We start from the raw sequence: 72,089 nt of genomic DNA on the forward strand, positions 1-72,089 counted from the left end.
CAGTGAATATATATATATGCCTGCTCAATACGTCACTTAACGGCAATAATCATAAACATCTAGGATCATGCATTGCCAGATGGGAACCACCATGAAACGTGCATCCTAAAAGCAAGCTAAAACACTACCAGGATGGATAAAAGAACAATGTTTGAAAAAAGAGCATAAAACCTCAAGGCTCTGCCACAATCATCCTTATGTTATCCTGTTTGGAATTTCACGAAGAACCTGAACATATGTTCCTTGCTGTGCGAATTCTGACAGATTCTATTGGACATTGTCACCTGCTCAACAACATGTCATCAAGCACTAGGATACCCGTTATGTGCCGGGGTTAGGTCCAAATGACAAAACTGTACATTTTCTTACATTGTCCTAATTTTGCACAATAACATTTCTGCTGCGATCCTTTGCACATGTTCACAAGCGTGAGGATGTTGGATTAGTTTCTTTGTAACTATTTCTGTTTACACATTTAGTTTCGATAAGATTATCACGATGCCTTGAACACCATGTACAAGGCCTTTTTACGCACAAAGTACAAATGTCTTCATCCACGTGGCGACAGGTCTACCTACATATCCATACCATTGCTAATCTTTGAGTACATCACAAGGATGCTTTCTATTATAAATAATGAGCACACAAAAAGATGAGCAGAGGAAGCACTTCCGCTGACACCGACGGTCCATGCATGATGAGAATTCACCACCCACACTAAAATCCCCAACCCACCCCCTAATGTCAACCCCACGCCCAATAACCCCTTCGGCCTGAAAGTAGCAGTTCTAAATACTCGATCTTTACAGAAACACCACCTAGAAATATTCTTACTTCTCCAAGATGATGAGGTAGACATTTTAGCCCTCACTGAAACCTGGCTTGAAGACTCTTCAGTCCAGATATTATCGCCTCACTTCCAGAGAACTATGATGGCCTTTGGCATAATAGACAAGGAACCACCCGGGGACGGGGAGTAGCCATTTTCTTTAACAAACGGCTACAGGCCACCAAAATAGTAACATAAAGTATTGACCAGGCATACATTCTAGGGGTCAAAGTTTCACTTATATCATCTTGCTTCTTAATGGCAGTTGTTTACCGCCGCCCAAGGTTAACCCCTAGCTTTAACAAACTATTTCTGGGAATTGTCACCGATCTCTGCTCCCGCTACAAATGGCTCCTTATCACAGGGGACTTTAATTATCACTGGGACGCTGTCCCGAAGGAGTCACACGCTAGTCAGTTTGAAATAGGAATGAACGCAATGGGGGTTCATCAAATTGTAGATGCTCCCACTCACCAGAAAGGGCGTACCCTCGACCTCATCTGGACTTCACAGCCCGGGCCAGTCTAACGGAGGTTAGCCCCTGTGCCTGGTCAGACCACGCACTCCTAAGATGCTGGGCCCCAATGGACTGCTTAATATTACAATCACCCCCAGAAAGGATCAAGGTGCGGAACTGGAAGAAAATTGATGCCGCCAACCTGGTGGAAGCTCTACTCAGCTCTGCCCAGGTAACCGCGCTCAAATCAGGAAATTTAGATCTAGAGATCGGAACCCCGACTAACACTTTGCGCCAAGCCATAAATAAGGTAGCTGTAGAGAGAACAATTAGAGCTAGAAACATAGGGAAAGGAGCGCCCTGGTTTAATGAATCTTTAAGAGTTCAAATACAAAGCCTCCGCCATGCTGAGCGGCAAAGGTGGAAACCCTATTAACCAGAGCAGCAGGCAATATTTAAAATCCAACTCACCCTATATAAAAATCTATCACTGATAGGAAGGTCGAATATTATGAGGCAAGGATTACCGTGGCTTCTAACAAGCAGAAAGAGACGTTCAAAATATTGAGAGAACTAAGCCAAAAAGCCGAGGTGAAAACTGCAGATGTCTCTTTAGCACTGTAATACCTTCCAGTCCTACATCCTGAAAAAAGTCATAGACATCATCATTGAGATGGACAGTATCCAAATCAACCAAAATGTGACAGTCCACTTTCAGGCAGATCGCCCATCTGGCCATCAACTTACGGCTTTCCCTCCATTGGACAATACCTTACTAATACAATTAATGAATTGCACTAAATCAGGCTCCCCTGCCGACCCCTGATCCCCAAGGATCTTCCGTATGGCTGCCCCTGGCTTGGAAAACCAGTTTCTGGCACTAATAAACAGCTCTGTGAAGACTGGTTACCTGCCTTCCAATCTAAAGGAAGGAAGAGTAACTCCCCTCCTAAACAAAACGGGAGCGGACGCCGCCAGCCTCAAGAATTATAGACCGATTTTCCAAATTCCCTTCCTGGCTAAAGTGATAGAACAACACGTTCTAAAAACTCTTTCACTTTTCCTGGAAGAACACCAACTACTCCAACTGCAACAAGCGGGTTTTAAAGCACACCACAGTACTGAACTAGTGATGCTCTCGGTCCTTGATGACCTAAGAACTATGGCTGATAAAAAACAACCGAGCACCCTGATTTTATTAGACCTATCAGCGGCGTTCGATACGGTCAATCATACCCGGCTTCTGGACCGTCTAACAGCCTTAGGTCTTCAAGGATCGGCTTACCAGTGGTTGGAATACTTTCTCACAGGGCGATCCCAGAGGATTCAGCTAGGGGAACGGTATCAAACAGGGGTGCCCTCACTTGTGGCTTCCCACAGGGCTCTGCTCTATCCCCGCTCCTCTTTAACATCTACCTACAACCCCTGGTAACAGCCCTAGCCAACATGGACTGTCGTGTCTTTAACTATGCAGATGACACCCAGCTCATTTTTCGAATTGACAACACCACCCGCGCCCAGGAAACGGCACAAAATATCCTCAGATTCACCACAAATTGGATGACTGAAAACTCATTGAAAATTAACCCTGAAAAAACTGAAATTCTTGTGATCCCCACAAAAAACAACCCATGGAATGATTGTTTTTGGCCCCAGGAGTTGGGCACTACCCCCACTCCCACCGCCGCCGTAAAAAGCCTAGGCATTAAACTGGACCAAGAGCTCTCCATGACTAACCAAATCACCACAGTGGTAGGCACCTGTATAGGGCTCCTAAGACAACTACGGAAACGTGCCCCCTTCTCTCCACTACTTCTCTACAAATGATGGTGCAAGCCACAATTGTCTCTAGATTGGATTATGGAAATGCGCTATATCTTGGCCTTCCTCAAAAACTAATTAACAAACTCCAAGTAGTGCTTAATGATGCAGGTTGATCTTTAGGCTGCCGAGACGCACCCATGCCTCCCCTCTGCTTCACAAACTTCACTGGCTTCCCATCAGACAAAGAGTGAAGTTTAAAGGTCTTTGCATTGCCCATAAAGCAATCTATGGCAAAGCTCCGGCCTACATTAAGGAATGCATGAAGATCTATGTTCCAGGGCGCACATTGCGGTCATCTGAGGCCTGTAACCTGGCCACCCGTAGATGCAATACTGCATCTAGACAGGGCAGAACCTTCTCCGTAGTACTTCCACAACTCTGGAATCAGCTACCAGACCATCTACGCAAAGAACCGGCACTTCTCTTATTCAGGAAACAACTCAAAACACTTCTGTTCAGGGAAGCACTGATCACCGTCTAAACCACCTCAACACTGTGGAACTTTTTCGATCTGCCCACGACCCCTGGCCTCGCCTCCAAAGCGCTTAGAGACCTGCCGGTGATTAGCGCTATACAAATACAAATACACGCAGCGGTCTGATATCTCCGTGAGGGGGTGTCCAGGTTGTGGCCAAGACTGGCTTCTGCCTCAAAATCCTACACAGAGCATACTATACAAGTTCAGCATTGGTCAAAGTGGGTGCCCTGAATTCCACTGCATGTCCCAGGGGCTGTGGACAGATAGGAACATACATGCACCAATGGTGGGAATGCCCCATTCACCAGACATATTGGGGGAAGGTAACATCGGCACTGTTATTAACCTGTCAGAAAACAATGGAGGTCTCAACCCGATGGTGCCTTCTGAACATATGGGACGCAACAGACCTATCAAGAGCGGAGAGAACGTGGGTCTCCCTTGGGTATATGGAAACGTAACATAGTAAGATCCTGGAAAGGAGCTGCTAGGCTCAAATTCAGGGATTGGGAAACTGATATGGTTTGGTGCATGCAGGCAGAAAGGGTGGTATAGGAGGGAAGAGGGTGTCCACAAAAGTGGTCTAGAATCTGGGGAGCATGGAACGAAAGTAGAGGGATGATATGCACATCATTCAATGATACTTCCCCACTGGTAAGAGACCACTTGGGAGAGTGAAGTTCAAAGTCAAAGGAAGCAACAAGAAACAATGCAAGGGATCTGGTCCAATGCAATCTGCTGATTGATACCGTACTAATGCACTGTGCTTGTTTGAAGTTAATGATACTGAACTGTAATTGAGTTTTGTTTTTGTTTACTCAATAAAAAAGATTCTTTAAAAAAAAAAGACTGGCTTCTGCATTCTCTCCCACCAGTTAATGGGGTTGGATTGTCCTTTGGTGGGATTCTTGGCTTCAAACTGACACACACTCTAGGTACACTCAGAGTACAGTTTGCATAGTAGGAGTACGCCTGATTACTTCCTTGTTTATATGCCTGCATATATACACTGTTTTAGCACCATGGTAGAACTATATCTACTATTCACTCTTTTGGTGCTTGTTGTGTCTGCTTCTGTCTTCTGATTATCGCAGCACATGTATTCTATACAAGAATAACGTTAGTTCAATAAATGTATTGAAAACGGCCCACTGTGTATTCTGTATATTTCTCTGAGCACAAGGAAGCACGAGTGACTGGGACAAACGTTCTGATCTGTTTCTACGATCCCTGAGGGGTCAGCGTGTTCATGTTCAGTGGTTGCCAGAAACCATTCACTCCCTGGTAGGATTAGGGGGGCTTATGGTGGCACTGTGAGCTAGCTGGTGTCTGGGCCAACATTTCCTGCGGGGCTGCCAGGTATCAGTCTAGGCACCTCGCCCAAAGTTTATGTTGTCCAACAAACAAGCAGATACTACGGATTAGTAGGAACTACACAACACCTGAGTTGCTTACAGGTAGAGACAGATAACACAGATAAAGAGGTGCACACAGTGATGGAGAAATTTGCAGTGTAATAAGTGCCCAGTGCCCAATAAAAATTTCATGGGAATGTTATCTCAGTATTTTACTAGTCAACACTCCAAAGGTACCTTAAGACGTCCAATGCTAAATTCTTTCCTTGTTACAATGTACAATGTGTATACTAAAGCAAAAGTAGAACCTGTTGGTGGGTGTTATGAGGTCTTATGGTGCTAGAGGCAGAAAAGCTGAATGGTAAGTAAAAATACTGTGGGAGCTGAATTTTCTTTGATCTTGCAACGCAGCATTAGAATGAAGCCACCCTAAATTTTAATCTTTGTAAATAAATGTCATAAACTAGCTTCCTGCAAATAACATTGAATTGACAGTTCCTTACGTCAGCCTTGGTTTATCAGGATGTTAATGATGTTTGATAATGCATGAGAGATCATGGCTTTTGGGAACTAGAAGATATATCTAACACAAACAAGAAAGCAATATTTGGGCTCAGCAACACCTTGGTAATAGAAAGTAGATGATGAAAAGTGTCCCCATTCCTCTGACTCCTCTAGACACCAAAGTGCACTGGTTTTTTTTTAGACTCTGAAGAATAACAACACACAGCCTTGTACTCTCTTACACATATTTAATCAGTGCCAAACAAAACCAGCCGAACATGCTTTTCCAATGTCATGCAGGCTGGCATCGTGCTTACCCCGACATGTGCAACCCTCGAAGAAAACAGTGCAACCGAGTCAGATGTACAGACATTCCTCTATTTACAAGTGCAAACAAGCAGTCCGATGCCCACCAGGTGTAAGATTAAAACATCACGCAATGACTGGCATCCCACCCTTGTCTTCATCCCCGCAACAAAGAACATGGTCTTTTTTATTAAATCAAACATTACAAACATAGTATGGTGCAGTTTGCAACAACAGAGGATGCTTGTCAGAGATGGAAAATAACACGATCCATGCATTGGTTGTGGTGGCAAATTCACTAGTAGCAAAGCCAAACTGATGAGCCATTGACTTATTTACTACACAAACAATGTGCTGGAAACCAAGCTACAATATTCTTAACTTGCACCCTTACAAGACTTGCCAGCACAAACATCTGTTAATGTGCTAAACACGTGATCACTGACTTGGAAGGCAGAATTACCTGGATAGGGCCACAGATTAGCAAGCTTTGGCGGAATTCGTAGACTTGACAGCTAATAGATTAATTATAATCCACGGTGATACACCTGACTGAGTACAAGAGTTTCAGAAATTATTCCGGTACTTGATGATTGGTTAAATTTTTAAATCATAAAATGTAAAAAAGTAGCAAAAATGAGAACAAAATATGTGTGAAAAACATGACAGAGATGAAAAGTACTTAGATATTGAAAACACAATGGACAGTGAAAGAATTTGATAAAGGAGAAGAACCTGTAAATAGTGGTAAGAAATGTACATGTTGAAACATAAATTGGCAAGATCACTCAGTCAGATGCACATATGCAGCCGAATCATTGTACGTCTCCAGGCTTAAAATCTTGCAGGGAGAGGCCTGCTCAGCCTTCAAACTATTCTCAGTTTGATAAAAATGAATGCTATTAAGTCAGAAATAGTTTATGCGACAAAAGGCAACGCAGTGTGTGCTATACGGATCACTGACAGAATATCGGAAACAGAAATATCATCTGGACATAATATTGTGTCACAAATTTCAAGGGCTAAAATATTGAGGTTAGTGCAAATAGGCAAGTCTAGATTTACTATTCTTAACTCCATATCTGCATACCTTGAAGATGTATATATTGTAAAGGTACATGTATGTGGTGGTATCTATAGTAAAAATGTGCATACCGATAGAAACTAACAGTCACCATATTTGTGTCCTCGATATTCTTGACGCGATATTTTGGTCCATGATATTTCAATTTCCGATATTCTGTTTAACTACAAGCTATACAAATCAGTCCCATTAACAGCATTAATAGTATTAGCACCAGGCACCATTACAGACTGAAGTGAGACACCATGGGACTGAGTGTGTCTTAAAATGGCTTAGTAACAAGGGTGGTTTACATTTAGAAAATACATACCATAGGTTCCTAGCAAACATGACTATGCCTATTTTCAAATGGCATTTCTATGCATGAAGGGATCCTAAAATATTTGGAAGTTGCTCTTGGTGCTCCAAGTACTGCAGACTGAGTAGCATCATAGTGCTGCTGTGCTGGTCCCCATTGGAGGTCTCTGCTTGTGTGCCGGTCTCACCGAAGGGTGAACGATGCTTGACCCCCAATAGAAGTAACCTCTGGAAGATTCAAAGGTACAAAGGGCGTGGCCAAGAAATAAAGATGTTTTCTTTTTCAACAAAATACATGAGGGGGACAATCGAGCGGGAACCGGGGCTGAGCTTGAAACAGGAACCCAAACCTGGACTGAAAGAGGAAGAATAGCCCAGGTTATGCATGAAACAAGAATTAAAGCTAGGCCTGAAAAAGGAACTCAGACTGACCCAAAACATCAAAGCAACAATTTGATTTACTCAAGATTTTTCAAAGTACTGCTGTTATCAAATGCACTTAAAAAATGCCTTAACAGGCACAAACACTAAAGGGCAAAACAAATATTTGGAGCGAAGATAAAAAATAAACATAAAAATATCTCATTGCACATAATCCTAAAGTAGTTTTCAAAGCAGCCGAAGTGATCCACAAATCTGTTTTTGGCACACGCATATTGCAAGGAACAGTTTTGGCTCTTCCCTGCACATGGTTATGGTGGTTCACACTACAGCAGTGCAGTCTTGCTAAAACGCAACACTGTTAAAAATGATCAGTAGCTAATATGTCAAATACATAAAATAATATATAAACGTAAGTAGTAATGTCGTGAAAGGTCCAAATATTGTTCAGAGGAATACTGTTGTCAATTTGCGCCTGTGGTAAAGTGCCTAGAACCAGGAAAATGACCAGTGACCTTAATCTGAACTCAAATCTGAGTTAGAGTGAATCAAATCCTCAGACTGCTGAGGTATCCACTCCCTGAGCCGAGCCTTTCCCAGATAGGCTGCCTGAGACGTTATCCGAGTCTAGTAACTCTACAATGCTGTAAGGGGAGCAGTCTTCCAGGCCCAGCTTACTGCAGAGCCAGCCGCAGAACCCCTTCTCCATATCCCTCACCGCACGCCACCACTCGCTGAATGACCAGGAGATTTGCGTGATGGCGGTGTAGAGGCCCAGGGAGAAGGACACAGACACAATAATGAAGGGATAAAAGATCATCAGGAAGGGGCAGATGGTAATCTTGTGCCAAAATGTCCTCTCTTCATTGTAAACTAAGAAGATGTTGTACCACGTGATGGTGCCATAGTAGAATGATAAGACGAAGGAGAGCACGAAGATGACTGGGAGGCAGGCGATACTCCACAGGAGGATCTGAGGGCCCTTGTCCAAGCCAACAGCGCACCTCTTCTTCCCCTCTTGTGCGTCATCCTTCAGAGGCTCCTTGGACCTGGTCAACTCCTGGAGTTCCTTTTCAGTAAGTGTCACATGGATGTCCACCATCTGGCCTTTCTTTTTGCCCCGGGTAATGGTGCCAGTCAGGGTCACGTACCTGCTGTCCAACGGCATGTTCCATCCACCTGTAAAGTGAGACACTGGATTATTTGTGAGCATTCTACGTAGCTGTCAATTTCTAAACTAAAGGAGACAACAAGGTACGATTATGTAAGTTATGCTGAACGTATACCACACACTACTTTATTTGCAGTACTAACATATAGTAACCATGCGCAGAAGATACCTTCTGACTACATTGCACCGCCACTGTAAATCAATACATAAGGGAAGGTTTATCTTACAAGATGGCTGCCTGCATTTCCATATTAGACTGTAAAGTTCCACCCTTCTTACTATAATCTTCCAGCCAGTGTAAAGCTCTGCTGAAACTACATTTGTGCTTATGGCTCTTCCTACTCGTTCTCTGCCATACGGTACCAGTTCTTGTAATCCTGAGCCAACCTCCATTATACTTTCTATTGAGCTTCTTGCTCAACACTGTAGGCTCTTTTATCTATCCTCATGTATCACCCAAGTAGTCTGTTTTGATATTCTAGTGCCTATAATGATTGGATTTCTCCCTCTGGACATTTGTAAAAATAAAGGCACCACATTATGAGGCTGAACTTTGCAATCCCCTGCTCATGGCTCCCAATGAGTACTAGATCTCCAATGGCGATTGAAGTGCTGTTCTCAGCTGCACCCAGTATCACAATCTGGCCAGGGAGGGCTCACCCTGCCCCCAACTGGCCAAACACTATGAAAGCCTGCTTGGTTCAGTGCCCACATGCCCTAATTCGTGAAACCTAAGAATGACTTAAAAAGTCACCGCATCTTATGATTTTAAACATCTCTTGCTCAAGTTTAAAGGTCCTGTGCAAACTGCATGATGCACATATGCAGCAAGCAAACCCTCTCAAAAGTGGCACATCTTTCAGTGGCCCAGAGTCGAGTCAACAAGCTAGTTGCCTCTTTGACATGCCAATACTAATCAGCACAAGACATTTAAATCAGTGAAGACCTCCTTTCGCAATGTAGACGAGGGGTCTCCAAACTATGGCCGACGCGCCACATCCGACCCTCTACAAGATTTTATCCTGCAGCAACTTTAGCATTAATAGGCTAAAATGTAATTTATATGTTGTTTTCCAAAGCCTCGGATTCCAATGATCAAAGGAAATATATATCCAATTCCTTTGGCAGTCTGTAGAAGGCAACAGAGCCTCTTGAATCTTCTCTATTATTTAAAATGAATTTAAGAATTCATAGCCCACTTGTTATATCTACAGTTCAGTATTTGATTATTTTGTCCGAGCATGTGCTAATGTTTGACATTTGTATATATTATTTCTCAGTTTATGCATGATATTGTTTCTTTGTAATTTTCACATTTCTCTTTTGTTCTGAATCCTATCATGCTGATTGGAAATAAGATCCAGAAAACCTTATTCATTCATTTAAATTTAATTCAGTCATTTATAAAACTGATTTTTTGGGAATTTTGCCACAAAAAACACAGCACACACTACATGTTCGGTCTATTCGGCTCTAACTTAATTGGCGCTAAGACTGAGCCTTAGTGACAGCTTCCACCCTGAATGAACCATAGTTTCTCCCTCTTTGCACCTCCAGCCTCTGCGGCCTCTCAGACCTCCCCTACCATGAAGCTACCTCATGTGTTCAGCACTAATGTACCTTAGAGCAACCTTCAGCCTTCATCTAAGTCAATCAACCCCTCAGATTGTAGCATTAGCTTCAACAGGCAAAGCCATATTACCAGAGGAACTAAACCACTGTGATAGACCAACTCCTCTCACCGCTACTCACCCAGACCTTCAATATACGAGCGTGGGATCATTTGCGTGCCCGTCACCTCTGCTGCCATTCTCTTCTAAATATCCTCAACATTAATTGGACTAAGAATGTCCTCCATGTCTTCCTTAACATCAACGGATCCCACCCCCGAAAAATCTTCACCGAGCCAATCAGAGCCACTGCTACAAAGAGAACAAGTTCTTTAGAGGTCTGGTTTCTCTACCATCTTCCACTCCATTGAAGCCACTTCGGCAGGATCTGGGAAAACGTTCCATTAAAGATATTGTTCGGCTCGGCCCTTTATTATTTTGGGTACGTCTAGGAAGGACCCGCGAATTGCCAATTATGCTGCTGCCCTTAACGAACTCATCAAATTGGATACATGCAATAAGATTAAGTGGATATGTAAGCTTAGACAGCTCCTATCAGACATAGGGTTGGGGGAAACTTGGGTTAGCCAGACTCCCCCACCTAAGCAAGTAATCAAGAAAGCATATTGGGAGTGGGTGCAGGCGGAGGAGATGCTCAGTTCCAATTGGGGGATTCTTACTGAGCAGTTTCTGGAACATAAGCCTGTCCGGAAGCTCGAACCCTTTCTCGACTTCATTCAAATTCCTAGAGACAGGACACTCTATTTGAAGTTGAGGTTTGGAACCCTTCCGCTCAACGAACTAACAGCAGGATGGGAGCAGTGCAATCCAGCATCTGCTTCTTGCCCTGGCTGTGCAGCCCCTACTGAGTCCCTTGCCCACTTCCTTTTTGCCTGTACAGCCTATAGGGTAGCGAGAAGAAAATGGCTTAAACCCATTTGCAAAAAGTTGGGCTTTAGGAATCACAGGATGGCGCTACGCATTTTAAAATCTGACACTACCTCCCTTGTCATGATCTGCGGGGTAGCCAAGTACTTGGGCAGTGCTTGGTTAACCCGCACCAAGCTGCTAACGAAAAAGAAGAGCAAGGTGGCTGAGGGCCCATTTTGAACTATTGTTTTTATTGGCTGTATATTAACTGGTTTAATTGACTTTTGATTGTACATATTTTTTATGATAAATGTTATACGATTTTATACATTGGTTGCATGTAAAAAATGTTTTTTTTTATTTATGAGTTGAGAATGTATATGCTTTTATGATAAATTTGTATCGAATAAAGTACATACAACAACACTGCTACAAACAATTTCGTCAGACCTAGAGCTCATTCTCTTATCTGGGTACCTTATGTAACTTGTACAGTGTATGCACAACTTTTTCTGCTACTACAGACTAGGCAGCTTTTTTATTTTTTAGTTTGGTGGTCAGAGTACTCCATCGCAAACATGTTAGAGCACCGGGCCCTCCTAACTCTGGGTTCACCTCTGTCTACTTTGCACTTTATGTTTTTTTTGCGATGACTATAATGCACGCAGAATACATTTCTTGAAACTTATTCTGAATTCTGCCAATATCGAACACTGAAGGTCAGCATTGCTATGTCCTCAGATGCTCCCTTCACCTTGTATTTGCTGGGATGTAGCAAATTATATTCAGAGATCTGTTAAACATAGTTGCACTCTGTGACGGGGTCTGCAAGCCATTACGGGCAGGCCTTCAATTTTTTTAATGGTTGTTCGGTCAAACTATCTCCTATATATGTAATATGGTTTTATTGAATTAATCTTATCGCAATATATCTATAACTTGTTGTACGGTTGCTTGATGGTTTCATGATTCTGTAATACGTATTTTAATATGTTAACAAGTATTTATGGTTACTGTAACCAAATAAAGCATTTTTACTGACAGACTGACTAACTGGCCTTCCCGGATGACATTCTGATTGTTAACAAGAAAGAATAATACTGCTGTTGAATACGTTTTGTCTATTTTAGAAAACAGGGGGATAACTTTAAGAAAAAACATATGCACTTTCAAAACACATAACGCTGGGTACCTGGATCATGTACTATTGTTCCAAGGGTTAAGCCATAACCCTGTTTAATCAACAGCATTATCAAGGTTTCCCTTCCAAGGATAAGGGATCAACTGCATTCATTTTTAGGAATGTAAAATGTCTATTAAAAAACTTTAACAGATTTTGCAAAAGTAAATGAAAGTTTCAAATGCTACTTAAAAAATGGCCAACCCAAATTTGGACAAAAAGTGTTTGCTCAGCACTTGCACTACAACCGTGTGTGGAAGTTCATGTTTACTAGTGTTGATGCAAGTTTGTGTGGCTTTGGTGCTGTACTCTGCAAAAATGATGATGTAACTAAAGTAACCATGGGTTCTGCATTAAGAACCTTGAAATAATTTGAAAGAACATACTCAGTTATTGAAAAGGAAATCTTGCATGCCCTTCGGAAAATTCAAATCTTATCTGTAGAGGGACCTTTTATACCTAGGACTGACCGCCAAGCCATAGTTGTTATTCTCAGTGGTGAAAAGGAAGTGGATGTTCATCGGGATGAAGAGGACATTGAAGAATGCATAATTGCCAAAGTTGATGGTTTTGTGGTTTGTAATGATATGACAGTTTGGTGCACTGAGTTAGGTAACAATATGACTTCAAAGTAGGTGATGAGGCTTGGGTCTGAAGAATGTCCCAAAGAAAAAATGTTAAGACTTGATCATCAATCTGTTTGGAAAGGAGCCTTCAAATTAGCTCTTGAGAATGGATTGCTTATGAGGGTTGGTGACATAATTCCTCCAGCTTGTTTTAGACAAATAATTTATTCAATTCATTGTGGCCACATTGACATGCCTTTCACAAAAAAATTGGAAACAACTTTTAGTGGCCATGGTTATAAGTGTATATAGGGAGAGGGATACATGAAAGTTGGAATAGGAGAGTCTCCTGCATGGTGAATAGTTGTGTCCTCTCTCCTTATTGCCCAAGTGAAAGTACCTCATAACCTGGTTTTGGGGATTTGCCTCCTGCATCACGATAATCTAGTTTCTGTGCAAAAGATTAGGCCCGCCCCTTGATGTGAGTGCAGCCCTGGCCCCTGGAGCGGTGCACAAAGAGCACTGTCTGTAGTGACAGGAGATTGCAGTCACAGGTACAAGCATGCACGGGGGTGGCAGCATTCTGTGTTTTAGCAATCCTAGTGTGACCAGATCTTTTTAGGTTTCGCCCTGGGCGTTGCAACTGCGTAGCAGTTGCTCCGCCCACGGCGAAACCTCATGATCCTACATATGTACTTTGGTTCAGCCTCTGTCTACCATTGGCTAGCTCCATAAATGGAGGCTAGCCATTGGGAGACAGAGGCTGTCAATCACGCTTTCTCTTGAAAACGCGATTCGGGGGCGTTTCGCGGTGTTTTTTTAAGCCCCGCCCCTTTGTCAAGGGCCGCGCTGTGATTGGCTGCCGGCCCGGGACACCCCCATGACGTCATTCCCGGGCCGCGCTGTGATTGGCTGCCGGCCCGGGACCTGACTTGTTTTCAGTGGGATGGTTGGCGAGGCAGATGCTTTTGGTGTAGTGGTCACTCCTTGGACATCTGTATTCTGTTTGCCCCCGCAGCAAGTCAGATTAGGCCACGTTGCAGTAACCATCTCCTTAAAGTCGTATCCTGATCAGACCTCCTCTACCCAAAAATGTGCCTCCTCCGAGCGCATCTGCAAATTTTACCCACAGTTAAGACAGGTTGAAACTACAGGGTCTAATCCAAATATCAGACACTTCCTTCTCTTTGTGCATCTTTCCAAACCTATCTTCTCGACAAGTATACTTTACCCCAGGCATAGCTCGTGGTTATAAAGCAATTTATTTGCCCGCTGGTTTAATAATTTAGTTGCCCACTGTACGTGCAGTCGCTTATTTGATACATTGTAAAAATAGTTTTACAGTTTTATTGTGCACTGGCCACAATAAAAAAAAATGCCTTCACAACAGCAATCTCCAGCGGCATCGAGCTGGCTGCTGCTGCAAAGCATCATTTTCGTCCTGCCTTTATAAAAACAATTTAAGATATATTTGTTGAGGTTGCCTGGACCCTGTTCCCTTCCCCCTGCACGGGGATTCCTCGTGTGCGTAACCATAGTAACTGCGCTCACGTGCCCGCACATTGATGCCTTTCAATGTTCACTCTGACCAACAGAGGTTATTCTAATCCCCTTCTTCTCATTTTAATTTAGCAGCGCGCATTGCTTCGGTAATTAAAGTGACCTCATCCACTACGGAGTTCCATCTTAATTGTTAACAGGCTAATGTCTGTCTCAACTTGTCTCTATTTCCTCCTCGCTAATGCTGGTCTGTGTATCTGCGAAGCAGCCTAGCAGCAGCATATTAGTGTTACTGAGATGCTGCTGCAAATCCCATCAGAGTGACGACTAAATTTATGGATAATATTTTGAAACTTTAAATACAATGTTATAGGGCAAATATGTTAAAATCAGGCTTATCACGGTTCCCCCACAGTCAGAAAGTCGGAGATGCGAGTGCAGCCTATTAACGCCAAGCGGGATCACGACTTAACGAACTGGTCTCAGAGAAAATTCTCGGGTTACTCGAATGTTTCATTTCATGACACTCTCTGTCTAGCCCTCTTTTCTTCATTCCTGCCTCTCCTCTGTTGCACCCATCGCTCTCTCTCCACCTCCCGCCCCACGCCCCCGCCTCTTCGCCTTGCCTGACTCCCACATGCCAATGCTGAGTGACAAAGCCGGATTGAGTGAAGTTGTGCGAGTCCCCCGGCGCGGCGCTCCCTCCCCGGGTGCCGGAGGAGACCCCCCAGGCTCTCGTGGGCCCCTCCCGCAGGACTGGGGCTCCCCGTTATTGGTGCTGATGGGCTGCGGTGTGCGCAGCTGGAGGAATTCTAAAATGCACCCTCCCTTAGGAGTTCGACCCGGCGGATTCCCACAGGTGGCACTGGGAGGGAAGGGGGTGGGAGGCTAAGACTACCGCTCCCACGGGAAAATGCTTTTTACGAGTATGTGAGGGATTTGGGATACAGCCCTAAAGAGTATGGGGGTGTTAATAATGGAATAGGATTGTGGGGCTTATTTGCATATGCCTAGGATGTGGCTGTGTTTTGTTGGGGTCACTGGGCTTTGATGTCTGGACTGGACGTGGGATGGGGCTTTGTAAGATCTGATTAGGTTTTCACTCGGCGGGAAGGGGGGGCGTGGGGTCTATCAAGGGTCTCATAACGGAGGGCATGAGAGGGGGGGCGGGTGGGGTGCCCACACTGGACTTTCCAGGGTCTCATAAAATAAATAAAAATAAAATAAAAAAATCTGTTCAGGGTCTCGGATGGAGGGGTAGGAAGGGGGGGGGGTTCTTACATGGTTCAGTCCAGGATCTAAGAAGGTGGGGTCGTAGCTGGGAGTCTCAGACGGACCTGTTCATGGTTTCCCCTTAAAAGCAGATAAAGGCGATCTCCCACGGAGCTGTCCAATGTTTCACTCCCAGGAGGGGAGAGGGCGCGGATCTGCCGGAAGTGATGTTAAGAGGCATATATAAGAGATTATCCGTCAGTAATAAACATGACACCGAAGCCTATTTTACATGCAAGTTTGTGCTCGCCATTAGGAAGTGGTAGTCTCACCCCCAGAGTCTACAAACATTTAGAATGGATATTTTGATGGAAGCAAGGGCTGCTCCATTTCTGTTCGATGACACCGGGTTTTACACTTGCTGCGGCTACAACCCTGGGGCGCCAGTGGTATTACCGTGGAAAGTCACGCAAAACAGGTCAGGCTTTGAAAACCGTCACTGTGACAGCCACAAATGTAAAACCCCAGGCGGGACAAGGTGTGGAACCACACCCCCACAGAGAGGCTGGTGCCACACCTCTATAGCAGGACTGCCTTCTTTCCGTCATTAGGGGCATCGTATCCAGTCCTCATCCTTTATGTCATCACCTAATGCATTATGGGTATTGTAGTCTTGCTTCCATTGAACTAATTAGACTAAAACACCTGAAAACCATGACTGCTCCAGTGTGTGTGTATGTGACTGCTCCAGTGTGTGTGTGTGTATGTGACTGCTCCAGTGTGTGTGTGTATGACTGCTCCAGTGTGTGTGTGTGTGTGTGTGTGTGTGTATGTGACTGCTCCAGAGTGTGTGTGTGTGTGGGACTGCTCCAGTGTGTGTATGTGTGTGTGTGTGACTGCTCCGGTGTGTGTGTATGTGTGTGTGACTGCTCCAGAATGTGTGCGTGTGTGACAGCTCCAGTGTGTGTGTGTGTATGTGACTGATCCCGAGTGTGTGTGTGACTACTCCAGTGTGTGTATGTGACTGCTCCAGAGTGTGTGCGTGTGTGACTGCTCCAGTGTGTGTGTGTGTGTGTGTGTGCGCATGTTACTGCTCCAGAGTGTGTGTGTGTGTGTGACTGCTCCAGGGTGTGTGTGTATGTGACTGCTCCAGGGTGTATGTGTATGTGACTGCTCCAGAGTGTGTGTGTATGTGACTGCTCCAGAGTGTGTGTGTGTGTGTGTATGTGACTGCTCCAGTGTGTGTGTGTGTATGTGACTGCTCCAGAGTGTGTGTGTGTGACTGCTCCAGTGTGTGTGTGTTTGTGTGACTGCTCCAGTGGGTGTGTGTATGTGACTGCTCTGGGTGGGTGTGTGTGGGGCTCTGGGTGTGTGTGTGTGTGTGTGTGTGGCTCTGGGTGTGTGTGGCTGGCTCTGGGTGTGTGGGTGTGTGTGGCTCTGGGTGTGTGTGTGTGTGTGGTAGTAATTGCTGTCTGCTGAGCTCGTCCGTAGGGTACAATAGGTCTCACATTTGCGAGAGATTAAGCTATTGGCAATGTAAATGACAATGCCAGTTATTTATCGGTTTTCAAAACCAACACATAAATACAAATTTTGTCATTTACAATGCCAATAGCTCTAACTTTTCCAAAGGCGAAACCGTTGCATTGTAAATGCTTGTTTATCTGTGTCACCAAACTAATAGCCTACCAGTCCACTCATTTAAAGTTACGCTGCTACAGATGAACCCGGATCCTTGTGCTAATATGGTGAGTGCATGTGTGTATGTATATGTGTGTTATGGATGTTACACACGTTGTCCTTGTCTGATTGAACCAGAGTGAAAGAAGCCTGTGTGTTCCATTTTGGAAACTCCTGGCCTGTTCATGTGCACAACAAGGAGGTCAGCTCACCTTCCCAAACAGTGGAAGTGTATTGCTGACATTCCAGAGACGGGAGGGAGCAGACCATGAGACTGAAATGGGGAAAATGGAGACTGAATCCCTTTGGAAAGTCAATAAAGTATTTTTGCTACACAGGTCTACTGATTAGTTATGGTCATTGAGAGTGTGAAATGTCGTTTAGAAAGTATCAGCCTGTTGTCTGTCTTCCTGCTCACTGTCAAGTTTGATTGTTGAGGGCCAGGTGCAGCCTGATCGGGAAACATCCTTTACAACAAAACTTTTAAAACGCAGTGCTATTACAACGCAGGTTTTACAACGAAACCCATTACAACGCATTGCACTGGGGGGGGCTCTAGGATAGGGAATAGATTTAATTTACTATCCAACACCTTCCCTAATATCCACGGGGACTGGAGTTGGAATAGTAAATTAAACTATTCACTATCCAGCACCCCAAAGCGCTATGCGTTGTAACAGCATGCGTTGTAAAAACTGCGTTGTAACAGCATGCGTGGTAAAAGCATGCGTTGTAGTGTCATACATCCGCCTGATCACACCTCTTTCTACCTCTGTTGTGGGTGCTCTAACTTGAAGACAACTCTCTTGTGAGAAGCCTCACTCTAGACAAGTGCCGAGTCTGGAAGGCAGCCTGAGAAGGAACCAAGAGTGCATGAGCAAGAAGAAAGACTAAAGAAGAAGGGCTATTGGCAAGCCATGGCACTCGCCAAGTGTGCCTAAACAAAGTCTGCTGCCACCATCATGACAATTGCCTCAAGTGTGCCTGAGAGGTATGTGCCACTGAGAAGAGGTTTGTATCAAGCCCCTGCCACTGGCCTAGCGCGTGCCCAAGTGGACTATGCCACAATAGGTGGACCTGCTGTCTCAAGGCACTTACCCACTTTATGCCTGAGTGACTGTGCAGCTGAATGGGGCGTTGACCCAAACTGCGCCCAATCGGACTAACCTGCTGCTGCTGAAACTTGAAGCACCTTAAAGTGACTCAATTGGGGTTGACCTTATACTGAAGACCTCCTTGACCCCAGGTGGATGACTCCGCGGAATAGCTAACTCACTGGACAGTCTATGTGGAAGGGGATATTGCTGCGAACTGCAGTTTAAAGCCAATACTGTGTGCCCAGAAGAGGGCACTGACTGGAGACAGACAATGAGTGCCTCCTACTGCCTTCCAGATGGGGAGAGCACTGCCTAATATTCAGACCATGGTAATTTGGGAGCAAGGGGGGGAGGGCAAGGAAGTATCCTCACAAGAATGCAGTTGTCTTACACTAGAGACTCTGAGTTCATGATATATTTTGCAGTATGTAGTAATGAGTTTTACTGTGCATGAAAATTCTCCTCTTTTACAAAGATAAGCACAGGGCTGGACAATCAAGTTATTACACTGTTGGGATTGTGTTGAGTGCTGAGGTTACTGCACCCCCACACTAACCTCCCTGAGAAGGGCATAGCTGCTCACCACTACTGATGCTGAGAGGCACGTGCAGAAGGGGCTGCACTTGGACCAGTTTCCAGAGCCCCAGCAGGACAGGTCCCATGGCATCAGAGGCAGGTGGTACAGGTTTAGTAGTCCCTGCCTGCCCTATAGCCCTGCAAACGGGGTGTGGCAATGGTATTTATTCGGACATATATGTTACTTGATCATTTTGATCTATCCTTTTACAGAACCTACCACAGACTATAGCATAAAATTTTACCAAGATGTTTTTGCAATGGAAGAAATACCGGACAATTTGCTCCATGACAATGGGGTTAATTTATCTTAGTTGCCATGAAAGTGTATTTAAGTAAGTGTCACATTTAGCATCTAAGAACACCTCTTTACCATCCCAATATCTAACATAAAAGTGGAGAGATTCAACAAAGTACGAGTACAATATGTCCCGTGCAGGCCACTGTAGTTTTGCCTATGTTAGCCTGAGCATGTTCTCTGTCCTCTGCTTTGCGCATATTACTACACAAACTCATTTTGCTTTGTGCCACACTGTACTTTCACACAGAACATGCTGTTGTTTTTGTGCTCGGTTCTTTCATAGGATTTAGTCTGAACATCGCAGACAAGGTCAAACAACAATGCCCCTTGTTATTGTGTTCTGGTCAGGCTCTAAGCACCTAGACAAAACACGGAAATGCAGCGGTTGTTTGGGAACATGTACTTTAGGTCATACGGGTATGCACAGATAGGTGACACACACTTGGAGAAGGACCTTTCCAGGCAAAAGATCGTAACAGCACCTGAGATGTAGAACTTGTATCTGTGTATGCTAAGGTAGGGGGTCTGCTGCTAACTCCCAGAGGTATTCTGGTATGTAATCAATTTGCTTCTGTAGCAGGGGAGGGAGGTTAGGCTACACTGCCGTATATAATTAGAGCTCCTTTTAGGATATACTGGCTACTTGCTATGTTGACCATATTTATGTTAGGCATTTTCATATTTGTTGTGGCACGTATACTACATAATAGAGTACGATAGTTGAAATAAACATTTGAAACTTTCATGTCTCGGTCAGACCTTATTGTGGACTAGTACGAGTGTGAGAGTGAAAGGGTGTGTCCTGCATTTACGATTCCGGAGGGGGTCGGGAGTGTTGTGTTCTGGGGTGTCTATTCACTAGTTCCAATGTGAGTGAGGGCAAGTGAGACACAATAGCTAGTTGGTCCCGGATTCATGGGTACTCAGGTGGTAGGATGACTCAGTCCCTGCCTACTAAGGTCCTATGATCCCAGGCTTAGTTCTGTGACTCCGTAGAATCTCTGCAACAGTATTAATTTGTGCTTGCAAACCCATGGCTGCGCACATAATGCAATGCATGCCCACAATATACACAAAAAAGGCACTATTATGCCAGCACCAGCAATATAAAGGCCAAAAGAGGCCCCCAATATTCTGAGAGGGGCCACCAATATGCCTGGAGTTAGGTTTATAAAACCAAAGGATACCCAAAACGTACTGAGAATAGTCTCCATAAAATCAGAACCAACATTACTTTAGGAATGAGCTCTACAAGGCAGAGATATGCCCACAATATGCAGCGACTGGGCATGTTTATATGTCCCTTAATGCCAGAACATCCCCATAATATTCTTCCAATATCCACCTTTATGCAAAAACAGAATTATGCCATGAGGGAGGTCCATAATGCTGGAGGCCAATCACAACATGCTGAGAACTGCCAATGTGTTTTACTTTGCAGTACGAATAATCGATAATGCTTAGGCTTGGGTCCCCGGCTTCCAGTAATGATTCACGGTGGGATCCTCAGACTCTAATAAGGATTCAGTGGGGCGGTCCCTGGTTTCTAGTAATGGTTATATAGGGTCCACAGAAGTCAAAAGGTTAAGAACCACTGGTGTATAGTAACTGAGAGTACTGCTGATAAAGTCACTATGTAATCTAATGCTATACGGAAAATATATTTACATGGCAGAAGCTCTTGGTTTATATATAGCTTATGTGGTTTATCTAAACCTGAAATAATGAAGAATAAAAAACACTGTCATCCAAACGCGTAACCTGAAGGAGACAGCTACTTCTTCAGCAGGAATCCTCCCCATTCAGGAATTATTGTAATCTTATTAATCTGGGAAGGCCCCTCTATGGAAAATTACTGTAGAGGTTTGTAACTCTTGCATCTTCCTCCAAGTGCCCACACTCTGGGATACCCTCTCACATGAGAGTCTAGCCTCACATTCTCTAGGAAGCCCCTCAAAGCCTTCCTCTTCCACCAACTCTTGATACAAGTAAAAGCAGAACAAGAAAGGACTGATCACTACTGGTGACCTAATGGAAAAATTAATTTGAGGGACCTCCAGACAAAACTTACATCAGTAAAGACCTTTCAATGGTTGTTTATTTAGAGGTAAGGTTCTGTGCCATTGGATCATATTCAAGAAATGGTCCAGTGGTTTCTTATTCATTATTATTATAAATATATTTTACATATAGCCTTGCTCCAGATCTAAGGCCATGGGGCTATACTGGCTTTTGGGTTTCCATCACCTTTTGTCAGAACACCATACCAATTGCCACCGGTCATAAGAATTAAAAGTTTCAGGTTTAATATCACGAAAGGATACCCACCATCTCCTACCGGGGTGCCCAGGAACCTTGATCCTTCCTCTGCACTTTTTTCCACCCCTTCCTGGTCCACGGGCTCCTCCTCCACCCGGTCACTCTCCGTCCGGTAGACTATTATGGACTCCGGCCTGGGCTCCTTCTTTTTCCTCTTTTTTCTCTCCACGGTGGCCTCGCCATCAAAATTCGCTGCTGCGGAGGCCGCGGCAGCCCGGCGTAGGGACCCGCGGTGCGGGCTCTGAGGAGCGCTCCTGTTGCCCTTTGGCGCAGGTTCCTCCATCCCTCTCTGGTCGCCCTGCATCTGTCCACAGTATCTCTATTTTAGACTATGGGCTCTGATGTCCTATACATGGAAATTTACGGCTTGTTATCGCTGAATAACTCTGAGCCCTGAAGTCTTCAAATGATCCACTTTTAACCTACCGTGAAAAACAAGAATACAAGAATCTAGTTACACATCTATGTGCGACAAATAGCACTTTAAACACATACTAAAATTCACTAAAAATAGCACACATGTGAATGTGTTGAATATTCAATGTCTTAGGGCATAATGACATTTAATCATTGAGCAATCACAATTAAGTATATTTTGAGTGATGCCACCTAATAAAACAGCTCTAGGAAAACATATTGTATGTTAAAATATAAATGAGTTACATAAGCATGTTTAAAATTTACAACACTAGGGGTTCATAAAACAGATGCTAAAGGGTCCATTAGGATGGCGGGCGAACATTGTCCGCCTGCCACCCTATCATAGAACGGGACTGCCCGCCTGAAGGGCGTGGGTCCCGTGGGGGGAATTAGGATGTGCCCGCCACAGTGGCGGGCACATCCTGTAGTTTTAGCATTGTGGCGGGCGGTGCACTCTGCACCGCCCGCCACAATGCTAAAAATGCTTTTTCGTATTTGCATATGCAAAGCGGCAGGCACCGCGCGGTGCCTGACGCTTTGCATATGCAAATGTGGGGGGGTACCATAGGTACCCCCCCTGTCCTCCCCCACCTCTGCCTACATCAGGGGGGCCCGCAGAGGGCCCCCGCAGCACACACCGCCTGCCTTTAGGCTTGCCGAAATGCCTATCTTAATATAGCTGGCGGTGTCTACTTGACACCGCCACCATATTAATCATTGGTGGCGGGCGGTTTTTTGCTCCGCCGTGGTCCCCCCGCCATTCTAATATGGCGGGGGGGAATACAGGGAAGGATGGCGGGCGGATTGCCCCCGCCAGGCTGGCGGTGGCTACCGCCAGCCTGGCGGGGGCAATCCGCCCGTCATCCTAATGGACCCCTAAGTGTTGAAATACGCATGTTTTTAGTCACCAACTCATACTCGGATTTTCAACAAAGTGAATTTACACATAAAGCAAGCAATATTATTTTTCAGACTATCATATGCAAATATAGTTGAAAATACTACTGAAATAAAGAAACTGAAGTGCAAGGCGGTTCAAAAACCTGCAACAAAAATCAGTAAAATCACATACAAAATAGGGAATTATTAGCACTTTTCTAAATTCAGTACACAGGTAAGTGATTATAGGTTGTAGCAATGTGGTAATGTTCTGAGATGGTTAACTATGGGGGTGGATGAGGGTGGGCGTCCCATTTAGCTGACAAAACCTTCCTCCCTTCATCTTTAAAATACAGTAACTTTCAAATGGAAATATATGCAGCACTCATTGAAAAGTACTGGATCCCGGGCCCAGTGTGTTTTTCACTTGAACTGTAAGAAAAGACTAAACAGAAGTATAGGTATAGAACAAGAAAGCCTTGTGCCAATTCAATGTTTGCTCCTGTGGCACTCTTTCGAAGCTGACACAATGTTTTGCAGCCCACATCCAGTAATTTGGAACTTGGAGTGGACCTGAAAAGCAGGTTAGCAGGCTTTAAACTTGTTACAATTATAATTACTCGATTTATGCGTTAACCAAAACTGCCAAAGATGTATGAATACAGAGGCTTGAAGTCACACTCATAGTGAGTAAGCCTCACGCATTATACATGGGCTGAGCTCTTACTTATAACAGAGTTAATGTCACATTTGATGGGAAGGGCCTACATTTTAAATGTGACTCTGCTATGGACTGTGCTGTGCGCAGCACTGCTGATGAGATCTCTGGGGTGCAGGAAGCACTTAAGAAGCCCCTATATACATGTTATTGTTATGTTATTAAGGACTTATAATACGCACAGCTTCTCGATAGAGTGTCCTGGAGCTAAACATTCTGGGTGGGGCTAACAGTGAGATCTAAGCTAGCTGATTTCACGCTATTGCTGGAATAACCACGTTTTCAGTAGCTTCCTAAAAGGAAGAAGACCCTGCATCTGTCTGAGTGCCAGAGGAAGATTATTCCAAAGTTGCGCTGCTTGTACCTGAAAGGAGCGACCACCAATTTGGGCATGGGAATATTTGGGGATGCAAGCTAACTGAAGTGAAGCAGACCTCAAAGCATGGAGCAGGTAATAGAATTGGACTCTCTTCCTAAGGTACGGGCCCCATATCGCTTAAGAAGATACGTAGTGTGTGGTATTCTGTATTATGTCATTATAGAATTGTATTAGGTCATAGTGGAATGTGTGAGAGAAGTGAAGATACCGAGGAGAACGGTAGTGTTATCCTGCTCTCCACTGTGGTTGTTAAGTTGTCCTTCACTTACAATAAATCCTATCTTGGAACCTATTTCATCTTTGGACTTCTTTACTACACACCGTTTGGCGACGATTGGGAACTCGATTTACGTGTTTGAAGACAATGTTCACTCGCTTACTCTGTTCGAGTTGGATTATTCAAGATGTTCTCTGGACTTCGCAACTAAAACCTTCTTGGTAACACTTAACGGCTATTTTGTAATGTATATTTTTATAAGAAGTTATTTTCCGGAAAAATCTCTATTGACCTAGTGCTTTATTCAAATTTTGTGCTGACGGTTTGAGATGTTGCTACTTCTTTTAATTAATTTTACCGTAGCCATGTTACCGCTTCTAAGAAGTTTTGAATATTTACGCACAACAATCTTACTTCTGGGGATTTGTTTGCCTACTTCTTGAAGTCCAGAAGTTCACCGTTGGTTTGTGCGTTGACAGATACTCGCGCAGTGCATCTTTCAAAGTGCAGAGCGAGCCTCGTCTGGAACTCTTTTCACACGAATCCATTGCAGCTGGAACTCTTCCTGTATGACGTTGTTTCCCTTTTGCAAGGCACCTTGGGATTCTTTACCTTTCACCTTACGTGACGTGGGAAACGTCATTTACGTGCCGCCATCTTGGGAATTTTATTGGCTGCATTTTAATAAGAATTTCACTCAGAACTATTTACTTCGGAACATGTTGCACATCGCATGTTGTTCGTGATTTTAAATACTGTTTTATTCACTTCTACAAACAAGGAAACCCTCTTATATCGAAGAGTCAGGTATTTTTTTTCTTTCATTTGTTTTTTTATTTATTTGTTGTGGTACCCTATTTAAGGAGGAAATACAAATAAATAGTAATAAGAGATGTTGAATATTACTGCACCTCCACACTTCCTACAAACTGCAGGTGAACCCAACATTGAATGGGATTTATGGTTCCCAATGTTTATTGCTTATGTGGATGTACTTGAGAAAGATGGTTGCTCTGCCAAAAGGAAACTTGCTTTATTGAGACATTGCCTGGGAGGTGCAGGCATCAAATAATTTGACAATTTACCACCTATTGAAGATGCTGGAGACATGGATGTCTTTGAAAAGGCCACTAAACAAATGAAAATCCGTTTTGGAAGGAAAATAAATATAGTAATGGAAAGGTTCAAATTCTATTCACGTGGCCAAAAACAAGAAGAATCAATAGAGGATTATGTTTCGGCTTTGCGTTCTATAGCTTGTTCATGTGCATTTGAGACCATTTCTTACGAACAAGTCCTTAGAGATCAAATAATGATGAAGACTAAGAGTAAAACAATTCAAGAGAGACTTTGGTTAGGTAATGAATCCTCTCTCAGTGCTGTCCTCAATATTGCCAAAGGAATTGAGCAATCAGAATTATTTGTATCTGAAATCAGAAATCAAGCACCGAAGCCACAAAACATTGAACCTGAAGTTTCTATAGTCAAGAATCAAACCAATTCCAGCACCTATACTAAAAATTCCTTTAAGAAGGAAGTTGATAAGAAAGTTGTAGATAATAAGAATTTATCTAAAAGAAATACTATTACGTGTTATATATGTGGCAGTTTCAACCATGTTGGCAATTATAGAGGGTGTTCTGCATGGGATAAAAGGCCACTGTATTTTCAACAATTGGTTTGGCAAGCACCTATCATCAGGTGGAATTGCACTAAGAATCTAAGAAATTAACTGCGTTTGTTACTCCTGAGGGCATGTTTAAATTTGTACGCATGCCCTTTGGACTTGCAAGTGCTGCCTCTCTTTTTCAACGTTTGATGAAAGATTTACTAAAAAATTGTAAAGGGGCAATAGCATTTCAAGACGACATTCTGATATTTGGGAAAAATTTTGATGAACATGACAGTAATTTATATTCTGGTCTAATCAATATCCAGATGAAAGGTCTGACATTGAAGTTTTCTTAGTGCAAATTTAGACAATCTAAAGTGGAGTATTTAGGTCATGAAATTTCTAAAGATGGAATGAAACCTAAAATTAACCATGTACAGAGTATTACCATTGTTGACCTTTTTAGGGCTTACAGAGTTTTACGGTAAATTTGTACAAAATTACTCCACAATTGTGTATCCATTGCGATTATTGCTGAAGAAGAATGCAAGATTTCTGTGGGGTAAGGATCAACAAGAATCTTTTGATGTTCTCAAAAATAGAATTGTTGATGCTCCTTTTCTAAAACCATTTTCTGTGGGTAAAGAATGCATAGTATATGTGGATGCAAGTAATGTAGGTTTAGGAGCTGTTTTAATGCAAAAAGATAAAGATGGATAATATGTTGTATCATGTGCGTCTAGAACATTACGTGATGCTGAGTTCAACTATTGTACTATAGAAAAATAATTACTTGCATGTACTTGGGCAACTCAGCATTTCCCTCAATTTCTATGGGGAACAAAATTCTCACTAAGGACCGATCATAAACCACTGGTGAGTATGTTGTCTGCAGGAGGTGGTAGGATGCTCACTGCTCGTTTGGCAAGACTTGCTGTTAAACTGCAAGAATATCGTTGTGAGGTAGTTTATGTTCCAGGACGTTTGAATGTTCATGCTGATTGCAAGTCACGATTTCCCATCAGCAATGATGCTGAATCTGTAAGTAGAGAGGAATATGACATTGCTTACAACATGGTTGATGTGAACTCAATTACTGCAGAAGGACAATCTAAGATTATTTCTGAGGCTGATTGGACACAAGCTATGCAGCAAGATGAAGTTCTAAGGGAGGTGCAGAGATTTTTGAACAAAGGCTGGCCCGAAGAAAGGAAACTGAGTGGCGAATTAGCTTCATTTTTTAAAGTGAAAGATGAGCTGATGGCAAATCAAGGTATCGTGTTAAGAGCTGACACAATTATACCTCCAAAGAGTATCAGAGAATTTATTTGCAAATTAGCTCATGAAGGTCATATGGGCATGTCGACAACTATGGGAAGAATTAGAGAGTTTTACTGGTGGCCTAGTATGGATTGTATGGTGGATAGATGGGTTAGAAAATGTACTCCATGCACATTGAGTGATAAATCAGTGAAGCCTCTTTCGGTGGGTGTTACTCCTTTAGAGTTTGCTCAAGGTCCTTGGAGAAAATTGGGCATTTATATTATTGGAACATTCAACTATCAATCAGGTAAAGAGATGTTTGCTTTGGTTTTAATTGACTATTTTTCCAAAAGCCTGAATTGAAAGTTGTTGATAAGGTTACTTCTGAGAATGTTGTTGAATTTCTAAATGAATTTTTTTGTAGTGAAGGTTTACCAGAAGAAATCTTTCTGATAATGGACCACAATATATCAGTAGTGAATTTGAATCTTTTCTTTCCAGTTGTGGTATAGTGCATAAAAGAGTATTGAATTATTTTCTACAAGCCAATGGTCTGGTGGAACGTTTTAATAGGGTGATTAAAGAATCATGTCAATTGGCTATAAGAAGTGGTTTGAAATGGAAGAAGGCTTTGCAAGCCACACTTTTAATTTATCGCACGTCTCCTAATTCAGTAACAGGATTGTCTCCTTTTGAGATGTTACGTGGCAGGAAACCTGGTTCTAAACTTATGCCTTGGTGGTTAAAAGAAAAGAATTTTTATGAGTTGGAATTGGATTTGAAGGGTGTCAGGGATCGGGTGGAACAGTATCAAGAGAAAATGTTATGACATATTCCTAAAAGAAAAGAAAATGTTTCAAAGCTATAAGTGGGTGACTTGGTGAGAGTGAAGTTTGGTGGTCAAATTAATAAGAAAGTGTCTAAACGGTCCAATCCTGTAAAAATCAAAGAAATTTTCAGCAAAGCTATGAGAGTTGAAGGTGGAATTTGTTTTAATTTTAGACGTATATAAGTATGCAAATCTGATATTATTGCATCTACTCCACAAAATTGCTCCACTTTTAGTTCTACAAAGAATCATCCTGTCATGGTCAATGATTCTGGATTTTCTGGTACTCATGAAGTTTTTGATAACCTTTCTTCTCAATGTGAGGGTAATGTTCAGGACAATATTGTGCATGAAAATACTACTAGTACTGTTTCAACTAATACTGACCAAGAATCTGTTTTTGCACGGAAAAGTTTACGTGTTAAGCATACGCCTGTTAAACTTAAGGATTGTGTTCGTTTTTGAATACTATTTTTTTTTGTTTTGGTTTGTTTTTGTTTTTTTTAAAAGGGGGGAGGTGTGTGGTACTCTATATTATGTTATTATACAATTGTATTAGGTCTTGGTGGAATGTGTTAGATAAGAGAAGATACTGAGGAGAACGGTTGTGTTATCCTGCTCTCCACTGTGGTTGTTAAGTTGTTCTTCACTTACAATAAATCCTATCTTGGAACCTATTTCATCTTTGGACTTCTTTACTACAAAGGGCCCCTTTGGATACATTCCAGTGCTGCCCCACTATAGACATAAGTCATGAGTCTTTCTTTGTAAGTCTATTCATTGGGCCCAAGATTCCATCCTCGAATGGAGTGTTGAGACAGTCAGTGAAGCGGAACCCTCATAGCTCCCAGAGGCTGTATGGGGAGCTGTCCAGTCGCACAATTAAGAGCTACTTACTACCTTGTGTAGTATGTTTGTATGTCAGATATATTTTTATTTTAGCATCCTTTTAGTATACATTTTCTTTGATGTTAACATCTGTCTGACAACACCTCCTATGATATCATGAAATATGCAAATGAGTTCTCAAAACTCGAGAACTGTGTGAAAGGATAGCGGACAATAAATCAAAACTAAGCAGCGTTTCAATGTGACCTTTGCACTTGGGCGTCGATTCAACCAACGCCAGGGGGTAGCGAATGTGACATTAGTAGCCCCTTCATGTGCATTGACAATATTGGAAGTGGCATCACGTGACATTTGACATCACAGCAAGTGAAATCAATGACAACAGCGCAATGCTAAGCGAGAAGTGCAAGACTGAAAGCACTAAAAAGCTGCTGAGGCAGATGCATGCTTATTTAGCTGCCAGGTATCATGGCGCGGTAAGTCACCCATCACAGAGCAAACCACAGTAGCCCAGACACGCCCACAAATGCCCAACACTACTAAAACCCCTCTCAAGCTCACTCCTTGTCCCAAGGAGAGAAGGGGCCCCTTCCACAGTCACCCTGCTGCTGCAGAACCCTGGATGGGCCACATGTTGATACTGCCAAGGTTTTAACACCCAAATACTTGATTTCTTAGATTACAAAATACTTGTGAGACTCTCCAAGGCCAGACATACAAATGCAGCCGTCGCATACCATATCTATGTACACACGTGCTGTAACCACCTTAACGCACACACAGGTCCCATTTCTATCTCCAGATATTTTGCTTTTCTGTCAGGAGACCACAGGATCAGAGCAACAACAGTGAACTGGCTGTGCTGAATGAGACAGTGTTGTGCTGTTCTCTACTCGGGAACATTGTGCTACTATTAAACGCGGTGTTTTCTGTACTGGAAAAGGTTTCTTTTTTCTTATATTAACCGAGCTGGATGTATTTCAGCAGAACTGCTGACCTTGGCCATTGCTGTTTCAATATCCAACCCTCACAGTCCACTCTGCTCTTCACATGTCTATGTTTGCAGAGGGAACATTGCTGCAGAATTTGTACTTAAAATCTGAAGACATGGAGGTGAAAGAGATTCGCCTAGGATCACACAATGACTCAGAATGTCAGGGCCTATCGACTGCCTTTTAAGTGGGGAGGGAGGGGTGATATACACCTGACACCCAATCACCATTCCCTTCACTTTTAAGAGCCTCATTCATCAGGACATTTGCACAAAGACATCCACTCACACGAGGAGAATCCTTCGCAGCATGCATGTGGGCAACATTTTTAATTCACAAATGTAAGTTTATGGGTGGGTTTGGGCGTTCCTGTGTGGTCCTACAATCACACGATTAAATATTTGTGATGTTCACATACTTCCAAGAGGCAGTTTCACACCCGGAAGCGCTTGCAAATGTACTCTTGTCAATGCCAATGGTGGCTTTCCACTTGGTACTCTAATAATTCTTCGTTTATCCCTCAAAAGTTGAACATTTGCTCCAAACACAGGAATAATCTCTTAGAAGAGATTTTTTGAAAATCCAAATGATTGTGTTTATGCTATTGTCAGTGGTGCCATTTCTTGTATCAACAAAAGTAGCAAAAAGATATGTCAAGTGTAAGTATGTATAGAACTCAAGAGGCAGAGAATATTCAACCTACTTAACATGACACAGCAAATATTCCACACTAGACCTGATGCTCATGGAATTCACAGACATACAAATGGGGCGCTATATCAGATACTAGCCAGAGGAATATCGGATCACTCTACACAGAGCAAGACAATACGCAAGCAGCCAGCCTCAAGAAGCACACATGAATCCAAATGCATGATAGAGGCATGACCAACATGCTTTGAAAAGAAAGTAGGCATTAGTCTGAGGAAATCTAGGCCTGGACATAAACCATGCCTTGGCAAAGACAACCGGTCTCATCTTTGGGACCAATTGACTTTGGCAATTGTTTAGTGGAACGATACATCATCCACAATGTTATGTTGGCGGGCTCCTCATCCAAACAGTACTTATTTTCAGGCAGTCATGTGATATACAGTGCACATAGGGTGCTCAGTAGGGGGTGAATATAGCCATACCAATTCTCACCATGGTTGAAAGGTAAGTCCCAAAGCATTCAAAATGACCTTGTAAGCACACCAAAAGAGACTAAAGAATGTTCTACAAAGATCACACAACAGGAATGGAGAAAAATCAAAGCACAAATGACAAAAGGCATAATGTTTGAACTGTCAGCCTTTGGGTGGTCTTCCCCCAAACTTCTGCTTGCTTACCGCCTCTTTTTGCTGATTCTTTTTGTTGGCTTTAGGATTCTTGCCACTGCTGACCACTGCTAAAGTTAATGTGCTTCTCCTCTAAACATGGTTACATTGATTGATTCACAATTTGGATATTTAATGTATCTGTAAGTTTCTAGTAGAGAGCACAGTCTGTGCCCAGGGCCTGTAATTTACAAGCTACTAGTGGGCCTGCAACACTTATTGTGCCACCCAGGTAGGACATGTACTTTTTACGTTTTGCGTGACCTGGTGGTGAAAAACACCTAAATTAGTTTTTCACTACAGGGATACCTACTCCTCTAATAGGTTAACATTGGGAATTGCTTATCACACATTTAAGCTTTAATTCCTGATTAAGAATGAGTAGATCGGTCATGTTTCTTTTAATTGGAATGGTAATGATAAATCCAACATTACCAGTAAAGAGGATGTAACATTACTGATATAAAAATGCCACTTTTTGAAAGTTGGCATTTCTCTGCTCTTAAAGATCTGTGAGCCTGTTGCCTGTCTCCATTACACGTCTGGCTTTGGTGACAGCTTGACTTTGTGCTGTCCCACTAGACAGCCACACACAAAGGAAGGATAGGTGTGTCTGAGTGCCCATCTGCATTCTAATAGCTCATACTGGATAAAATGGGAGGGAGGAGCTGACGGATGTATGACGTTATAACGCATACTTTTACTCCGCAGACCATTACAACGCGACTTTTACTCCGCATACCGTTACAACGCATAGCGCCTTGGGGCGCTGGATAGTGGTAAGTATAATTTACTATTCTAACTCCAGTCCCCGTGGACCCTAGGGAAGGTGTTGGATAGTAAATTATACTTATTCCCTATCCTAGAGCGCCCCCCAGCGCAATGCGTTGTAATGGTATGCGGAGTAATGGTCGCGTTGTAATGGGTCTGCGGAGTAAAAGATCCGTTGTAACGGGTGTATACCGGAGCTGACACATCTGAATGGCCAGTGTCCTGTCCCCCCACAAAGGGCCGATTACCCCTGTGTAGCGAGTCTCTCTCCAGGGCTAGGAAGAAAGGAACTCTGTGCACTTCAAAGACCCTTCTTTAAAGTCACCCCCATGTCATAGGCACAACTGGGTATAAGTACTGGGTCACTTACTCACACTAAATTCGATACTTCTGGACCTGTAAAGAACCTCTGTGAGAAGAACTGTTGTGCTGCTACAAGGACTGTCACTCTGCTGGACTGCTGCTCTGGAATAATTGCTTTTCTGCTGTGCTCTCTGAATGAACCTGCTGCTCTCTGAACCTGCTGAGGGAGAGTTGGACTCTTCCTTGAACCCAGAGTGATCTCCAAGGGCTTGTTGGCTTGCCTCCAGATTCCTGAGACTCAGGGATATCAAAGTCTCAACACGTGCTCGTGTGCCTGGTTAATTTAAAGAGGACCCAGGTGCTTGCTCCTGTAAAATGAAAGCATCTCCAGACTGCATGTTGGAGAACCGGAGCATCAACCCTGTAACAGGAGCAGAAGCGGCACATCCAAACACAACCAGCGCTTCACCTAATGATCAGAGACATCACCGTCACTGAAGTGTAGGAAGCTCGATACATACCATCGACTGCGTGGAGAAACCAGGTGCATCATCTACGGAACTAATACCTCTCGGTTTGACGCATCATCTTAGGAACTGGTGCATCGTTACGACAGCATGAGGAAAATTGACGCATCACCTCGCCTGTTGGATCGACACCAATGCATCACTCTGCTGCAGCCTGCATCTGGCTGTTGCGACCAGGATCAAGGTACTTTATTCAGTGTGCTTTGCGTGGCTCCTGTATTGGGCCCATGCTCCATCATGGTCGGCCTGAACTCTTTACTTTGCCCCGGTCCAGCGCGACCAGATAATCCCCCTTGGCGTTTTTTGCTTCTCAGTACTATTTTTACATATAATCTTTAAAAATTAATATCTCAACTTTTACTCTTTGTTGTGTTGGTCTTGCTTTACTTATAATATCACAATCTATCTTCTAACCTGGTGTGGAGTCTTTTGAGGTGGTTTCACAGTGTTACTTTGTGTTGTGTTGCACAAAAACAATGCCTCCTAAATTAAGCCTGCCTGCTCTGTGCCAAGCTACCAGAAGGTGAGTACAGGTTCATTTAAAGTGTGTATCTGACGTACCCTGACTAGGATTGTGGTGCATACCACTGCCAACCAGAACCCAATTTCTAAACCACCCAGATTTTAGACCTAAAGAGAGAATTTGGACTACAGAAAAAAATTTCAACATACCCCTAAACAGCACACACATGAAACCAGGTAGGAATAGCTTCAGGATTTTGCATTGGAAGATCTATTGACGGGACAGTTGACAAGGGTATCTTTTTATCCACAGTATACATGGACATACTGACACTAATAAATAACCAAGGTGGAGTAACTAAGGAAGGGCAGAGATTCTGACATAATCCCACAAACCCATCAACAATGGAACGAGGCTCCTATATCCCCAGATAAAGAACCCGGGTAATAATGCCCAGTAAGAGAGCAAAAATCTGCATTGCAAATGTTAGAAATGCAAGCCGGAATGAAACACTGGGTACACATAACGCAGCAATGAGCAGGAATTAACATGTACTGGGAAGTAGTCGGAAAGAAGAGGACACAAATCAACAGCGGTCTATGATGTGATGCAGGTGGGCCTATTGACCAGAAATAGTCATCTCTGTTAACCACAGTCATGAACATGTGTTATACCAGCCACACGCGTTTGCCACAAAGAAGAGTATCAATTCAAGGGCTGTGTGAACCCCCAACTTCAGCAGCTGCAGGGGGGGGGGGGCAGGAGGGAGGTGGTGCCATTGGTGATCCGTCAAATTAATAATAGAGCCATTGGTGTTCTGTCAAATTAAATGATTTAATTGTTATTTATGGCCTTCTTGACTTTGATAGGAGCTCTAAGGATCTCTGCACAAAAACTCATAAATGTGCAACGTGAAGTAAAATGGCACACAGAACTAAGGGGTGGGACCTATTGGTTCCATAGCGCAACTTTGTGCTGGACAGAAGAGTGCAGAAATAAACAAAATCTGAATAGAAAGGGGAAAACAAAAAACCCTGAGAGGAACAGAAGGAAAGATGGAAGCAAACAAGGTAAGAAGCAAATAATGTATTTATAATAAATATGGATGGAGAAAAAAGAAGCAGTGAAAGAAGACAAAGAAGGAAGAATGTGAAAGAAAGAAGGCAAAAAGAAAAAAAGAAAATGGACCAACAAACAAAGGAACAGAGAAGCAGAAAGATGTAACATAAAAAAAATAGTAAGATTGGAAGAAGGAAAGAAAGATAGTAAAAGGTGGAAATAAAATAAATATAAATGAGCCACCAAATAAGACTGAGAATATGTGTAAAAGAAGGAACTCTGCAATACCCAGTATCAGCTCAGTGATTGGAATGGTGACAACTTAAGAGGCAGAAAGGAGAGTGGGAGTTAAACAGCAGCTTCTGAAGCTAAATAAATCAATGGTTTAATTAAGACTATTGTTACTGACCTAATCTGTTGGCAAATATGGGGCTGACTCAGAGGCAGCTGCTCTTATTTACTCTACTTCAGGCAAAATAGAAAGAAGAGACAGAGAAACGGAAATAGAAGAAAACAGAGAAAAGCATCTAAAAGACTGGGATATTTGATTATCGCTTGGTAGATAGAAGACCGCTGGCAACCTCCCGATACATTCTGAATATGCATTCACCCTCCATCCACCCCCAATTTAAGGCCATTTCCCATTTTTGCCTGTGCAGTTTAAAATCTTGTGAATGATAGAATTCTTTTTCTCCAGGTGGAAAATAATTTTTGCGATATTATCCCACTTGCCCTAAACATATCCAACGTGGAAACATCTTGTCTCGGCGTGGAGCCTGTCCACTATCCCCAGTGTACTCCAAAAGGGCTGGATCCATGCCATACATTCATAATATTCACAGAGAATAAATATACATACAATGAATCTGTGTAGTGTTGGGTTAACGCGACAATCTGGAGCGGATCGAGCCACTCTTTACCTAAGTTATACACCCCTACTTTAAACAATATGGCTCATACATTTTCAGAGCTTTGATGCCATTTGATTCCATATATGGCATGCCAGCTCTGGCTGCAATCACTGCATCTATGACTATAAATTATATTGCATTTTTTGTATACATGTAAGCAGTGTATAGTGTGAAACTACAATCGCTGGACGCAATGGGGGCTCTATAGTGGATAGTGCTGAAAGCCGGGTAATCAAGAGAAATTTGACTGAAAAATTGGCGGAAATAATTTGGAAAACAGTCAGGCATTATGGAAATGCCACTGGTCTACTACTGCCAAAATGTTCCTACTTACAATTCGCATGAAACAAAAAATAATATTGAACATTTATAAGAAAATATTGAACCGGTTACTTTAGCCGTCAGTGTTTGCGTATGAAAGCCAATGTGTGCACCTTCTTCTAACTTCTCAACAATAAGGATTGTCAATTTTCTCGAACCCAGCTAGGTTTTACTTTTATTTTTGATTACTAGAAAAGCAGTGGGGGTGGCAACCTCCTGCTGTGATGTCAAGTCTGTTTCATGTGGAAAGGGCTTGGCTTAGTGGGAGCACTGACTAGTCACTGGTATGGTTATTTGGCCATGTTCCCAGTTGTGTCAAATACCTAGTTTGCAGTAGCTAGCTGGACTACTGTGGTAACTAAGCTTGAGACAATATGGTTAAAATCAATAAAGTATTTTGAAATTTAAAAAAAATAAGCTTCATTAAAAAGGTCACAAATCAGGCCACGACCAGAGAGGATCCGATCACCAGATGCACCAGCTGTACCTAACAAGAGCCTCCAACTGGACACCAGCAATCATTCCACTCTGGAACGTACGGCGCTCACAGAAGTAAAGAGAGCGATCTTGGCCAACAGGTCAAGAACAAGCTATGCTACAATACATAACACAATACACAATATAACACATTACATAATACAAACACCACCTGCGTGACCTCCTGTAGCAAAGTCCTCAAATCGAATGTAGAGTGTTTTCTTTAAGAGGAGCATCCAACCAAATTACCCGTAAGATGGATGTACTTCTACCCTACTATAAGGGGGTTCACCTTCTGGGACTCTGCGAACCAGCTTAATTCTGGATCTGGAAGTAAAAGTAGGAGACTTGATGGAGACTTGAGGATGGGGGCAGCTCCTCCACTAGGGTGGAGGAGCGTCGCCCCACTGCTTTCTCACACTCCCATTTTATGTTTCTGCTTTTCGCACTGTGAGAAAGCAGTAGTGTTTGGTTGCGGGCGGGCCATTGGGCGGGTGGGTGGTGCTGCTCTAGGAGCAGGATTGAGCAGGGGAGGAGTGGTGGGGTGTGCTCACTCCTGAGTGAGCATGACTGGTTTGGTCGGCCCTCCGGGGCTGCCCAAACCTGTTTACTTGGTGATCAATAAGCTTTCCAGATGACTATGGAATGCTTTTCCTGGGGAACCGCTTCCAGTACTCCCCTGATGGGGTCTGTCTTCAGATCACACCCCAAATGGTGATTTTGTCTTGGAAAGGGAGATGTCAGGAAGTGCACTGTCATCCTTAGAACATGTGTACAGCAAAGTTTGTCCTGTGCTAGTTGGGTTAAGAAGGTGCTGTAGGTGCTACTGCTCTGGTGAAGGAGAAGTACATGTTCTGATTATTTGAGGGTATCTCCTGTACTTGTGTAAGTGTCACACTGTCTGTGTCAGATGTGTCTGTGATCCTCTCCTTGTCCTGGTGCGTGTCAGTGTTTTTCTGTCACAAAGTGTATGCTCATGTCTAGCTTTCCAAATGTTTACGTCTGTGTCCCCCGACCCTATATCCCTGTAATCCTTTTGCTAATTTCTGTCCCAGTATACAGGGTTTGATAGGGACGTAAGAGTCTCCAGGAATAATTACACTATAGGGCATCCCCACTGGCAGGGGTTGGGGCGAAGGGGCAGGTGGGGAATATGAGGAGGTGGAAGGAAAGGAGACGAGGGTGGCATAAAGGAGGAACCTGAGGAAAAAGAGGGGCTGAGACAGCAAACATGGGTGAAAGAGCATGCATTGTGGAGAGCAATGTGGCGAGTGAGTGGCGAGAGATGGCAGAGGGGATGGATTAGGGAGTAGAAAGCAAGGAGTGAGCCCTGAAGAGGCGGGTGGGGGACCATGGAGTCAGTGAACCATGGGGACTGGCAGGCACAGGAAGCCAGCAGCCAAACAGCAGACCAGAGATGCACTTTGTACACTGCGGTGCAGGAATCCCCATGCCTTTGGCCTTGTCCATACCATTGGGGGGGACTTTTAAGCCTATATTCACTGTTGGTGCATCCAATGAGCATTCTTGCCCCAATCAAGTTGGGAGTAGGCCTGAGGTTGGCAGAGCATCCAGAGGGGAGAGCGGCTACTCTATTCCTGCTCTTGGCTGTGTGTTTGTCAAGCAATCCTTAGTGAGGTATCGGACTATGCAGGGCCTACTTACACTAGCGAAGCCCCTGTGGTGGTGGGGGTTGGATGGGGGAGTGAGGCAATGCAGGAAGACATGCAGTGTGGTAAAAAGAGGGCAAGTGGGAATTGCTGGAAAAACTACTACCCTCCTCTGCTGAAAATGCCGCCTTTTACCAAAACCTAGAAGCTAGAGGCTAGCTCAAGCCGTTATCCAATGTATGACGAATGCGAACTCAACACTACCCAAGCAAGCGCCGTTCTTTCTAAACATTGAACTGCATTTGAGAAGGTCAAGGTCAGGGCACAAGTCGGGGGTACACACGAGTGGACGGCGTCCACGCACTATTTTCGCAGGGTGGACGCTGCACACCCTGCCAAGAAGTTGAGCCCCACTGAATAATGTGCTTAATTCATCCCAGTGTAATTTTCGAACACCGGGACACTTTCAGCAGCACCTGCATGTTGTCTGCTTTCGATAAGCAACAACGTGCAGGTAGGGAATGGCATTTCAGACTACTGCTGGGCCTATAACAAAGGCCTAATTTGAGGGAGTCATCAGGCTTACTTTTGTTCGAGTCTCCTGGCTGGAAGCAGTCAGGAGCCTCACACCCAGAAGCAACAGCAGCAGGGGGGAAATAAAGGCTCACACCTTAATAGCGCTTCACACATACTTTAAAGAGGCAGCTTTCTACTTTGTTCAGTCCCTGTTTAGGAGATATGCATGCACTGTAAGAATTATATCAGATGTGTTGGTCTTTCCCAGTATGTTCACAAAATAAACGAAATTTATATAGCGCTTACTACCCCTGAGGAGGCGTTGAAATAATTTAAGTACCACTATGTTTTCTTGTATAGCACTACACATCCTAATGTAGGGTGTCTGAACTCTTTAAATCACACATACATATTACATTTACAATAAATCATATGTATTTGTAAATCATTGTACAGGATGTGTTACATAAAACTGTGGGAATTACAAGGCATAGCTCTCACTGTGCTCTATTAAATGGTATACAATTCCACTGCAAGTAAACTACCAACCTATCATCATAATATAAAATCTGTCATTTGCACGTTACATGTGATTTGCATTAGCGCTACACTCCTTTGAGTCAAAACTGGGGCTAGGCATAACACAGATCTTTCCAGCATGTGCATTAACCTCCATTCAGAGTTATCGTACAATTATTATTCATTCAGATTTACTGGAACACACAGGTCTCTGCCGTAGGTGACTTAACCCCATAAGATATTTTAAAATACATTATTTGCAAACAATTAACCAGAACAGATTTACTGTCAGTTTTCTCCTTGTTGCCACGTTCATTTGTGGCAGAGTTTAAATAAAAATCAATGTATAATTTGGAGCCCAGATTTTGTGTCAGGGTTAAGTCACTTTTCTGGCACAACCTGACGTAAAATCTGTTTTGGGATTTACAGTACCAAAAATTGCCCTGCCTTGCATTACTTTGCGTTATGTAGTCATTATATGGGTGGTGCTAGGGCGTCCCTGTGCATCCATCGATGTATTTTGACGCAGAACCATATTTACAAAGTCTTGTAAACATAGCTTTGCACCAAACTGGTGAGTCTACCTGAGGCTGGTGTAGCAAGAAGAAATACATCCATTTCTCCTCGTTATTTCCTTTTTGCATCTAAGGAGCATCCCGCAGCACGCATCCAAAGAAGAAATAGCCTCATCGAATAGTTTTTGCGTGGCTTTGGGAAGAAAAAAAATACGCAAACTTTTTCTTAGGGTCCTATTGATGAATGTCAAGGTTGCAATAACCTTTATCTTTCACTACCCTAAAATTGCTCATTCTTGCAGGTTCTTTTTTCAGCCCCTTTTATGCATTCGTCATTGTTTTCTTCTCTCTCCTTTCTTCCCTTTCTGTCTTTCTCTATGGCTTTGAGTCCTGGTCTGCTGGTAAAAAACGAGCCCCAATCTCCTAAAATGAGTGCAGCTGGGTAAGCCTGAGTAAGAATACTTTGCATAGGAGAGTGGTCTCACCTCTGGAGAGCGCAGGCAGCTCGAGCAGTCACATCTGCATGGAAATGTGCTGCATTATTATGCCTGGTTGAGCGGGCTGGCGGTAGAGTTCGTTTTTTCAATCCATGGGTAAAGGAAGCTTTATGCTGACATAAGGTAAACTCGTTCTTTGTGTAGCTTACAAAAGTATGAAACTTCTCCCGTAATCACGAGGGTTTGCATGTAGACTCAAATTGCGCTAAAATGTACTCATGATAGACCTGCTATATATGTGAGGGCTTAAGATCTGAAGGCACTTCTTGTGATGCCACTTCCTGTGATGTCAATTCCTGTGATGTCATGTGCTGTGATGTCGCGCCGTGATGTCACTTGCATACTACCTAATTAGGTTAGTCCCCCCACTTCTTTTTTTAGGATTTGTGCCCTGGTCAAGGTGGAAAGCACACTCATTAATGAGGTCAAAATCTAGATATGGCTTCAATCCTGTACCCCCCCGCCACAGTGACAGCGAGTTATTGATTTAACAGTATTTAATTCCACTTCTTTGATTTCTCCCACTCTTCCTGTCGTTTCGCTTTTCTAATCTTTCGTAGGTTCTACTTTTATTTTACTGCAGATAGTCAAAGGATTGTGCTCGTTGGTTATTACAATGGCGACCACTTTTTTCCAGAGCTGAGCAGGGATTTCGTATTTTGCACACCAACAATTTCGTTTGACAACATCTTGTAGCCAAAGTGCGACTTAGTCGGTCAATGCTTGAAATTAGAATATGGAAGTGCACTATACCAGAGTACCTGTTTGCTGTCGAGAAGTGTTGGTCCTTCCCTATTATAAGGACTACCCCTCTTCTGAGAAGTACAGGTACTCAGTACCCGACAGCACCTGCCCATTTAAAAGGCAGACTTCATTTTGAAATTTTTAAAAAGACACTTCATGTTACTATTTTCTTATTTTTATGTGGACGTTGTAAGGACTCAGAGTCAGTCAGCATTCTAGTGCTGAGTATGTATTTACACTGAACACCCACCCACCACTGATGTCACTGGTCAGGTGACACAGCTCCAATAAAAGTGGCCGAGCGCACGTGCTCTGGGCCAGTTGCACCATGCACCATGTATCCCGTGTGTCCTGTGTCTCACTGACTGTCAGCATGAGGGCCTAGGGCCCGACCCTACAATGGCGACGAGGGCGGAGCTGTGCCCAGCGTGCCACAGCTAAGAAGAAAACTTCAGGGAAAAGGGGAAGAGAGAGCTGCCTGCAGCAAAAGGCACACCCCCTACGAAGATCGGCGCCAGCCGCCGAGAGGCCCACGGGGCGTGTGTCGAGTCCCGGGCCTGAAGAAGAAAGAGGAAGTGCTGACCACCCGGTGTCCACCCGCGGTGGTCCCAACCAGGTGCCCCACCGGAAGAAGCGGACCGGCCAGAGCCCACCTGTACCGGCAGCAATTGAGTCTGTGACAACGTGGATCGACCGCGACTGCCCCAACAGTGAGGCGACGTCCGCGGAGCCCACCCGCGTGGAGGAGGAAGGCCAGCCGGCCAAAGGTGAGCCAGGCGCGAGAGTAGAAGCCCCAAGCGGAATGATGTTAGCGAGAGCCCACCTCGCTACACCACGCCGAAGCCTACACTGACTCTCCCGCCGCGCAGCGTGTGATCCCGAGGCTTCGGCGGCGGGGTGAATGTGCCCGCAGTGTGAGAAGAGCTGCCAGGCCCTGTCCCTGCAAGCGGAGCCCACACGTATCGGCCGCGGACCTCGGTCGCAACAGGGAGCTCACCCTGCATCTGTAGAAGAAGGTATGGAGTAGTGAGCCATTTCCCCCACCCCCGGAGGAAAGCAACTCTGTCCCGAACGGAGCAGGCAGACCCCGGAGGCAGTGCCAGCCCATCTCCGCTCCGCGCCGCGCGTGAAATGAGGCTGCTGCGGGCAGGAGCAAAAGAGCAACCCCCTGCGCGGCCCGTGTAAGAGAAGGCATGCTGTAAGGGGCGGAAAGCTGCGGAAAGTGAATAGCTCGCAGCTGCGCCCAAGAAGTGAGGAGATGCAGGAGGGGTAATAGAGCTTTCCCCGAGGCCCCGCTAAGCCGTCTTGCAGGACCCGAGACTACCCAAGACTGAGCAGGCAAGCCCCAGCAGCAACGCTGACCCGCCCCGCGCAGCGTGTGAGCTTGAAAGGCTGCTGTGGGCGGGGACAGCAACAAGAAACTGCATGAACAAAGGGCAGCGAAAAGTGCACAGAAAAGTGGAACGAGGGAACTGCCCAAAGCATACTGTGGGCAGAAGTGTTGCAGCGAGGCCAGGGGAGTCCAAGATACATTGCCGCAAGTAGAGGGAGACTGGTGTCACCATGCTTTCACCCTCCCCCTCCACACTGAATAAATACAATTTGACCTTCCGAGTGAGCCTGAGGAGAGGTCCGGGTGCTAGAAGTGCAGCAGGCAGCCCGTTAACCTCTCGAAGCGGCCCACATCCATTAAAGCCAGCCTTTCCCCTCACTCCGAGCAGGCACGCTCCGGTACCACCGGTGACTTTTCAGAGCCCGGCATCAGGAAGTGCAAAGCCGCATGACACAAATGCGCAGCAGTGCAGACAGCACTAGCCAAAGTAGCAAGTCACAAAGGAACACCCAGTTGCGCACCAAAGCAATCAAACTGCGATGAAAGAAAAATGGCTGCGCCGACAACCCGCAGCATAGAAAACTCAGCACAAGAGCAACCTGACCACTCAGCCTGGTCACAAACCACGAAGCCTACCTGCCGGACATCGGCAGAAGGGACCAGCATGAGGTCCAAGAAGCTCAACACCACGAAGCCTACCTGCCGGACATCGGCAGAAGGGACCAGCATGTGGTCCAAGAGGTTCAGCCAAGGCGCAGTCCCTGGACATGGACCAACGAACTTCAACTTCACAATTAATGGAAGCGACAGAAAGAGGAAGTGAAGGATGCAATGCTAACTCTGGGAGTTAAGTGACAAGAAGATAGTGTCCTAGGACTAAGACAAGACCAGGAGGACACGTGCAGAGTGCGCGCACTGCACGGGGAAGCCTGGCCAGGAAAGATGAAGAAGATCGAGCCAGGTTACGTCGCGAGAAGAAGGAAAGTGGCCACCGCCACTGAGGAACAAGGAAGAAGAAACAGAGTGGCACGCTGCCACTGCAAGAAGAAGCCGCCCCTGCGGAAAGAAGGAAGGTGACAGGCACTGGAATACCTGAGTGCAGTGGCGAACAAGGCCATACTGGAACACCTGAGTGCGTTGGAGAACAAGGCCTGGCAAGAGCACCGGCAACGCAGATCAAAGACACCTACCTACGAGCCATCCATCCACATGGCGATCTCAGAAAAGAGCAAGCTAGACTGTTGGCGACATCTACCTCTGGGGTTGAACGGAAGATTGGATGGCGAGACTGCTCAGGCCTCAGGAAGCCGAGGAACTGACCACCTCACACCAGCCCGTGGCAACCCAGGAAGCAGAGGCCTCAAGGGACTCTGGTGGCAGCAAGTCCCGCACGGGAGACGGATCTACATATGCACGTCTGCAGGACCCTCGGGGATGAAAGCCTCGCGAGCAAGGAAAAGAGTCGACAACCCAACCTTCAGGTGGAACTAGGACACAACGGTGAGGCTCGTGGAGCGCCCTGCACACGGCCCGAAGGCTATGGTAGAGCAACACGACCGAAAACACCAGTCCAGTGGAAACCTGGCAAAGAGGTCCTCCCGGACATCTGGTGAGAGAAGAACGCCGGCGAGAGGGGCATCCTAGTGAGAGGGATGTTTGCACCTACTCTCTTCACCTGCCAAGAGACACACTGAAGCCTGCCCAGAAACATCACGGTACCAGAATGGAGAAAAGCCAGAAGACAAACAACACCTACATCACCCATCTCTCTCCAACTAATCATCATCACCAAGTTAGCGAAGAAAAGGCAGGGCTGATAACAACGTCCAGACGACACCGACAAAGAACGAACCCGCCGAACAACTGCGAGCCGTGCCACAGAGAACTGTTAGTCCAGAATGCAGGAACTACACGGCCTGCGGCATGCAAGCAGCCAAAGAGACTCGTTTGAAGTCATGAGTCCTTTGTTATATTTTTGCTGTTTTCTTTTCCCCACAGGGTTCTGGACATTTTCCGTTTGGTTTGTTTTTTTCACCAATTTTGGGAGGGATGTAAGGACTCAGAGTCAGTCAGCATTCTAGTGCTGAGTATGTATTTACACTGAACACCCACTCACCACTGATGTCACTGGTCAGGTGACAGCTCCAATAAAAGTGGCCGAGCGCACGTGCTCTAGGCCAGTTGCACCATGTATCCAGTGTGTCCTGTGTCTCACTGACTGTCAGTATGAGGGCCTAGGGCCCGACCCTACAGACGTGTCACTCTTTGCCCAGATTTAACAACATAAAACGTGAGCACGTGGAACTGCAAAGTAAGGGCCTGATGGAAAGCTCTTTTGTAGTCACACAACCTTCAATTTGCAAAATCACAGGATTTGCGCCACACAAGGGCATTTTACAATGTACAAACCCTCAGTCACGAATCTGAAAAGCATTTCTAACTCGTAAAAGGGCTTCTGCGACCCTTTCGGGATCGCAAACGGAAGGGGGGGTGAAAGGAGAAATGTGTACCAGTGGTTTGTGACCGCAATTGTGCAGCTGTGCAAACTGCACGTTCTGGTTTGTGAATGGGTGTTCGTACATTAACCCCCAGCCTTTCCTACGACAGCAATGGCAAACCTTGCACAAGGGGGCATGGCTGGAGTGACTGCAGGCAAACACTTTCCCCCCTGGCCACATATAGTGCAGCACCTGCTGTGTGTGTATTTTTATGAGTATTAAGTTGTACGGATCAAAATACTTAAAGTGCCACAGGACAAAATGTGGTGCGGACGGATGCCAGGTAAAAAACTATTCATCTGAGTGCGTCACCTTCACAGTTGCCTTTGTGCGAATTTGAGTCTGTGACAGGTGGTTACCCAAAGGCCAACTTATTTTACATTCACACTTGGTGTCTCCTTCAGCGGGGCTTTAAGTGGGATAAAAAAAAGTGGGGGGTCTCTCAAAGGGGCGTGGCCAATGCAATTAAAAGTGTGGCTGAAAACACGTAGGCCAAAAATCTGTGATTAGCATAGTGTGCCGCCTGACTTGTATTTTGCTGTTTCTGTCACTGCAACCAGATATATGATACAAGTTACATCATACCTACAAGTCAGGACTATTGGCTTTGGCAATGGTTGTAAGTTGCATAAGATAAATGCTTCAGCAACTGTGGCTTGTATATAATACTGAAAAAGCGTCCACTAACAGCCCTGGTTACACCAGGACAATGTTGCTGCTCCTGAGTTTCAAAAAGAGAAGGGAAATCCAGAGAGAAAATGACTCTTTAAAGGATTTCCCTTCCCCTACAACGCTCACCTGGCATAACGTCATGCCGTAACTACTCCACTAGTGAGAAGTGTGCAGTGTGAGCACGAGCACATCGCTGTGCCTGCTGTCACTGCAGTCCAGACAAAACGGACCACCTGTGCCAGGGCACAAAACAGAGCCCGATAGAGACCTGTTTCCAGGCCCCCTTTAAAAAAACTGCAGGTGCTCAGACCTGGTGAGACCCGGACCACTTAAAGCCCTGTCCTTCAGTGCATCGTTTCCATCTGGTTAGCCGGTAGCACATCCCAGTAGAACAGACAAACTTTTGAGGCCTCTTACGGCTGATGCAAACTTCAATCCCTCCACGGTCGATGAAACCAGAATTACTCCTCTAAGGATGGAGTGGCAGAAAGAAGTGAACATTAGAATACCCAGTGGTTTAACGCAAGGTGCTTTAAATAGTGCATTAGAAACGCCGCACACTTGCTCAGAGAAGGGAAGTGCTGTACTGTGGGTACTGAATTATTAAACAAGGCAGGCTGGAAAAGGGTGGTTTGAAGAGAAATCTGAAATACATTTTAAGGATCGATTAAGACTAGGGGCCTGGTGGGTTTGAGCTCAATTTTGAGGTGCACTTAGGCACAGGAACAGAACAGAACGAAATTGCCAAGGACTCTTACTTCCAAAATCCACAAAATGCAATGTGATGTGCCAGAATGAATGGTAAAGGTACCCGCGCCTGAAGTGTGTGTTTTAACTCTATTTTATTTTAATTAATGTGGCTCTACTAAGCAAGCCGAGTTTACATTCTAGCTCAAATTTAGGGCAACGATTCATCAAAATACTGACGTAAAGTGCTCCTTATCCCATGATCAGACTTCAAGCGCAACCTCTGTCCTTGCCGACATAGGTCGGCCCTTCGAGGCTTTTAGAACCTCCGGCTGGTGTCTTGGGCATTAATATGCATTGCATCCCATGAACCCTTTCACTATAGAAATGATTAGTTGCTGATGTCAGCAGATTCTAACAAATCCTCCTATGTCGCCTACTGTAGCGGCTTTGACATGTAAGGGCCTTAAAGAGCATGTCCATGAACTGAATAAATGTTCAACCCTACGTTATCGGTGTTAATAAAATACATACTTCACCGCTAAATTAAGTCACAGGCTTTGGAGTATAGAGATTTGCAATGCGGCTAGTGTAGTGACAGTCATGCAGCAGAGCAGTGGGGCAGGGAGACTTCTGTGATGTGGTGACCACAATGTATAGAGATATCTCTAGCACAGTGTTGGTTAACAGCTGGAAAACCGACCCCTTCCCCGTCCTGTCAGGCTTCAGGCAAGGCTGTCTGCTCTCCATTCTTCTGTTCATCTGCGTGATTGAGCTCCTCGTCGAATGCATCAGACAGAACAGGAACATCAGAGGAGTGACAGCCCCAGGAAGCAACGGAAAGGGCGACGTGAAGTGCTCCCTCTACATGGACGACGTCTTAGTCTTCTGCGCGGACGGACCATTCGTGATAGAACTGGAGAGGACTTGTATCGAGTTTGGAAAGGCGTCGGGAGCAAAGATCATAGGCACCAAGTCAGAAACCCTACTCTTCGGACACTGGACCCCCACTCGAGACCAATTGCCATTACCCATCATGCAGGACTTCCTAAAGATCCGTTGAGTCTGGTTCAGTGGAGTACATGCAGCGGAGAAGACATGGCAAGAGAGACTGGCGAAGATTAGGCAGAAGCTGGGACTCTGGAGCCTACGGAAGCTGACTATCGGAGGGATGTCATTGGTCCTTCGGAACGAGACACTGCCAGGGCTCCAGTACGTCGCCCAAGTGTGGCCTTTGCAGTACTGCACGGCCAAGGCCATCCCGGGAATGATCTTCTACTTCACCTGGAGCTCGAAGATGGACAGAGTGAAGAGGGCAGTGTTGTTCAAGATCTACGACAAGGGAGGCAAGGAAGTGCCAGACTTAGCCACCATCCTGAGAGGAATCTTCATGTGCCACTGATTGAGAACCGAAGATGAGAGCCACGTCGGCTTTCTGATGGCATGATTCTTCCTGTTGCCAACGTGGATGCACCTTGGATGGGCAGAGTGGGTGAACGCCGCCCCGTACAACTGGGAGACCCAGTGGTCCTACAAGGAAGTGGAGAAGTTTGTGAAGGAGTTCGGACTGGAGGCTGCTGTCCCCGCCACTTGGACCCCAAAGCTTGCCCAATGCCAGATACGAGCAAAGGACATCAGCGAACCAATCGGCATCCTTCCCTCTGCCACAGTGGACCAGGTGTGGGGACACATTGCATCCAAGAGCCTGACCAACCAGCACAAATCTATCGCCTGGATGGTCATCCAAGGAGCACTTCCAGTGAGAGCCTTCATGCATGCAAGAGGACTCAACAGATACAAGTCCTGCCCGAGAGGGTGCACCATGGATGAGATGGCATACCATCTCTTCTGGGAGTGCACCTACGCACACGACCTGCTGAAGGCCCTAGGCACAGAGCTTAGGTCCTGGATACCTAAGCCCTGCATCACTGCGGACTCTGTGAAGTATGGTTTGTTCCTAGGGACACACACACTGAGCGATCTCCAGAACTGCTGGAGGCTCCTGTGTTGTTTTAAAGATATTCTTCTGTTTTCCAGAAACCGTCTGGTAGTAGGGAAGAAGGAGACCCTGGCGTGCCATAAGATGATCCACAGCCTCCTGCCCGACTACGCAGCACTAGATGGATCAGATGAAGACAGCGACAACGATACCTGAGGACCCAAAGGGGTCCTCTTTGTACCCTCACACGGGGGGCCTGGAAGGCTCAGGCAACAAAGTGGATGACGACAGCTCTGGACCCAAGGCGTCCCCCTGCCCTTACTGGGGGGCCCCCAGAGGGGCCACTAACCTGTTATTTGTCCTATTTTCCCCATGCCCAGGAACCGGTCGGTGATAGGGGAGAGGAGAAGGCGGATGAAGACAGGTGGAGTAAATGTAGTTATTTACTGTATGTATTTGACTAAAGTGACCTTTTTCCTTCACAGGTAAAGGTCAATGGGATAGCTTGTGCACTTGTTGCCAAGTTTATTACCAATGACTTACGATTAAAATAGGGCTTTGTGGAAGGTGACGATTGACGTATCTGAACCAGAAACGAGGCCCTTACAAGGGTAACAATAAAAAAGACAGTCATGGAGCTTGTCAGTGTTGGGCACTCTGCTGAGGCAACCTTCAGTCACTCTTGTGAGCTGCAAGAAAAGCCATAGAGGCTGATAACACCTCTACAAGCGTTCTTCAAAATCATCAGAAACCCGGCAATCGTCAGGGATATCGTTAAGAATCAAGATTAGGATACAGATCTGACCAACTACTCACTGGGTTACCCGGTTTTGTGTTTTCCCTTAATCTGCAGTCTCTTCCCAGATCTTCTCCCACCCGGAGACAAAACTCAATCAGAATTGTATTCTGGCCACGGCACAGAAACCGCAATCATGAGCATCTAGAAAAAGCTGCTGGTAGCCTGAGATCTCTGCAAAGGCAACACACCAATACTTTCAGCCCTGTGAATGAATATGCAATATACCAAGTGATGGATGAATTCTTAAATCAATCTCAGCCACTGGCGATTGCTCAGAGACGCATTCCAATTGACGAATATGTCACAGTAGACAATATGCTCCAAATGTAAGTAGGAAACAACAGAAGAGCTTGACAGTAGTTTAAAATATTTCTGTCCTCTGGAACTCAGCAGATTAAATTATCATCACTGCTATCATCTTCCACCATTATTGACTGTGGTTGTGGGGGGGCTTCCAGGTTTGACTCTATCACCAACAATATTCAATCTGTCTACAGCATCAGACACATCTCTTTGGCACCTGCCAATTCAATTAATCGAATATGTAAATGATGCCAGTACACCGAAATTACTATGTGGTGACAGAGGCCGCTAACTACTTTACTGTCACATAACCCTTCTGCTGAGGTGATTTCTGTGTTTACCAATTGTGATAACTATTGCACCTTGCAAACTAAGTTACCAAAAGCTCACGTAACTTACAGTCCGTCTCATCTATGCCCAGTGGCTATTACTGCACCATTCAAGAACACAGATCTTGCTCTTAGGCCCACCAGATCCTTCCTCTCTCCCGTTTCGCCGCCAATTTTCTTGTGCATCCTCCATCCGCAGGGCTATTTGGGAGCCATCTTCACTCGCTCATTGAAGCTAGAGGTCAATGCTAGTATAAAGTGTGGCTTAGCAGTGTTTTCTCCCACTACTGTTCTCACAGCAAGGTTGATATTAACCCACCTCGACTGGTGCGACTGTGTCTTTGTGAGGCTGCACTCTAAACGTCTAAACAGCAGAGACCACAAAATACTGCAACATGATTAGTATTGGACTGGAATTCCTAACAGACGTGCGATTGTAGCAAGAAAGTGCCAAAACTGGTTTGTAAGCATACTTCAAAACCCCACGCCTGACGAATTAAGCACCAGGCCACCTATCTTCAGTGTTACTACTCCATCAGCCGAAAAGGACACCTACCGCTGACATCCCTGAATCCGATGCCCCACCATAACATGGCCTGCAAAGTTTCTAGGGGATGATCCAGATGCATCCAAGTCTCCACACTCTGGAACTCTCTTCCACGCCTCCTTAGTCCAGGAACAGACCTCATGAAGATCTGAACAGCTTCAAAATGCATCTGATATGCTCTGACGATCCATGTCATCTGCGCTGCGACTTTAGAGCAGCTATGGCACTTCCATGACTTCTGCTACGACTACGCACCAGCAACAATAATTCCCTCCCTGCCTTCCGCCGCGGGTGGCTAATGGAACTGCCTCACAGGCGAGAGAGCACTTTACAAAACCTTTAAATCACTAATTTAACAAAAACATCACTATGAATCGGGTAGAACATTTCCATTTACTTAAATACAGCCTTTTACATAAAAGTTATAGAGGATGGGTATGTGTTAGCAGCATAAATATATTAATTTATGCTTTTTAATATAGCGTGGACCTTATCCAAGGTGCAAGAGCCCTTTACACCCAGGCGACCCAACGAGTGCACATAACAACTCCCCTTTAGTTCACTAATAGCATCGTTGTCAGGGTGGGAGGGGGGGAACTATCACTTTTAAATTAATACTTCTCAATGCACTGATATTATCTGTTGTAGTAAGGTGAAAAAGTTCTGCATGTTAATTAAATACAGTATTTACATTTTGTAGAAACTCCATTTATTTATTTAGAGTATTTGTAAAGTGCATCACTCATCCACATGGGGATATCACTCCGCTATAAAGCTTCCTATTGTTTCAGCAAAAAAAACACAGAAGACAATCTCAGATACAGAAGGGACATTATCCAGAAAACAGCCAAGTTTTCAATTTCTTTCTAAATCAAAGATGGTAGTCAGTAAGGCGCACTGGTGTAACGAAACTTGAGGGGGCCCCTCTGCACTGTACGTAGAAGGGCCCCTTTTGGGCTCAATCGGGAGCTCTGGAGCCAGAGTGCTGTGCTGAGGGGGCCCCTTGGAGCGTGGGGCCCCCCACACCGCCTGTGTTACGCCACTGATAAGGTGGCGATCCAGACGTAGCAAGTTTCACTGGACTGCCGCCAAATGCGAAAATGAACGTCCGCCTGTTCACGATTTCCTTATTCGCATTGCATTGGCTAAGGACAAATTGCTGGATCGCAAGTTGCGTACAAGCTTATAAAATTCAACTGTGGGCCGTACGATTTCGGGACCAGTGTTATACATGGCTTAATTAGAATGGCATAAGAGTTTAAAACCAGCTCTTTTCCGCACTGGGTCCAGTGTAAATATGTCAAACAAAATGAGACAGAGCCAAATCTGTCCATGTTGGCAAATTAGCTTGGCAGCGGCATTTGAACTATCTGTAATCTTGTGAAGAGGTAATCCACCATGCCCACAAATGAGGCATTGCCATACACCAAATCGGCTAGTAATCAGAGCTTGGCCTATGGTTTTTCACCAGGCAATCAGTAACCACTTAAACAGCCTTCTCAACAACTTGAGGATACCAAAGCATTTGTCGCAAGTGGCCTTCACATGTTTTTGCGTGGAAAGAGAGTCCTCCACAATGGTCCTGAGATTTTTTGCTGACTTCTTAGGGATGGGCATACCCCCCAAAGAAGCTGGCCACCAAGATGCATCCCAAATTAAGTGGGCCCCACCGAATAGCAGAACCTCAGTTTTGTTTGCATTTAGTTTCAAACAGTGATTAGTCATCCATCCTGCTACTTCGGTTAGGCACTCATGTAACTGGTTTCCGGTTTTGACTAGTTTCTCGACCAGTGATATAATCAGCTGGGTGTCGTCAGCATAAGAGCAGACATTGAACCCCCATTTCCTTACAATTTTTGCTAATGGCGCCACATAAATGTTTAAAAGTGTAGAACTTAATGAGGAGCCTTCTGGAACTCCACATACAGATGTGTGGGAATAGGATCTAAAGGTGCGAAGCTGAACTCTATACGATCTCTCCTTTAGGAACGAGTCAAACCATTGAAGAGATTTAGAATGTACTCCCTTGTCATAAAGGACATTAAGAGACTTTATCATATTTTTACACTCTTGCTGAAAGATGTCTTTAGAAATTAAGGTGTTCCTAAAGTTAAGCAGTGAAAGTCTCCCTAGCTACATCTTTTCATTAACATCAAATAACATTTAACCCGTTGACCGCAGCTTGAATTCCGCCGCGGTGCGGGTGATTTATGACTGGGCGCGGTCAGGGCGGCCTCTAGCCTTTCTCCGCACACGCCCACCGTGAGGTCGGACGGCCGGGGGCCGTCAGACACACGGAAAGGGTTAAATAAATGCTTGCCTGTTTATTTATCATTTTTTTATTATTAATGCTGAGTGGAGTAACGGTAGCCCAGTGCTGCTGTTGACCATTGGGCCACATGTAAAGGTCAGGAGGGCCACATGTAAAGGTCAGTAGGGCCGCATGCACCTCTGGGCTGTACTTTGAGTATAAATGTGCGTAACAAAATGTCAACTGGTGCCACGTTCAAGATCAAGTCTAATGAAATGGAGGTAGTGCGGTAAATCTCAAGGCACCGTACAGGGCAGAGACTAAACTAGAGAGGTCGGGGGAAAGAGGTTAGCTAAAATGTCTTTGAAGGAGAAGGATCTTCTGCTTGGATATAATGATAACCTTCGAAGTGGTAGTTGGTAGGTTCGGAGGTAAAGAGTTCTATATTCCGGCTGCAGTTCCTGAGAAGCATTGCGCCAAAAGTAATTCCTTTTTAAAGGTGGGGGTTCTAACACCAGTGTTTCAGCATTTTGGAATGATCTAGTGCCCCAGATAGCCTATGTTTGTCGCCGTGGCAACATGGAGTGTATGTGGGTAGAGCTTTGTGAGTGATGTGAAGCCGTCATTGGGCAGCCAGCAGAGTGTACCATCCTCAGTTAAATATGGTCATCCTTGTGGCCCCGTAGACGAAACATGCTGCTAAATGTTGGATTTAAAGTAGTGAGATGAGTCTTGTAGAGCCCAGTTAAGAGAGAGTTAAAATAGTCGATTCTGGAAAACACCAGTGATTGAACAAGAGTTTTCAGATCTTGCTCTGGGATGTGGCAGAGACTTCACCAGAGAAGAAGCAACTGATCTTGCGCATTTCTGGCCGTGGTGCTGATTTGCGATTGTAAGGAAAGCCTTTTATCAAGGATGGCTTCTGGGGATTTTGGCAGTGGCGGCTGCCTCAGAACCGGGGTGGTAGGTGGATAAAAAACTAAAAATCAATAAACTTCCCTTACCTTCACCACCGAACACGTCTCCTCTGCCTTCTTCGTCTGCACTGGCAGCATGAGAAGCAGACTCTCCCAGCCAATCACAACTGTGTGGCCTGTCTGGCCGCTCAGGCAGTGCCTGGGAGTGTTCTCCATCCAGCTGTACAACACAGTCGGGTGGAGAAATGCTACACGTGCAAGACTGTTTGGCTGACCTAAGAGGGCTGGCCAAACAGTCATACTCACGTAGGGAGTGCAAACCACTCCTTACTCTGCTCTGACGAGATCATCCTGCCTGACCTGGCACAGTCCCTCACAGAAAAATAAAATGATAATAACATCTTATTATTCTATTTTTGCACTGCTCAAATAGCAGTGAGGCGTCGCTTCTCCGCCTTAGAGGAGGAGCCGCGACTGGATCTGGGTTTGCTTATAAGGATGGTGAGTTTGTCCATCCAGGATTGTACTGAAAGCAGTGATTTCGATGAGGAAATGCAGAGTAAAGTAGTTTTAACCTCTTCCCTGCGGGGGTAATTCCCCCACAGTGCGGGGGAGGGGGGAAGAGTGCGGTGCCGCGGTGCTCGTGACGAGACCAGCTCGTCATGAGTCACGGTGGAGCTGTGCTCATGACGAGCTGGTCTCGTCACGACCCCGCCCACTGATTAATTCGCCCGCACAGGCGGGGAATCAATCACGCGTGGGCGGCGCGGAGCCGTTATGACGAGCACAGCTCCACTGTGACTCCTGACGAGCTGGGCTCGTCATGAGCACCGAAGAGGTTAACTTATACATGACAGATGCCTCCGTGCCACATCAAGGACCAAGACAATACGTTGTCGGGTCTAGCAAGATAGCATAGAGAGCCAGCAAGATAGCGTAGAGAGCCAGCAAAATAGCGTAGTGAGACAAGCGCCTAATGATTCGAACTGTCCAATCAAAAAGCCAAACATAGCTTTAAACCTCAGCTAATCCATTAATTTCATTCTTCAAATGTTGATAAAATTAGTCAAACGCCGCTAAAATATTAGGAACACATATAATTTACATTGCTTCCAAGTGCTGTTAGTGTAACAGAAATACTACGGCACATTATTGCAATTGTAAGAAGCAAGGAGAAGCAATATGTTATGTGACTTTATAGAGCGCAGCTAATCACACGTGAGGGTTTCCAGGCGCTAAAGCCAGACTCTTGAGAATTACAGGACCCAACAATCCTGCTTGTATGTCAGGTAGTTCTCCATTTGAAGCTATTCAACTGACCACATTCTGCGCCTAGGTATGGTTTATCTGAAAATCTTGAACACATCACATAACTTGGTGAATTACGCGAATCCCGGCAGTGTTGCTCCGCCTCTCATCAGTCAGAAGGCGATGAAATGAGTACCAGTTTTAAGTGGGCAATATCATTGGTACACAAATGTTCTACTACTGTATGGTGAATAACACTTAACAGTCTTTAGATGGGAAAAATGAGTACCCATTATTATTTTTTTAATCAGATTAAAATTATTTTTTTATATACTTTAACACTAAATAACATGGAAGAACGAGGCCTGCCGCATCTTGCAGGAAATGCAGGAGGTATCCAAGCTTGCTTCAAAGTGGGAAGAATGGCTCCAGAAATAGACGAGGCCATGGGGAGAGCAGGAGGGAGGAAGCGGAGGGGGTGGGTGGGTGTGTACGAAAAAAGACCCCTTCCTGTTACTGGCAGCTGCTGGGTGGGTCTGTGACAGACAGAGCGGTCCTGATTAATATAGCTGCAAAGCATGGCCATTCACCATTCACAGAGGCATTCTGCCCCCAGGCTCAGCCATCAAAGGAGACATCTGATGGCTGCATGGGGGGAGATGGGGGCAACAAACAGAACGACACATTGGCAACAACACTGCGACAAGCGTTATAGATAACAAAAAAAGACAGAGAAATTGTATTTTTTCCTTTTTCTATAATTAATATTTTTAGTATTGCATCTCCCCCTCGCCTGGGAACAAGACCTGCATCGCTGCATTATACATGCAAACGTGCAGGCAGTAAATCATCGGCTTCCGGAAACACAACAAAAATAATCTATTTCCCAGGCAGCGCGGCTGGGAAATATCCCAGCCTGGACCCCGTCCAGCACACCAGCATCCCTCCCTGCTGCTGCCTGCTTCGGACGCAGCCGGGTTTTAATCAAGGACATTCCAGATGTAAAAAGAGAAATTCACCAAAAAAATAAAAAGACGCTGCAAACTTGCACATTCGGCTCCCACGCCCCGCGTTATCATTTAAAGATCACACTTTGTGCGACAATCGGAGATTTTCACCTGACCTGTCAATAATGCACAGAATGCATCAAGAGGATAGGATATTGGCTGGCATGCATAGCGCCTACCTGCAGGTGACGCCCATCGGTGGGCGCTAGAGCCCGTGGGGAGCTGCCGCTGCTGCGCCCTCCCTGCCCGGGCTGCGGCCGCCGCCTCCGGCCGCCGGCTCCATCCTCCCCTGCCCGGCTCGGCTGCTCATCTCCGGCACAAAGAGCCAGCCCGGGACGGCCCCGCCCCTCGCCCGGAGAGAGAGAGGGCTCTCTCGCGACGTCACTGCCCCGGCTCAGAGCGAGGCTCCCCGCTGCACAGGGGCACGGCCAGGATCCTCCCTCGATGCCCTATAGGCTATAGCGCTGCGAGGGGCAGCGCTGCCTAAGCGCCCGAAGCGCACATTCCGAGTGTCTCATTCCAGACAGGCATACCTTTAGAATCTTAAAAAGAAAAGACGAATTATATAGGTGAAATACAAATGTGAACTAAAATCAGGACATAAGAAAACTAACTTATGCATGAGGGTTGACAAAAGTATGCGGCAAGAAAAATCTAACTATGCACCAGTGCTTTAAATGTGCCGGTACTGTCCGATACTGAGTCCCGGCACTTATCTATTTTGAAAGGGAGAGTACCAGAACTTCTCAAGAGAAATGTAATAAATACTTTTAGTTGGAGAGTACCAGTCTCTCTAACATACCCCCACCCTCCATCAATCACCTTCTCTCCCCTTATTATACCACTTACCACTATATTACATTTCTCTCCCGCTCCCCCCTATCAGCTCTTACTCTGCAATCGCTTTTCCCATCCTTTCCACTTAACTTAATCTGTTTATTTCTCTTTGGTCTAACTATTTTTGTATTTTTTCCCCAAATTTCGCTAAGTGCCATGCCTCATTACCTTTATTCTATTATTACCCTGTTTGAAACTCTGTTGTTTCCAATATGTTGTAAAGCGCTCTGATACTCTTGGGTCCAGCCAGCGCTATGTTAAACCCTTTAAATAAATAAATAAATAAATAAATAAAAATACCCGCACTTCTTAGAAACAAGCAGTAGTCTGTTACTGAGTACCTGCACTTCTATTTTTCTATTTCAAGCACTGCTTTGCACCACTTTTTCTTGCTAGTCGGTCTCTGTAACACACAATAGAATCAAAGGACCCCGTTTAATCAATATTGTTCCTACTAATTCCCATTGTAAAATAGTAAATATGTGTAAAACACAATATTGCACTTGGCAATATACCACCATGCACCATGTATGTGTCAAAAGGCGTGACACTTTTATTCTGCGTTTCCTAGTTATGTTTTGAGATGGTCTTCAGTTTTTATTTTACCCAGTTTTCGCACTATGGTCCTCTCGAAGCACCTGCTTACATTGAGATATATCAGACACAAATAGAATCCGTGGTCTAGTATGCCACGCACCTCAGAAGTTAAGTCTAAGAGCGCCTAACAATTGAATATGCTTTATCAAAAACATGAGAAGACAAAAAGATGAAGTATCCCTTCATTACACATTTGAGTGCCCAGTGTTGACCACTGAGACAGTGATTAACTTCTAACTGTCTTTTTTCTTTTTTCACTTGCACTTTGGTTTTAAATTCAAAGACTCCTCAGAACAAGCCCCAAAGGAATAATTGTATCACTTAGCCTTGGAGTTTATCCGATTTTAACTCACGGTCTTTGTTCTTGCACTGCTTTCTTTCATAAATATTTCATAAACAAGCATAAAATTCCCTTTTTGCACTTGTCTTTCCCTTGTGTGAATCCACGAGAGGATACAACTTAACCTCCTGGCTGCTCCCTAATTATCAAGGGAAAGTGAGAGGCAGTTGTTTGGCAACCCAGATGATGACACTGGGCACTCAAATGTGTAATGATGGGATACCAATTATCCTGAGGTGGTTCTTTGCCTGTCTCTTCATTTCTGTTTTCTGTATCTTTTTGTCTTCTCATGTTTTCGATAAAGCATATTAAATTGTTAGGCACTCTTAGACTTAACCCCTTCGCTGCGGGGGTCAATCCCCCGCTGTGCTGGGGGAGGGGGCGCGGACAGCGCCCGCATGCTCATGACGAGCTGAGCTCGTCATGTGGCACGGCGCTCCTGTTCTCATGACGAGCTCAGTTCGTCACAGGTGCATTACCTGCCATGGAACGCTCAGCACAGCAGGGGAATTATCCCCGCATGCGAGCGTTCCACGGCTCATGACGAGCTCAGCTCGTCATGAGCACCGGAGCGCCGTGGCTCATGACCAGCTCAGCTCGTCATGAGCCTCGAAGAGGTTAACTTCTGAGGTACGCGGCATACTAGACCACGGATTCTATTTGTGTCTGATATAGTAGAAAGGGGGATTGAATCCTGTTTGGTCTCTAAAAGTTTCCCTCAGACCCCCTATATTGTAGTTATTGTACATTGAGATATACCCTGGCAGAACAGCACAAAACAATTAGGGGCAGAGACATACAATAATAATAAAAGTCTGACATTGGGGCCTAGAGGGTAGCCTGCAGGGGATATCCTCATCTATAACTAAGGGTAAGTCTGCACAGCTTGTTTTATTATGGACAATGGCAAGAATACATGGGCTCTGTGATCTGGCACCTAAAATATAGAACCTGGCTAGACACACCCTAGGATGGGCCATGCCAGAAGGGGATCATAGACATTGATAAATCCTGGACAGATAACAAGTTGGCAGATGGTTTATTAGGCTATATACCTTTCTACAAGACTTACTACAATGACCAGAGGAATTCCCAGCTAGAAATCATGGGTACCTTCATGCTACAATATGATGCCAAGGTGCAAAAATGTGTTACGTAGAGTTCAATGAGTTGGTGATTTGTTTTTTCTGTGGGAAATATTAATTGATGATTTAAAGTACTGAATGTACTTTTTTTGTTGAAAACAATAAATATTACTTTAAAACAATCAATCAGTCATGTTCTTGTAAACCACAACCACTCACCCATTTGGGCAGTGGTTCCCAAACTGTGCACCGGGGCTCCCTGGGGAGCCGTCAAACTTAGCCAGGGGAGCCGTGCACCAAACACTTTATTGCATTTAATGTTGAAGGGTCTGTTGGCTTCAGTTAAATCTAATTAGACTCAAACGCATGATGTCGATGATTTGTAAGTGACATGCCTAAAGCTGTAAACTTAGTGCTTAATTGATGGCATATTGAGGGAGATGACCTCCATATTTCACCCTGCGTATATGATTATAAAACCTTCATCAGCTTCATCCCAATTATTTTCCGAGAGAAAAATGCAAGCATTCCAGAGGCCAGGATTACATCTCCCCCACTTTCCATAAAAAGTAACAGTGGGGAGCCATGGGCAATGGCCAATGGGTCAAGGGAGCCGCGGGTCGAAAAAGGTTTGGCAACTACTGCATTAGGTTCTCAAGGCGCTGAGGGGTGGGGCGGGGGATCTGCAGTTCAGTCCAAGATCCTGGTCTGAGGTCCTTCTTGAATTGAGGCAGTGACAGTGATTGCCTGAGTGCATTTTATGTGGTCAGCTGGGGGTGCGGTGATGATAAAAGAGATCTTGTGTGTACTAAGGTATATTTACAGGTATGTAAGAACATCGTCTATTGCATGGAGATACAGCATTTACGTAAGCCTCGGGCTTCCTCATATCGCAGAGCCTCTTCTTCCGATGCTCCACATTTAGATACCTCTCCGGTGAGCTGTGTTACTTCGCGTAGAGTGGCATGTATTGCATTCTAATAGAAATGCAGCGCTGTGCAGTTCCAGAACAAGTGAAAGAAAGACGGACTGCAGGTGTGACATCTTGGGCATACGAATGGTGTGTTTGGATAGTATCGTTGGAGGTGCTCAGGTGTTAGATATGCGTGGTGCAAGATGAAAAATGTTATGTTTTTAAGCAGGAATTGCAGAACAGTATCTTTGGGTATTCTTTTAAAAAAAATATACATTTTTATTGAAGTTTTTCACCGCTTTTATGCAAGGCAGCACTAATACTAATGGCAACCGACAGTTATGATACAATTCCGAAATAATAAACAAGTTTTCATACAACAAATACAGAGTGGATAACAAGAAAATAAATAGCAATATTATCGGACATATAGGTGGACAGAGTCTCCTATATAACATCACGAAAGTAATACGAGCTTCGCAATTCAATTGATAACAAGCCCAGAACAACACAGAACCAACACATACATCTAAATCCATTCAGATATTGGAAACCAGATTTTCACTCACATTGCTCTTTTCCTTCTCCCTTTAGTTTTATGAATTGATAATTCTAAATTATACATTGCTAACAGCCTTGTACGCCAGTTCGTGAAAGTAGGTGGGTCAGAACTGATCCAATCATTAGTAATGCAAGCACGTGCCACCGCCATGCTTATAAATAAAAAAGAGGTTATAGCTCTAGGCCTTAAATTTGCCAAATAGTCCGAACCTACCCCAATTAAAACAAATTCTCCCGTTATTGTCACAGGGGATCCTAATATTGTTGCCAAGACCAACTGAATTTCCCTAAAAAATTCCCCCAACTTTGGACAAGAAAAAAACTTCCCCATGGGTATCTTGTACCTGACCAAGATGATCCTGAATCCTATTAATCCTGTGGTAAATAAATAATTACCCTGGCAGAATTTCTAGGCATTAACAAAGTATCATGCATCAAGTGAGAGGCAGAGTCCGTGGTATCTGAGTTAAAATGGGCTTTATTCCAATAATTCGAGTCAAAGGGAGAATATGTTCCATCACCTCTGAGGTTCAGGAAGAGTCTTCTAACATTTAATAACAAAACATTATATTATATACTTTTTACTCCTTGTACATAGGAGCAGGCGTAAGACAGAAAATGAGATAAGAGCATGTGGGCGTGCATGAGGGTGTGTACTTTGATGAGTCATAGGTGTGTGATAGGTAGGTGTCATAGGTGGGTGGGTACTTAGAGGAGGAGTTGGCATGACCAGCTCGAACTGTGCCCTAATTGTGCAACTTTGAGCATGACGTGCAATTGACGTGTAACTGGGAGGAGGCTGACTTTCAACCTAGCAGAGAGATCTTTTATGTCAAGGCGACCAGCACATCTAGTACAACTGATATCTAGAGTCAGCAAACAAAAGAAGCAAAGGTTGTTCGTCACTAAAAGACAGAGAGGGCATATTTATTCGTTGCATGAGCTTTCTATGGGTGCAAGCATTGTGATTTACTTAAATGGAGACAGAATGGCTAGGCCTATCTCCCTCGGACGGGTTCTGTGTACTTTTCCTCAGATAACTGTTATTCATAATACTGTCTTGGCAGGCCTCTTGCGAGGTCGGAGGGACGTAACTGCAGCTTCAGTGTGTCAGGAGTCATGAAGTGCAAATACATGGGGTTTATGCTACCTTAACGTTTGGGAGACTTTGATGACTGGCATTTCTAATGCAGGACATGATTGCAGAGGCCTAGTGATTCAGGCCACTACAGGAAATATGCATGGGTGACATGCACATGACATGTAACATAGGGTATATGTAGTGGACATATTTGGTCAGGCAAAATATCATTTTCCTCAATCCTATTAGCAATTTACTTCTGATGTAATCTTTTTGTTAGGATCCTACCAGAATTTTCACCTGCTTCATAAATTTCGGATCTGTGCGTAGCGATTTTTGTGGCCAATTTAACAGCAAAGTACTGATATATTTTCATTTTTTGAACTGCTGTCTTTTAATTTTTTTTCCATATTTTGATTTCTAACTACATGCCCCATAAATTCTATCTCTAATAACCTTAGTTTATTCATCCCATCCTGAATTTCTCAGCTGAGGACCTTGAAACCTAGAGATCAAAAGTCTCTCGGGCTGAGGTTAAGGGCACATCTTTCTGTAAAAGCATGGCCTTCATTCAGCTCAAATCGTATTATTATTATTATTATATTATTATTATAATTAAACTTCTAAAGCGCAACAGCTACCCGTAGGTTTCCCGGCGCTAAATCAAAGTCAGAAGAGAACTGTTAGATGTTAAATAGCCAGGTTTTTACCTGTCTACGGAACCTAAGATAGTTGGGTTCAGTTCGTATCTGAAGGGGAAGAGAATTCCAGAGTGAGGGGGCCAGCCAAGCAAATGAGCGGCCACCCATTCTGGCTTTTTTGATTCTAGGAACGGAAAGTAAGTATTGATTAGAGGATCGTAAATTACGGGGGGATGATATAGTTGTGCCAAGGGGTTTAGGTAAGAGGGGGCTAGACCAGAGTTTATTCTATGGATGATACAGAGGGCCTTGAATTGTGTTCGGTTTTCAATTATAGTATAAAGGAAACATTCAACAAAGACCATAACGGTGCCTTCCTGACCGTGTGGGATGGTGGAAATAATACTTGCATTTAACATGTAACTGTGGAACTTACAGTGACAAGATATTCGTTGCCTGGAAGCATCCCACAACAACCTTGATTATTCAGCATTAAGCAACTTCCATTTAAGAGCAGCCTGAACACTACTGGATTAATCACGGTAGCCAGGGAACCTTTGAAATCATAGGAAAAGCTAGCTACTGAACCATTTCAGGCCTGTGAAGCATGATATCCTGGTAAATCAGAGATCTACTAAAAATTTTTTCGCAGTCTGTACCCTTCAGAAACACTTCAGTGTCCTCGTTCCTGCATCCAAATCTATATGGTAATTCCCAGGATTCATGGACTAATTCTCTACCCATTGCTTCATATCTGCCTGCCTGGTGGTGTTCTAGGCAATATTGAAACTGAAAAGTTGTTACTGGTAAGGTTATATGATCATGAATCAACCATTCTGTGGACAGTGCCTCTGCCACAGTGAAAGGTAATTGGTCTAATTTTTCAATGCGCATCATTGTATTTTTCGCATCCCTTTGTGCCATTGTTGTCTGTTTTTCCATCACATTATATGCAGAGAACAGGGACTCACTGTTGATATATTGCCAGGGAGCATAACCAGAGGGCAGTGATTGTAGCGTCCAACTCAATGATAAAATAGAATGTAACTGTGATTGTCCATTTTGTAAGATGGACAGATCCTGTTCCATGATATCTATAGCAGAAGATACAATGTTGCCCAGTGATTAAATCCTGGATTTTAGTGTGGTCATGCCATTGTCAACCACAGCCAAAGACTTTTTGAAGTTAATTCTGTCAATTTCACACAATCTCTCCACAGCTTCCTGTTGAGAGATTTTCATCCTGTCATTATTTGTAAATGCTGTAGACAATTCTAAATCAGACAACATAATAAAAGTTTCAAAATCCCAATCGTCAGAGTATGTACTAGAGGTAATGATATCATTTAAAGAACTTTTTAATACACGTAGTATTTTCAAAAGATCAGTGGGACTAAATACATCATATGTAACTGTCCCAAACTATTCCACCAGGAACTGGAACCGCTGTAATGTTCACAGAGGACAGGTCTCTGTTCACGATGAGATGACGTATGAGGTTTCAGCACCAAGTTCACTTTTGATACTGCATAGCATTCTGGGAGATAGTGTTGATTCACTATCAGGGAAAAGACAGTCACTAAATCTATCCAAAATAGTAGGAACAGCATTCATGTTAATATCCAGAGCTGTAGCTATGGTGAAAATTGGTATGTTTTTCTCAGAATTTATTTTAAATAATGAAGTAGTTTTTTGTCAGAAACTGGAGCTGGCATTGACTCAGGTTCACTTTGAGAAAAAATATGTTGAAATCGATGAAGTAGACAGATGCAGTTCGATCTATCTGTGGTAGCTCCGCAGGAACTGGCAGATGTCTCCTGTAGAGGCGCATTGATGTAGATGTCGGTGATAGGCCGAATTGATGTCTGTGTTTCATTTGCATTTTGATGTTCAATTTCAATAGGTAGGAGTTCCATTTCATTGTTGGAAACTCCATCCCTTCGAATTGTAGATTCTTCAAAGGGTATAAGTCTTTCTGTCTGAACTTCCTCTATGGTAGAGAGAGGAGAGCAGTGGGCTATCCAGGAGCCCACATGGCCTGCTATTCATGATCAGCCATATAGTGTGGTTTGATCAGAGCAATTGAGATGAATCTCTTGTCTTTTCTGCTGGAAAGCAGCAGAAGAAGTACTTTTCTTGTTCCTTCAACAGCCAGACAGGTACAGGGTTTCTGTAGGGTGGCCCAAATTCTTTCTTGTCCACAATCTTTTCTCTGACCAGGTCCCTGACTTTTGGGATCAAGGCAGTTCTTGCCGTTACTGATTTACTTCCCCAGTGGCGGTGCGTTTTACTTGCACATTGCTTTGTAGTGGCTGGAATTCATTAAGATCCTGTAAAACAGCCAAATGTTTATTGATATCAACCGGATTTTCATCCACCACTGTGCTTTCATAATCGTGATCAGGTACCCACATTCTCATACCAAACAGAACTTCGTAAGGGGTGACACCTCCTAAGGAACTTCTTGGCATATTATTTAGTGCCATCTGGACCCCATATAGGTGTTTGACCCAACTACTACCCAAACATATTAACCTCGCTGTTAAAGATTGCTTTAAGTCCCGGTTTTTCCTCTCCACAACCGAATTTTCCTCGGTATGGGATGGAGAGGAGTACGGCAATGCAACACCCAAACTTCCCATGGCTTCCTTGTAAGCCCAAGAGCTAAACACAGGGCCACGGTCAAAATGTAATCTGCCAACTGCGTATGTCCCTATGAAGAATCGCAAATCTTTTATAACAGTTCGCACGTCACCCAACGCTGAGGCCAAACGCACAGGAATCTAAAGTAGGAATCCACTGCCACCAAGATGTACTTGTAAGCTCCATCAGATTGTGTTGGGACGCAGTAGTCCAAATAGACACAGGCGAGTGGTCTGTCTGATATTAGTAATGGTGTTTGTGGTGGACATACTACCATGAAACCCTTTTTCTACGGACAAATGTCGTACTTAAGTACAAACGCTTTCATTTGATTCTTTAGACCTGGCTACCAATAGTATTGTTTCAGTAATTCCTGCATGTGCAGAACCGAGACCCTCGTGTGCAGCTAGAATTAAACCTAATCTGCGATCCATGGGTGGTATAACTCTATCCCCCACTCCTGGAATTTGAGCATACAGAATATTTTGGCTTCTAACTTGTAGGAGTATTTGAGTGGAAAGCCTTTCGGCAAGGCTGAGCTATTTTTGAGAGAAGCAATGAAAGCTACCATTGTGCTTCTGTCTATTCTCCTACTAGAAAGAGTGATTGAAGCTATGGCAGCAGTTGGTACTGCCCCTTTTGTGGCTTCATAAGCCAATGAATTCCCTTCAACGTGAACGCCATCATATTGATGACTCAACGTGTGTATCACTTGAGCTCTCTGCAAGTCTTTTTTCAACTCTGCCACTTTTTCCCAAAGCATTTTGTGTTTTATTGTGCAACCTTCTGAGTCTTTAAACCCATTCTGACCCCAGTAATGAAGATATTCAATGTAGTGCAATCTCCTAGAGACTGTGTTTTTGTACTGCTAAGAAAGAACTTGCAATCCTGCATACTTCCTTTTACAAAACCCACAAGCTGCGCTGTATTGCTGTTTACTTCCTATGGCAGGCTGAGCAGAACCATCAGTGTAAATAATGTATTTATACTGGTCTAGAGGCATAATTTCATTTGGGAGAGGATATTCTTGTTTGTATTGCAGGAATGCTTGTGTTTTGGTGTAGAATCAAATGTGCATTCTACATCTGTTGTAGTGAGAAAATTAACCCATTGTATCCACCTTAGATGTAAAGCTTTAGCATTTGGAACACTTGCCTTTGTAACAGCCTCTAAGGCGGGTACAGGAGTTACGACAATTATTCATTTCCCCTTAATCAGTGCTCTTTCTCTCACTACAGCAGTCTGTAGTGCTCTCAGCCCATTTCAACGTTTGTGTACAAGTGTGGACTGTATGCTAGGGGCACTGTTTCGCCTTCATTGAAGGTAAGGTAAGTGTACCCTAATTGACCCGCGATTACACAGGTCACCAAATGTGTGATATTTACACATGTGTGTAGGTGTCTAGAAGCTATCTTGTCAGCTTGTGAGGAACAAAGTAATAATAATAATAATGATAATATTTATTGTATAGTTAGTAAAAACCAATACAAAATGTAAATACGGCACTATTAAAACACAAAAAGATTTACACTGCTGAGTGAATAAAAAAAGTTATAAAATAAGAACGTCTTTCAGGTTAGAAAAGTAAAAGTGTTCAGGGCTCAAGACTTTGCCAGTGTTTTTTGCTTTTTCTCGAAATTGTCAATAAATTTGACTGCCCTGCAAATGAGTTGCGGATCTACTAAGCACAGGATTAGCATGATCGCAGACCGGCAGGTGCGTGTTCATATTCCTTAAACTTGGTCTTTAACCAACTCCGACGTTCCTGGATCAGGGCCGGGCAAATACACATCAGATGGATAAAGTCTTGTCTTCCTGCGCCACATAAACAACATCCATCACATTCTTGGGGCTTCCATTTTGGTGACTCAGCATTTGTTGGTAAGTTGCCCAGTTAAATTGAGGTGTTTCCGTTTGATGAATGGCGAGAAAGCAAGGTCTAGGAAGGCTGCCGGTGCTAGTTTTTTATAAGATTGAATTGTCATCCACGCGTGGGACCGATGACTAAAAGTTATTTTATCATTGATAAGAAGTGGAGAAGTGTGGCTCAGTGGTTAGAGGCGGCAGACCCGGAAGCTGAGATCAGCCGTGGACCAGGGTTCGTTTCCCCGCCTCGGCGGGTCTCGGGCTCAAAAATTCCACGGACTCGACAATTCTCGGTCCGGTGCCTACTCGACTCACGGGGTCACACTCTGCGACTCTGGGCAATAGCTTGCTTAATCTCCACTACGGCCCCTCGCGGCGGGATGCCTGGCTTTCACCTTGTGAATACCCTGCCGGGGTATCTCTCACAGGGGAATACCAGGACGGGTTCCCTAAGCAAGCGCCTTGAGACCCCTGGGTGAAACGTGCGCTATATAAATCGAAATACATTTACATTTACATTTACATTGAGCAACAAATGCCTGTTGGCAGCCTTTTTTATCAACTGTTTAAAGGAAAAAACTGGAAGCTTGGATTCCCAAAGTGCAGCCAAGTTAGTTGATTCTAGTGATGATTTAAGGTACTTGGCATAGGGCGAGTAGGGACTTTTACTGATTGTTTCCCACATGACACGGTACAGGGCAATTTCTTGGTTCACCCAAACATCGTACCAGAATTGTATGGTCTCGTACTTTTTCAGCAGGACTTGAGATTGCAAACCGAATTCAAGTCTGACTTGTGCGGGTGATGCATTGCTTGGTAACACAAATACACGCTTGTAGATTTTCATTTGAACTTTGTCCAAGAGTTGTGCACTCTTGCCATGATGTAAAACGCTCCCATAAGCTATTGTTGGAAGTAGCTTGGCTTTCATTATTGTTAGGAGGGGGGAGACCAGGGGGCCTCTGAGTTCGGTCGCCAAGCTACTGAAAGCGTGCAATAGGACCATGCTCCTCTTTTCCATGCTATTGAGATGTGTAGCAAAGTTAAGACGCTTGTCCAGTAGTATCCCGAGATACTTATAACTTTCAACCGCTTCCAGTTTGACATTGTCTATAGTGAAGGTTGCTTGCACTTTCTGGCGTCGGGTTATGACCATAGTCTTAGTTTTTTTACTGTTTATTACTAGCAAATTCTGTTTGGTATAGCAGGTCAATTCCTGTAGTAGACGTTGCAGGCCTATTCTTGTCTGGCTTAGTAGGATCACATCATCGGCGTAGGATAAGTGTGTTATACAAAGATTACCTAGCCGCGGTGGATGAGCATTAATCTAATCAAGGCTTACTGTTAGATCCGCCATGAATAAATTAAAAAGGTGAGGGGCCAGCACGCAGCCTTGCTTTAATCCATCAAAGGTATTGATCTTCCGGGTTAACCTCTGTCCGTTGTCGATCTTTACCTGCATCCAGGTGTTACCATACAGGTCAATGATCGGCGTTAGGATTGAATCTGGCAGGCCCTGCTGCTTCAATTTGGCCCATAGTAATTTCCTGTTGACACAGTCGAAGGCAGCCTTAAAGTCAACGAAGCAGGTATAAAGTTCCTAGTGGTTTTGTAGACTTTTTTCACTAATCAAGCATAACGCCATTGCATTTGCCATAGTGCCTGTTCCGCGACGAAACCCTGTCTGGTTTAACGGGATTTTGTTGTTCATATCCGACCATTGAGCTAGATCGGCTAGCACCAGAGATGCGTAGTATTTGGCTTCTGCATCGATCAGGGCTATTAAGCGGTAATTGGTTGGATTTTTGCGGTCTCCGCCTTTGTAGATGGGATTGATGATAGCCGCCCTCCAGCTTTCCGGGACCCGACCTGAGTTGCTAATTGACCGGAACAGGATGTTGAATTTGCATGCCCAGAACTTGGGGTCCGCTTTGTAGATAGCCTGCGGAATGCCATTCGGCCCCGGCGCACTCTCTTGTTTGCCTTTCTTGATTATTTTTAGTATTCGGCAATCGTCGTCTGTCCGTATTAATTGATCCATGTCTTCCTGGCTGGTGGTCAAGCCATTAGTGCTGGTAACAGTCGTTCTTTCCTGGTTCATAGCTCTTGGCGTTTCAGATTCGGTTGTTGACGTTGTGATCTGGTTCGCCGTTAGGTTTATTGAGAATGTATCGACTATGTGTTTGGCCCAATCGCTTTCGGTGATGCATGTCATATTTGCAGGTTGAGCTGCTCTGTTAATGGAGTTGACTTGCATCCAGAACGCCCTGGAGTCTGATTTTTTTGTGTTGTGCAGCAATTTGACCCAGTAGTCGTTAGCTTTGTTCCTTTTTTCCATCCAAACCAGCTTCTTGTATTGCCTCCTTGTCGATCGGACTTCTTGCCAGATACTTGGGTTTGTCCTTAATCCTTGTGCCCGTCTTATGAGCTTCTGAAGTTGTTTCCTCATGAGGAACAAAGTATATCTGTGTGTTCCTGTGTCCAATGTCTAATTGAAAAATCAGGTCTGATTAAATGTATGCTCTGCCAAAATGTAGGAATCCCAATATGGATTGTAAGTTTTTCAGAGTTTGGGGAAACGTTCACTTTTCTAAAAATGTATCTGCTAGTCTTTTCCCTTCACTTGATAACTAATATCCCCAAATTAGGACATTGTAGTGGGCTATTTTTGATTTTTTAAAGTTACATTTGTAGGCACCAGAGGCAAACCCCCAAAATTATGTTGTTCACCCTGGTCAAATGATCCTTTAAATCATCATCCATCAGAGAAATATCATCTACATAGGACAATGCTACCTCATCAAAATTGAGGAAGTCAACAGAACTGACGCTGAGAGCCGAGGGCTGAGAATACTGTCAAATAATTGCTTTCAGGCTCTATATTTTGGAAGAAAAAAACATTTGAGATATCTAGTATTGTTTTGTATTTTTTACGCATAATGTTATTCATTAATGCGGCACGGTGTGCGTTCTGTACTACAAATGTCTTTGTGCAAGTGTTCAGATGTCTGTAGTCTAAAACTAGAAGATATGAAGTATCGGGTGTCACTACAGGAAACAAAGGATTATTCATTGAAGAGGTGTACGTTTCTATTACACCTTGGTACTCAAGTTGATCTAAGATCTCCGTGACCTGTTTCTTCGCTTCTTGTTTAATAGGGTACTGTCTCTGTGGAGTTGGAGTAGTTTTTACTGGGGTTACATGGTGAGGTGACTTAGCATTCCACCCTATAATGCTGGAGCAAGTACTACCGCTCACTCCTTCGCGTATGTATGTTAAAAGTATCCTGGAACTAGGTTGGAAAAAGCCGGTAAAATGACCCTTTCTCCCTTTGGGCACTCCATAACAATTTTAGATGGCCAATCTTTTTTAGCTAAAATGATGTCAAAGCCATAAGTCAGGTTCCCCCAAAACAGACCTTTCATTTTTCTGGGGTTTTCCCCCTCAATTTGGAGTGTTATTTCATATAACAGATGTGTGATACTTACCCTGGTATCTGGTGTTTCTACCATGATGTGTTCATTCAACGCCGCTGTCACCAGAAATTCCATCAGGTTCTGGCGAGGTGGTGTTACTTCTGCTGCGCTCGCTAGCATCGTCAGAGCACATTCCCCGTTCAGAAGTTGAGTCCTCAGAATTCTGGGCATGTCTAACTTTAAGACCTGCTACCACCTTCTTTTTGAATTGAGTTTTTGGTTTATCTTTGATATTATAGTCCGAAGTACGCTGTGTGTCTCTCGACTTTGTCCAGTCTTCTTGTCTGTGTTCTGGCCGTCCTTCCCTCTCTGAGTTTTTTGATGAACCTTGAAAGGAACGAGAAGAACGTGGATCAGTATCCTGATACCTGTCGGTTTTTTAAATGTTATCATGGTTCCCAAGGATGTACCTCCTTTCGGTGGGCTCCTGTTCTGGAGACCCACCCCTTGATTGTGATCTATTCTCTCTATTCTTTTGTTTGTTATTATCCCATTTCTTTTTAGAAGAATCAGGTGCTTGCTTGGTGTTGTTCTTTTCAGGACCACCCATGAGTTGAGGTTTTGTCGCTCTAGCTCCCAAATTATCTCTACATAATTCAGCATATGGGACCCGTTGTAGGTAATTCCGATTTACCGACTCTTAAATACCGAATCATACCGATTCGGTATTTAAAAGTCGGTAAATCGGAAGCAGGCAGATGTAGATAGTAAATTACCGAATCTGTACGAGTCGGTATGTCAGCAGGTCGAGGACTTTAGTCCTGTAACGGACTTTTCCTCTCCCCTACAGGACTGGACTGATCCCTTTAATTCCTGTTTCGCTTACGAGGCGGCCTGTCCCGCCCCTGTGACGCGGAGTCACGTGGACCAATCGGGAGCGGCTCCAGGAAACAGAAAGGCGGACATGGAAGACGCCGTCTCGCTGCTGATCGGGAAGTTTGGAGCCACGAACGGAGGAAGGAGAGAAGCAGAAGCGAACCCGGAGAACGAGGCGTCTGTGAACGGTGTCTCCAGGGAGTATCCGGAAAGTGCCGTGGTTCTGCCGAAAGAAGGTCGGGAGGCGAGGAGCCAAGAAGACACGGCGGAGCAGGAGGACCCCCCAGAGCGAGGTCGGCGGAGGCGAGAGGACGACCCGGGAAAGCCAGGAGGCCAACGATACCGCCCATCGCCAGACACCCGCAGGAGGACGCGTAGCTAAGTCAGGTGCGTGGCCGTTTACGTACCTTGCTCGGGTTTAAGCGGGGAGGGATCGGTTAGTAGGGAGGAGGAAGGCAGAGTGCAGCCTCTATTTCCACAGCACTCTCGTGGTGAAGGCGATTGGTGGTGGTATCTCTGTGACTCACAACCATACTCTCTCACACCCTCTCCCCCATATCAGTTGTTCTTGAGTGCTGTGTAGTAACGAGGCGGCCTGTCCCGCCCCTGTGACGCGGAGTCACGTGGACCAATCGGGAGCGGCTCCAGGAAACAGAAAGGCGGACACGGAAGACGCCGTCTCGCTGCTGATCGGGAAGTTTGGAGCCACGAACAGAGGAAGGAGAGAAGCAGAAGCAAACCCGGAGAACGAGGCGTCCGTGAACGGTGTCTCCAGGGAGTATCCGTAAAGTGCCGCGGTTCTGCCGAAAGAAGGTCGGGAGGCGAGGAGCCAAGAAGACACGGCGGAGCAGGAGGACCCCCCAGAGCGAGGTCGGCGGAGGCGAGAGGACGACCCAGGAAAGCCAGGAGGCCAACGATACTGCCCATCGCCCAGCCACGCGCAGGAGGACGCGTGGCTAAGTCAGGTGCGTGGCCGTTTACGTACCTTGCTCGGGTTTAAGCGGGGAGGGACTGGTTAGTAGGGAGCAGGAAGGCAGAGTGCAGCCTCTATTTCCACAGCACTCTCGTGGTGAAGGCGATTGGTGGTGGTATCTCTGTGACTCACAACCGTACTCCCTCACACCCTCTCCCCCATATCAGTTGTTCTTGAGTGCTGTGTAGTAACAGCCACGTTTGTTTCTTCTTGTTTCATGCTGGGCGAACCGGAAGAGATAAATCCAGGAAGAGGACCTGACAGTGAGATTGAAAACACGGACAGTCACCGCGTGTCCCTTTATGTTGTGAACTGACTGTTGTATCTCAAATAAAACGACTTAGCCCTTATATTTGTCTTGGCTCTGTCCCTCCTTGTATCCAAAGGTTACACGGTATTTACCGAAACGGTAAATACCGAATCTCTATTTCCCATTGATTCCTATGGGCCTTGAAGCCCATAGGAATCAATGGGAAATACTGATTCGGTATTTACCGATTCGGTAAATACCGAATCCTGCAAGGGTGAACGGGGTGTCACTTTGACACCCTGTAGCACCCCAATTCCAGGCTTGTGTGTCATGTGGCACACATACATGCCCTAAGGGCATGTCTGTGTGTCACATGGCACAGGTGTACATGCACAGATGTGCATGTACACCTGAATTCGGTATTTTACCACCCATTTGTATTGGGTGATAAAATACCGAATTCTGAAGGCCTGTAGCACTGTAAACAGTGCTACCTACATCTGGGATTTACCGAATCGGTAAAACTACCGATTCGGTATTTTACAGAATCGGTAAATTTACCGAATTGGTAAATTTACCGATTCTGTAAAATAATGGCCCCTACATCTCAATCACCAAATACCGGTCGGTAACGGCCGAATTCGGCCGTTTCCGACCGGTATTTGGTGACCTACATCGGGCCCATGGTTCTTTGATAATTTTAGGTAACTCAGGCTCCAGTTCTAAAGGAGTGAAGTCCCTCTTGCGTTGGCGTATTGCCACTGTTGCTGCCTCCCCTTTTATGCTTGCTAATATAATAGTTGATAACTGGGCCAAATTTCTTAACAATGTCATCCCTATGTTCAGAGCAGTTTCTGCTCCATACTCATTCTGTATTTGTCTTAATACATCTGGTATTACTGCTATTGAAGGGATACAATGAGTTCTGGTATATAGTGCAGCAAAAACTGTAACCCAAGAGGTACAATCCCGTATCTGGGGAGCTGTCCCCATTGGCAAGCAGATTGTTAGCATTTTGTGTTTTTCTTGAGTGCTTGTGTGTGGAAACACTGCCTCTAACGGTGCTATTTTCTGAGCTATCTACAATGGCATTTGCTCATGCTTAGTGGGCATTTTACCCATGACTGCGTTTAGCCTTTGAGAAGTAATTTAGTTGCAAATCCCTGCTGGTG

General features: G+C 44.6%; 1 protein-coding gene across 1 annotated transcript; it reads right to left on the reverse strand.

The window, feature by feature from the left end:
• Positions 1 to 5,675: 5,675 nt before the first annotated feature.
• TMEM169 (transmembrane protein 169) lies at positions 5,676 to 55,148 on the reverse strand. The gene is made up of 3 exons (XM_078679278.1): positions 55,017 to 55,148; positions 21,607 to 22,019; positions 5,676 to 8,694 (listed from the first exon to the last, which is right to left on the reverse strand). The coding sequence occupies exons 2-3, from the start codon at positions 21,899 to 21,901 to the stop codon at positions 8,072 to 8,074; spliced, it is 918 nt and encodes a 305-aa protein (XP_078535404.1). The 5' UTR covers positions 21,902 to 22,019; positions 55,017 to 55,148; the 3' UTR covers positions 5,676 to 8,071.
• Positions 55,149 to 72,089: the final 16,941 nt, after the last annotated feature.

The sequence above is a fragment of the Lissotriton helveticus genome, chromosome 3_1, assembly GCF_964261635.1.
Source record: "Lissotriton helveticus chromosome 3_1, aLisHel1.1, whole genome shotgun sequence".
NCBI classification, from domain to species: Eukaryota; Metazoa; Chordata; class Amphibia; order Caudata; family Salamandridae; genus Lissotriton; species Lissotriton helveticus.

What these genes read in the sequence shown, in the direction of transcription:
- TMEM169 (XM_078679278.1), bottom strand. Translation starts at nt 21,901, where the DNA reads ATGCAGGGCGACCAGAGAGGGATGGAGGAACCTGCGCCAAAGGGCAAC. An exon ending in GGGCACCCCGGTAGGAGATG is followed by an intron (nt 8,695 to 21,606) that starts GTGGGTATCCTT and finishes CTCACTTTACAG; the next exon opens with GTGGATGGAACATGCCGTTG.